Here is a 72,089-nt window from a genome sequence, read left to right on the forward strand (position 1 = left end):
TCTTGCATGGCCAGCATACTCCCCAGACATGTCACCCACACACAGATTTAGACAGATTATTGAACAATATTTGAGAGAAATAAGCCTTTTGTGAGTTTGACAATATAAAATATTGATGTGAACATATTTATATTAGATATTTATATACACTGATCAGGTATAACATTATGACAGGTGAAGTGGATAACACTGATGATCTCTTCATCACCTAGTGGGTGGGAAATATTAGGCAGCAAGTGAACATTTTGTCCTCAAAGTTGATGTGTTAGAAAAATGGGCAAGCGTAAGGATTTGAGTTTGACAAGGGCCAAATTGTGATGGCTAGACGACTGGGTCAGAGCATCTCCAAAACTGCAGCTCTTGTGGGGTGTTCCCGGTCTGCAGTGGCCAGTCTCTATCAAAAGTGCTCCAAGGAAGGACCAGTGGAGAACCGGCCACAGGGTCATGGAGGACCAGTGGAGAACCGGCCACAGGGTCATGAAGGAACAGTGGAGAACCGGCCACAGGGTCATGAAGGAACAGTGGAGAACCGGCCACAGGGTCATGAAGGAACAGTGGAGAACCGGCCACAGGGTTATGGAGGAACAGTGGAGAACCGGCCACAGGGTCATGGAGGACCAGTGGAGAACCGGCCACAGGGTCATGGAGGACCAGTGGAGAACCGGCCACAGGGTCATGGAGGAACAGTGGAGAACCGACCACAGGGTCATGGAGGACCAGTGGAGAACCGGCCACAGGTTCATGGAGGAACAGTGGAGAACCGGCCACAGGGTCATGAAGGAACAGTGGAGAACCGGCCACAGGGTTATGGAGGAACAGTGGAGAACCGGCCACAGGGTTATGGAGGAACAGTGGAGAACCGGCCACAGGGTCATGGAGGACCAGTGGAGAACCGGCCACAGGGTCATGGAGGAACAGTGGAGAACCGGCCACAGGGTTATGGAGGAACAGTGGAGAACCGGCCACAGGGTTATGGAGGAACAGTGGAGAACCGGCCACAGGGTCATGAAGGAACAGTGGAGAACCGGCCACAGGGTTATGGAGGAACAGTGGAGAACCGGCCACAGGGTTATGGAGGAACAGTGGAGAACCGGCCACAGGGTCATGGAGGACCAGTGGAGAACCGGCCACAGGGTCATGGAGGAACAGTGGAGAACCGGCCACAGGGTCATGAAGGAACAGTGGAGAACCGGCCACAGGGTTATGGAGGACCAGTGGAGAACCGGCCACAGGGTCATGGAGGACCAGTGGAGAACCGGCCACAGGGTCATGAAGGAACAGTGGAGAACCGGCCACAGGGTCATGAAGGAACAGTGGAGAACCGGCCACAGGGTCATGGAGGAACAGTGGAGAACCGGCCACAGGGTCATGAAGGAACAGTGGAGAACCGACCACAGGGTCATGGAGGACCAGTGGAGAACCGGCCACAGGTTCATGGAGGAACAGTGGAGAACCGGCCACAGGGTCATGAAGGAACAGTGGAGAACCGGCCACAGGGTCATGGAGGAACAGTGGAGAACCGGCCACAGGGTTATGGAGGAACAGTGGAGAACCGGCCACAGGGTCATGGAGGACCAGTGGAGAACCGGCCACAGGGTCATGGAGGAACAGTGGAGAACCGGCCACAGGGTTATGGAGGAACAGTGGAGAACCGGCCACAGGGTTATGGAGGAACAGTGGAGAACCGGCCACAGGGTCATGAAGGAACAGTGGAGAACCGGCCACAGGGTTATGGAGGAACAGTGGAGAACCGGCCACAGGGTTATGGAGGAACAGTGGAGAACCGGCCACAGGGTCATGGAGGACCAGTGGAGAACCGGCCACAGGGTCATGGAGGAACAGTGGAGAACCGGCCACAGGGTCATGAAGGAACAGTGGAGAACCGGCCACAGGGTTATGGAGGAACAGTGGAGAACCGGCCACAGGGTCATGAAGGAACAGTGGAGAACCGGCCACAGGGTCATGGAGGACCAGTGGAGAACCGGCTACAGGGTCATGAAGGAACAGTGGAGAACCGGCCACAGGGTCATGGAGGAACAGTGGAGAACCGGCCACAGGGTCATGAAGGAACAGTGGAGAACCGGCCACAGGGTTATGGAGGAACAGTGGAGAACCGGCCACAGGGTTATGGAGGAACAGTGGAGAACCGGCCACAGAGTCATGAAGGAACAGTGGAGAACCGGCCACAGGGTCATGAAGGAACAGTGGAGAACCGGCCACAGGGTCATGAAGGAACAGTGGAGAACCGGCCACAGGGTTATGGAGGAACAGTGGAGAACCGGCCACAGGGTCATGAAGGAACAGTGGAGAACCGGCCACAGGGTCATGAAGGAACAGTGGAGAACCGGCCACAGAGTCATGAAGGACCAGTGGAGAACCGGCCACAGGGTCATGAAGGAACAGTGGAGAACCGGCCACAGGGTCATGAAGGACCAGTGGAGAACCGGCCACAGGGTCATGGAGGAACAGTGGAGAACCGGCCACAGGGTCATGAAGGAACAGTGGAGAACCGGCCACAGGGTCATGAAGGACCAGTGGAGAACCGGCCACAGGGTTATGGAGGAACAGTGGAGAACCGGCCACAGGGTTATGGAGGAACAGTGGAGAACCGGCCACAGGGTCATGAAGGAACAGTGGAGAACCTGCCACAGGGTCATGAAGGAACAGTGGAGAACCGGCCACAGGGTCATGAAGGACCAGTGGAGAACCGGCCACAGGGTCATGAAGGAACAGTGGAGAACCGGCCACTGGGTCATGAAGGAACAGTGGAGAACCGGCCACAGGGTCATGAAGGACCAGTGGAGAACCGGCCACAGGGTCATGAAGGACCAGTGGAGAACCGGCCACAGGGTCATGGGCGGCCGAGGCTCATTGATGCACGTGGGGAGTGAAGGCTGGCCCGTGTAATCCGATCAAACAGACGAGCTACTGGAGCTCAAACTGCTCAAGAAGTTAATGCTGGTTCTGATAGAAAGGTGTCAGAATACACAGAGCATCTCAGTTTGTTGTGTATGGGGCGGCACAGCCGCTGACCGTCAGGGTGTCCATGCTGACCCCTGTCCACCGCCAAAAGCACCAACGTGAGCATCAGAACTTTGAGGAGCACAACAATGAGTTTGACACCTTCAGGGGTCTAGAGGAGTCCATGCCTCGACGGGTCAGGGCTGTTTTGGCAGCAAAATGGGGACCAACACAATATTAGGCCTGATTGGTGTATATTAGATGTTTATACATTATATTATATTATATATGTAGTCATAAGTCAAAAATATGAGATTATTAATGCGAAATGACATTCTAAGTCGTAATTTTATATCACAATTAGTCGAAATTGTGGTAAAATTGCAATTGTGACTTTTATATCATAATTTTGACTTTCCATCTCATAAATATGACAGTGAGTCATGACTCATAGAGCAGGTTTTTATTTTGAAAGCGTTCTAGCTCAGACTTTTATTTTGAAAGCGTGTAGAGCAGGTTTTTATTTAGAAAGCCTTATAGCTCATACTTTTATTTTGAAAGCGTCTGATTAGGCTTTTATTTTGGAAGCATTGTAGCTCAGACTTTTATTTTGAAAGCGTGTAGAGCAGTTTTTATTTTGAAAGCGTTCTTGCTCATACTTTTATTTTGAAAGTGTGTAGAGCAGGTTTTTATTTTGAAAGCGTTCAAGCTCATACTTTTATTTTGAAAGCGTTGTAGCTCATACTTTTATTTTGAAAGCGTCTAGATTAGGCTTTTATTTTGAAAGCATTGTAGCTCAGACTTTTATTTTGAAAGCGTTCTAGCTCAGACTTTTATTTTGAAAGCGTCTAGATTAGGCTTTTATTTTGAAAGCGTTGTAGAGCAGGTTTTTATTTTGAAAGTGTCTAGCTCAGACTTTTATTTTGAAAACGTGTAGATCAGGCTTTTATTTTAAAAGCGTGTAGAGCAGGTTTTTATTTTGAAAGCGTCTAGCTCAGACTTTTATTTTGAAAGCGTGTAGATCAGGCTTTTAATTTGGAAACGTTTAGCTCATTTTATTTTGAAAGCGTATAGATCAGGCTTTTATTTTGAAAGCGTGTAGAGCAGGTTTTTATTTTGAAAGCGTCTAGCTCAGACTTTTATTTTGAAAGCGTGTAGATCAGGCTATTATTTTAAAAGCGTTTAGCTCATTCTTTTATTTTGAAAGCGTGTAGATCAGGCATTTATTTTGAAAGCGTTCTAGCTCAGACTTGTATTTTTAAAAAGCGTGTAGATCAGGCTTTTATTTTAAAAGCATTCTAGCTCATACTTTTATTTTGAAAGCGTTTGTAGCTCATACTTTTATTTTGAAAGCGTCTAGAATAGGCTTTTATTTTGAAAGCGTTGTCGCTCAGACTTTTATTTTGAAAGCGTTGTAGCTCAGACTTTTATTTTGAAAGCGTAATGAGCAAGTGTGTCTCTGCCTTCACGCATCTGTCAGCTCCATCTGCACAGTTAGCAAGGTGCAGTTTCTGCAATGTCTTCTGTTGAAGAAATGTCCAACTCCGTGGAGGAGAATTTGGAGGAGGACGGAGTAGAAGAGGAGAACGCCGTGGAGGATGCGGAGATGGAATATGAGGAGCCTATTAAAGGCGGTTATATCTTCTACAGGTGAGGTTAGCAGCTAGCTTAGCACGATAACTGAATGAGTGTGTGCGGCTAATCACTTCAATGAGATTTTTAACTTAGTTATTGTCCTCTTTATTGTAATCGGCCGCCACCTTATAGTTGACATTATTGTTAAATACAAGGAGTGCACATCAGTTATGTATTAGCTATGTTTATGAGTGATTCACATGAATTGAATAAATAGCGCTTAAAAGATCTGAGTTAAAATTTTACCAAAACTCGTGAGCAAGTTTATGTAAATAGTGTTATACTTAGTTAACCCTCTTAAAATATGTTCTAATGTCACTTCAGAGTGATTCACGTTCATTTGAACCGAGTCAACACGTCAGAATGATTCATTTGAGCAGGATTTATTCAATCTTTTTTGATACCATTTTAACACTCATTAATACCACCTCAGTGATTCACATGATCTGAAAGAGTCCTGGGCCAAAAGAGTCTGTTTAATTCTGATCAGGACTATTAGAGTCGGTTTAATCCTGATTTAGAGTAGGTGTTTTCCTGAAGGCAGTTTGTCCTCTGTGATTCTGAGTGACCACTTTGCACATTTTCTGATGGATTCAAATGAACCGAACACAACTGTCAGAATGAAGAGATTCAAATGAACCGTTTTCTTTATTGATTCATTCTGACTCCGTGAGCACCATAGATGTTTTCTGATGTTCTTTGATTCTTCACTTCTCTTAATTTCTGCCTGATTCTGAATAAAACTCGATAAGAAGATAATCATGACATTTAATATGAACTGAATCAGAATAAATAGGTAGGACTAAACAAGCCTTAAAGTCAGCAAGTTGCTCTAGTCTTTTCTTCTCTATTATGTATCCGAGTGAAACGCTTCTCAAACAAGAACAAATGTAGGGCGGGGCTTGATTTTGTCTGTGGGGAATTGATTGGGTGGTTGTGGTTTGCTATTGGCTGATCTCATGTGAGTGACAGGTGGCCCCGCCCTCGTCATCAGAGAAGAGATTAAGAGAGAGGGGAAGATATTAATTCAAAATAGGTTCATTTAATGATGTCTTGGGAAAACGACTGGGCCTTTTTACTTAGCAAGTCTATAAACTGTCATGTGCTTGTTTTGTTCTTTTAGGGACAGAAAAGAGTGGGCAGATCTCGAACCCGTTCCTCAAGATGATGGACCGAACCCTGTGGTGAAGATCGCTTATTCAGAGAAATGCAAGTGTCTTTTATTCCATCAAGCTTGAACTAACAACTGCTCTTTTTTTTTTTTTTTTTAGTAACACACATTATCATTGTCCTGTTTCTTTCATGTCTCTCGTAGGACTGGGTGATATGGCTGAAAACTGTATCACGATATAAGTGTTTCATATCGGTCGATATCGATAATTATTGATATTTTTATGACCTATTTACAATAAGAACCAGGAGAAAAATATATTACATTTAAAAAAATGTATTTTAAACTCACGGAGGTTTGCGCTGCAGAGCCAGATGAAAGTATAAACAAGGCTTTAGGTGGTAAAACAACAGGGTTCCCACTCGTCCTGGAAAACCTGGAAAGTTGATGACAAATTTTCCAGTCCTGGAAAACACATGGAAAATTAGAGAAAATGTAAAATGTCCTGGAAATTATTGTTGTTGTCTGGGAAAATTCTTTTAAAAAAAGTTATTTCTTTAGCAGAGTATAAAGAGTTTATCGCTGGCCCAAACTATTTGCGCTAGTTGCAGAAAGCACATGATTTGATACGTGTGAGTAGTATTTTCAATAATGATGTTTAGTCTTGTGTTGCCGCTTGCAGCCGTTAGCTAATGCTAATGCTATTAACTGCTCAAATGTATGCAGTGAATGTTAACTCGTAAGCTGCTACCTAATCACATAATTTTGATACAAAGTCACATTTGTGTGTTTAAAGTCAGAATTGCAAAATATAGTCAGAATTGCGTGATATAAACTCGCAAGTCTTTTCTTCACAATTGACTTTTTTGCGCAGTTGCGAGTTTATATCTTGCAATCCTGACTTCTTTTCTCAGAATTGTGAGATCTAAACTGCAATTGCAAGTTATAAAGTAAAATTCTGAGGAAATAAGAATTGCGACAATTTTCGTGTTTATATCACAAATATGTAAACTCGCAATTGCGAGAAAGTCATGCCTTGCCTTGCCTTTATTAACCCTCAGAGCCCGACGGCATCGCCCACGACGTCACACGGCACCTCCGATAAATATCTATATTATTTCATGAAACTTTTATCGATTTTCTTACCGTTTTTTTCCAGCAGAAATCTAACGAGCTAGCCATCACGGGGGTGTCTTTGGTGTCTTTGTAGCCTTTACAGAAGGTTTTCTATCCAGCCTGGAACATGTGCATCTTTTTGGAGTTGTTCAGCAATAAATCAAAACGCTTACATCCAAGATATATCCGCTTGATGTCCATAATTTATAAATTTTCCGTCATTTTTGCCGCTAGCGCGATGCTAGCTGCCATTTTGGATGAGGGTTTGACCAATGACAGGCTGATCCATCATCCACGTTGGTGTGCGTCATTACGCATGAACCACAGCTCTGTTATTGTGGAGAGAGAGAGACGCACGGCTAGTGTTGAGGAGAGAGAGAGAGACGCACGGCTAGTGTTGAGGAGAGAGAGAGAGACGCACGGCTAGTGTTGAGGAGAGAGAGAGAGACGCACGGCTAGTGTTGAGGAGAGAGAGAGAGACGCACGGCTAGTGTTGAGGAGAGAGAGAGAGACGCACGGCTAGTGTTGAGGAGAGAGAGAGAGACGCACGGCTAGTGTTGAGGAGAGAGAGAGAGACGCACGGCTAGTGTTGAGGAGAGAGAGAGAGACGCACGGCTAGTGTTGAGGAGAGAGAGAGAGACGCACGGCTAGTGTTGAGGAGAGAGAGAGAGACGCACGGCTAGTGTTGAGGAGAGAGAGAGAGACGCACGGCTAGTGTTGAGGAGAGAGAGAGAGACGCACGGCTAGTGTTGAGGAGAGAGAGAGAGACGCGCTGCAGTTTTGAGTAGTTTTGTGGAGAAAGTTTGAGGAAAAAGTTTGAGGAGAAAGTTTGAGGAGAAGTTCCTGATAGGAACTGTTTTGAGGCTTGGCACCAGTAAATATCCAAAATCCAAAGAGGCCAAAAGCGCCTGGACTTTTTTTGGAAAAATGTAAATAGTTTTGGTTCTGTATAAGTTATCATGTTTATTCCTGAGTTCCAGGACTCCAAAGACTTGAACAAACTGTTTTCCAGAGGAAATATGCTTAGCTTTTATTTATTTGTGTGTGTTTTCAATAAATATTTGAGTGATTCAATTTCCGTTTTATGTTTTTCATTTGTCTTTATGGTCCCATAACTTATTTTACATTCAGGTGACATCAATGCAACACAAAAATACTGACAGTGCAACTTGTCTTGAAAAAAAAGAGGTGTGTCAATTGTCTGTGCACAACAGGGTTGATGTTTTACAAGCTTTTTTAGTAAATAACACCAGGCGGAAAATTAATTGTAAAAATACCCTTAGGTCTTAAAGGGTTAAAGTAAAATTTTATTAAAGTCGTAGTAAAATTGAAAATGTCCTGGAAAAGTACTGGAAAATGGTTGCTGAAAAAGAGTGGGAACCCTGAACAAGTTTGTGGTATTTAGGCCTGTCGCGATTGGTCGATACAATCAACTTCGTCGACGCTGTTAATTAGTCGACGTCAATATTTTTAGTCGACTGGGTAAGTTGAGTACGATATGAAATTGTATCAGTACCTGTACTTTAGAAATGTCAGTACTCTAATAAGAGCAGTATTTCTTAATTTGCGTCTGTGTGACAGCAGGAGTGAGGACGTGTGTGTGAGCGTTCACTAAACAATGGAAGCAGAACAGCCAGTTTCACAGATTATTGGGTTTGAATGGTAAAAAATCTGTAAAAATGCACGTCCTGGCGAGTTTTCGGGTAAACGCAGTCGGATATGTCTTCAGTGAACGTTTACAGAGTTGAATGAGAAATCGGGTGTTACAATGAATGTGGTCTGTGCAGCTCTTAAAGGGCCAGACCTGATATTCTGTGTGAAGCAGGGCAGGAACAAGCCGGACAAGTGAGTTTTTGGGGTTTTTTAACTTTAAAACAATGATAAAACAATGAATAGTAAGTTCTGTCATATTATTCAATTACTTTTACAGTTTTTTGCCATGGTATGGATTAAGTCTTTAAGTATTATGTATTAGGTTGTGTGATTACTGGAGAAACGGCTGCATTTCTGCATTTGCGTCCGCGCCCTCTGCTGTCGAAGAATGAATGTGCACTTCAGCGTCTCCTCATTCCGCCATGTGCTCAGCTCATGCACGGTCTATTTACATCAGTGCACGTTCCTCTTTGACGTGTTTTTCATTTTAAACTGTTGATGGGTAAAGTATTCTTAAAATTCATTCTAAAAATCTGAATAATTCGTAATAAATAATTATTCACGGTATTTTGAAGTGCCCACGATAACAATATTGTGCATGTTCATTATTGCGGTATATCGTATTACTAGGGCCCTATGAAATCCGTTTTATTTTTTCCCAAATTCCGTTTTATTTTTTCCCAAATTCCGTTTTTTCCGTTTTAATTTTTGCTAATTCCTTTTTTTTTCCGTTTTAATTTTTGCAAATTCAGTTTTTTTTACCCTTAACTGTTATTTTAGTCGTAAAAAGAGTGTTTTTAATGTTAATATAATAGAACATAAAACATAAAATAGGAATGACAAACATCAAACAGGTAACAAACATCACATTTACTTTTCAGGACAAATACTGCAACATAACACTGCACTCTAAGCACTTCAAGTCACAACTAGATATTAGTGCTGTGAATTGATAATAAAAAAACCCCAGAATTAATTGAATTTTTTCTGTAATTAATCATGATTAATTGCAATTAAAAACATTGGAGTTTTTAATATTTTGATATTGTAATAATTTCAGTTACTCTCCAAATTAATTTAGAAACAATTTAAAGACAGCATATTTTAAATGTGTGTTGTAATGGCATCTTTTTATGAATGAAGGCCAGAATCACTGATATTAATGTCTATATGAAACATTGATGACGTTACATTACAGTATAACTGAAAGCTACCAATTTCACCATTTATTAGGCTTTAAAAAATAACTTTTAATTTAATTGAACTTAAAACAATCTTTACATAAACCCATTATAATAAATGTTATATTTACCTGTGGCCTTCCCTGTCAGGCATAGTCTACACAGAAATTGAATAAAGTTATCAACACCTTTCTTAACTGCATAAATAAGTGAAATATAGATGGATCATCATTAAAGCTACAATCTTCTGTTCCCGTTGTTCTTTGAACATTAATGACAGACATTATCAGTGCTCCTGTCACTTTAAGAACAGCCGCTTCTGAACATGATGTGGATAATGCTGCCTTCACGTGCTATCGGAAATTTGATGATTCCGACTTCTGAAGTCGTGATTACGAGCGCATTGCATTCAAGTTTCAAAATGTGAGGGCGTTCATGTGCAATGTTTACCTAGGAAACTCGTATATTACGATAATTCCGAGAGCACGTGAAGGCAGCATAAGACGCGCTGATCCGCGCATCTCATTTTCTCTCAAGTTCATTTAAGGCATTATTTTCCATACAGTACATTGAAGTGCATTAAAAACAAGGCAAAATACAGCAAGCACTACCTGAGGGAACTGCTCGGCTCTGTACTGAGGGCGGTGAACGGGGCTTTAGCGTTGAGTTTCTTAACTTTTCCGCTGATGAAAGCAGAGCCGTGGTGAGCCGCTTCACCATACTTTCATTGTTTTGAAGGCGGAGCTGAAATGACGGGAGGGGTTGAGTCGCCCAGATTTGCTTCCCCCGGTCTGCATTTTCCCCAGACATACGTTCTTCTCCCACACAAAACCGCATTTCATTCCAAATATGTCAAATTCCGGGAAATTCCGCGTTAACAATAGATTCCGCGTTAATATGCCAATTCCGCGATTCCGTCCGCGATTCGGTGATCGCGGAAATCATAGGGCCCTATATTACCGTTTACCGGCACATGTCTAGTAGTCATGTAATTAATGGGATAAAGTAGAGTGAGCTGTAATGATCACAAACTAATTCAGTGCGTCCCGTCAGGGTTTATTTTGTGATAATGTCCAGCTCACTGTGTGATAGTTGTTCGTTTAAAGGGGGGGGGGGGGGGGGGGCACTCAGTTTCAGTCAGTCTCATGTCAATCTTGAGTACCTATAGAGTAGCATTGCATCCTGCATATCTCCGAAAAGTCTTTATTTTTATTATAATTATAAAAGGAAGATGCGCTGTTCCGAGTCTTTCTGAAAAAAGCCGTGCGGCTGGGGGCGTATCGTGTGGGCGGAGCTAAAGAATGTCGAGCGCGCGCCGCTGTTACTGTGTTGAGTGCGTCTGAAAGCTGCGTCATCCCTAAAAGCGGGAAAAAACTTTATTCAACATAAAAAATGGCTTTTAATCAGATACAGCCATACATCTATGATCCGGAATCAGACCCAGAGGCTGAAGTTGAACAGGAGCAGCAGCAAAAACAACTAGAGCAGGACATCTCTATGTGGTATAAGTTACACTAACTATATAATATGCTTAGCGGCTTGTGTTATTTACACATTTATACTTTAATTATATCGTGTGTGTGTGTGTGTTTACGCGTGGTTTGTGTAGACATGATTTGTAGTAAGCGGACTGGTTTTGCGCGTCAGGCTAGTGTTTACATAGAAAGACATGGAATAGTAGCGCATTTGAATGAAGAAGCGCGCTTATTTAGTTCAACATATTTCCCCATTCTTTGTGTATTGTTGTTTGGAGTGCTTTTACAATACACAAACATACACATATAGTGGCCAGCTAAACAAATGTACACACTATACATCGCATGCTCCATTGATCAATACGTGGTCATGTTTGGGCTACTTGATGGGCATAGGCAAAAACAGACATTTAAAGCAGTCTTACTCACTGCCTGCGGTTCCAACGTTGGGACCTTTATCGTTGGGACCGCTCCAACCTTCAGTATTAGGCGATCTGAAAATCCGGAAAAGCAAATTCCATCCACTTTTGCCTTAACGCGGGGTTATTTGGCTACGAGCCAGCGCTTTGATGGGCGTAGCCTATTGCTTTCACGCGCTCTCTCTCTCTCTCTCTCTCTCTCTCTCTCTCTCTCTCTCTCTCTCTCTCTCTCTCTCTCTCTCTCTCTCTCTCTCTCTCTCTCTCTCTCTCTCTCGCGCGCGCGCGCTCTTCCGGTAGAATTGTCCGTACGGCCCATACAAGGAAATTCCGCCCTGTTGACGTCAAGCGGACCCATGATCGAAAAAAACTTTCCGAAACTTATGACTAACAGGAAGTACTAATTCTGGCAAAGAAATACTCCCATCAAACGTCCACCTTAGCTTTTGAAACTGTGTCCATGTTTAGCATGGGAATCCAAGTCTTTAACAGTGCCAAAAGATCAGTATGCATGAAACAGCATTTCACCCCCCCTTTAAGGGCAGATGTTAAACGTGTGTCTTGTCATCTGCAGTCACAGACGTGTTTGACATGTTCAGAGCGCTCCTGAAGAACGATGAGAAGAGTGACCGAGCGTTTGCACTGACCGCTGAAGCCATCGAACTCAACGCCGCCAATTACACAGTATGGTGAGAGAAATGATGTTTAAATCAACATATCAATGTGATTATGAATATGTTACGGCCCGATGCACTTTTAATGCCAAACCTAATACGCTAGGTTTTTGAAAGAAGTCTCTTCTGCTCACCAAGGCTGCATTTTGATAAAAAATACAGTACAATTAGGGACAATTTATTACAGTGTAAATCAGCTGTTCTTTATGTGAATATATAGTAAAGCAGGGCTCGACATTAACGCTTGTCTGGGACAAGTGGATTTTTTGAAGGGGCAAGTGAAAGAGAGTTTTACTTGCCCGATGGACAATAAAACGTCAATAACAAAAATAACCAGGGAATCACCAAAATCCAAGAATGATTCTGCATTCATTAGTGTAAGTGGTGATCGATGGTGGATATAACGTATAATGTATAACGTACTGACGGTAACAAGGTTGAGCTGTTGAGGCTCGCACAGCCTCATAAGGAGAAATCACAACATGGTTAAAATTATAAATTGTGTTTTTATATTTATAACATATGATACAGTTAAGCAACATCACACGAGCAAGAGTGCTATTTTCCTGAATACCGTCACGACTGAAAATGACACAGATTTCATATGACAGTTCCATAAACAATTAATTAATACAAGTTTAGATGCAATATTCACTGTTTTTGTTCGATTTCAGCAGCGAAAATATTTACAAAGAAAGATCACAGCAGAACCATAACACATCTTACAGCAAAAGTGTGTTACTGAATGATTCAGCGTTTGAATGAATCAGTTGAATCAGATTCTTGAATGAATCAACCGTTTCTCTGAATCGACTCAATGACTCGCTCATTAAGGCGGTCACCTGCACCACTTACTGACGGTTTAGTTTCATGTTTAAACATTCTTTCCAACATTTTTGATTTGTATATTCAAAAATATTTAAAATAATCTAATAACATTATTTAATGCAGTTGTATTTTTTTAGTGTAAATTATTTAATTTGATTGTTAAAGCTACACTATGTAACTTTTCCGTCCACTAGAGGTCGCCTGTTCAAAACAAAGGCGTAGTTTGATGACGCCACGTTTGAGCGCAGAATCTTGGGACATGTGGTCTTCACCTCACAGCCGGTGGAAAACAGTCAGGATAGGACTCGGGCAGAAATCATGTTCATGGATGCGATTATTAACATTACTGTAGTGAAGCAGAGCAGGAGCGAGTGTTGTGGAGCTGAGCAAGGCCGCAGGAGCGATTGAAGAGCGGGACTTTTATTATGGCATAATCGCAGGCGGGACTTTTATTATGACACGGCTGCCGGCGCCACTTCCTCTTTTCCAATCATGAGTATGAGGTAACGCAACTCTGTTTATCGTATTAGATATATCTGAGTGTGTTGAAAAGGAAGTTATGACGTTCGCTCAGCGGCTGCTATGACCTGCTATGATTCACACTGCAGTGAGAGTAAAGTGTTTCACTGAATAAAACCGGAAACCGAGGGTGACGCAGATATGACGCCATCGACAGGCGACTCCCTCACACGCATAGCTCACACGTCTCGGTTCCTCGGTTAAAATAGCAATTTCTCACGATTTACAAATAGTTGGAAACATTTGGGATATTGTAAGTACTCAACTGAACAAAATATATAACACTGGCCTAGTGGTTTCTGGATATTTTACTGCAAAAATCCTACATAGTTCACCTTTAACAGCCCTATAGGTTTTTTTGTTCTAATTTAATTTATTGATCAAATTTAAAAATATAAAATTAAAGCTGAAGCATAGCCTGTATTTAATAAGATTATGGAAAAAATTTAAATATGTCAAAGCTGATTGAACACTGGTGAGGATATTGCTTCAGAATAAATTATATTTACAACAAAAAAGAAAAAAATTCCAGACAAGCTAATTTTTACTCGGACAAGTGAATGACAGATTTACTTGTCCGAAGGACAAGCACCGGCTTAATGTCGAGCCCTGAGTAAAGTGTAATTTATTCCTGTGATCAAAGCTGAATTTCTCATCATTACTCCAGTCTTCAGTGTCACATGATCCTTCACAAATCATTCACATATGAGGATTTGATGCTCAAGAAACATTTATGATTATTGCTTCATATTTCTGTGGAAACGGTGATGCATGTTTGTCTTTGATGAACAGAAAAGTTAAAAAGAACAGCGTTTATGTGAAATAGGAATCTTTTGCAACAATGTAAATGTCTTTTATTGTCACTTTTAATAATTTTAATGCATCCTTGCTCATTAAAAGTATTGTAATCTACATAAAATGCACCCTATTCCACAGTCTGCACTGTGTTGCATATTTAAACATCAGCAATATCGGTCTGTAAAAATCTACAAAGCAAGTTCAAGACTTGTGTCGTGTGTTAAAGTGTGTGTTTTGATGTCTGTAGGCACTACAGAAGAGTTTTACTGCAGGCTCTAGATAAAGACCTGAGAGAAGAGATGAAGTACATCACGGCCATCATAGAAGATCAGCCCAAGAACTACCAAGTTTGGTAAGTCCACCTCAGCCTGTAGGTGCAAATGAGTTTGAACTTTGAGCAATAGTGATGCTCAAGATTGACTGCAGAAAACTCACAATCCAAATTGTCTGTATGGCGGAGGAAATGGTTGGGGAGACATGGGGAGCAATGATAGTGTTCTGCAAAGAGAGTTTGAGGTAAATAAATACTTTTGCGATGTGATGCTGTTGCGGCTGGTCAAGCAAATGCTTGTGCTTTGTTTCTGTTTGATAGAATTGTAAAATATATCTATTAAAATACTGATATTCTGTCTATAACTCCTCCCCGAACCTCCCGCTGCCCTGTATCTTGCTCTCTCATTGACTGTAGGTCATTGGATTTTTAATCCAGATATTTAGCATGCCAAATATCTCACGGGTGTCGGCGAATCTCTCAGATCGCGTCTTTGATAACTCGTGCCTATGATTTCGGGCATTTGTCGGCGAGTCAAAATCGGGCCTAAAATTGTGCAGTGTGAACTCGGCATTAGCAAACACCACTTATACACTCACCTAAAGGATTATTAGGAACACCTGTTCAATTTCTCATTAATGCAATTATCTAATCAACCAATCACATGGCAGTTGCTTAAATGTATTTAGGGGTGTGGTCCTGGTCAAGACAATCTCCTGAACTCCACACTGAATGTCAGAATGGGAAAGAAAGGAGATTTAAGCAATTTTGAGCGTGGCATGGTTGTTGGTGCCAGACGGGCCGGTCTGAGTATTTCACAATCTGCTCAGTTACTGGGATTTTCACGCACAACCATTTCTAGGGTTTACAAAGAATGGTGTGAAAAGGGGAAAACATCCAGTATGCGGCAGTCCTGTGGGAGAAAATGCCTTGTTGATGCTAGAGGTCAGAGGAGAATGGGCCGACTGATTCAAGCTGATAGAAGAGCAACTTTGACTGAAATAACCACTCGTTACAACCGAGGTATGCAGCAAAGCATTTGTGAAGCCACAACACACACAACCTTGAGGCGGATGGGCTACAACAGCAGAAGACCCCACCGGGTACCACTCATCTCCACTACAAATAGGAAAAAGAGGCTACAATTTGCACGAGCTCACCAAAATTGGACAGTTGAAGACTGGGAAAATGTTGCCTGGTCTCATGAGTCTCGATTTCTGTTGAGACATTCAGATGGTAGATTCAGAATTTGGCGTAAACAGAATGAGAACATGGATCCATCATGCCTTGTTACCACTGTGCAGGCTGGTGGTGGTGGTGTAATGGTGTGGGGGATGTTTTCTTGGCACACTTTAGGCCCCTTAGTGCAAATTGGGCATAGTTTAAATGCCACGGCCTACCTGAGCATTGTTTCTGACCATGTCCATCCCTTTATGAGCACCATGTACCCATCCTCTGATGGCTACTTCCAGCAGGATAATGCACCATCACAAAGCTCGAATCATTTCAAATTGGTTTCTTGAACATGACAATGAGTTCACTGAACTAAAATGGCCCCCACAGTCACCAGATCTCAACCCAATAGAGCATCTTTGGGAACGGGAGCTTCGTGCCCTGGATGTGCATCCCACAAATCTCCATCAACTGCAAGATGCTATCCTATCAATATGGGCCAACATTTCTAAAGAATGCTTTCAGCACCTTGTTGAATCAATGCTACGTAGAATTAAGGCAGTTCTGAAGGCGAAAGGGTGAAACACAGTATTAGTATGTGTTCCTAATAATCCTTTAGGTGAGTAATTATTATAAGCATCACAAATGTTCAAATGTTTTTTCATTGGTTTTGCAATGTGTAAAATCTGTGATATTTGTTAGTACACTGTTGAAAAAAAGCTTTTTCAATGTTTTTTAAAGGGGACTTATGCTTTTCTCCATGTTCATCTGTCGTGTAATGTTGCTGTGTTTCTGAACTCCTGAAACGCCTCCATTGTAGTCTTGAGTTTTCTTCTGGAACCAACATGTCACAATAATCCTTATTTAATAATTCATACGCAGAAAAATGGTTGAGTTATTAGTAGAGCCCAAACGATATGGGTTTTGGGGATACCAATGTTATGGAGTAAAAAAAGTTTGGAGACACTTTCCCATTTGTGTGTCCAAAACTTTGACTGGTACTGTATATAGAATATATATTCATAAACACATTTTTTGCAATGATCACTCAAATGTGGCGATAATGATGTGAAAGACATGTAAAGGAGGCAGGGTATTTAACAATAAACTTTATTATCCAAAATGAATCCGCAGAGACGGGCCTTTTGACTTCATTTTGCGTGCACATGTCTGTTCAAGCTCAAAAGAAAATGAGTCTTCTTCCACTTGATGCCTGACTCGACTTAAAAACACATGCAAATTATAAACTTCCACTCTATGATGGTTAAACTTTGTAGTTAATCCGCAAATCACATGCGTTCTGAAGCGGGGTGCAGCTGCCCGTACGGATCACGGATCAACTACGATACATATACTTCAAAACGATACATCGTGCAGCCCTACTTTACAGTAAGTTAGTTAGCAACTTACCGTTGAGACCACGTTTGACTGCTTTGCTGCTGCTTGACCAAGTGACCTCCTTACTGAAGTGAAAGGGTTGTCTGGTGTCACTACAGTGACCTGGGTCGCCAGTAGGGCTGTCACTTTACGTTCGAAAATCGATTGCACAATCGATCGGACCAACCAACACAAGTTTCGAAAACGTAAATAGGGACTCGATTTTAACCAAATATGTACACTATTATTTTTGAACGAATTAAACAAATAAAAAAGTTATTAACAGGTATTATTAATATGTTGACATATGTTTTTAAAACTTGCATGAGGTCATTTTGTGACAATGCTGTGTGCGTAGAAAAGAATGAGCGCTATTTCCTCCAGAATGGAGAGCAGCTTTCTCATTCCTCTCAGCGCCGCTCGCTCAACCCGAAATGCCCTTTGTGACATGCTGGAATTTGTTCTATCTGGAATTATAGGTCTATCTGAAATAAATGGCTATAGGGCTGCCCCAACTAAAGCTTGTTCCCTAGTAGGGTAGTTGTTCATTTAAGCCGTTGTTCACGCGGAGCCAGCGCCTCCATGTCATTGTATGCTATATTTTCTTATTATTTATTAAATCAATGCAATATTAGTCGATAAAACAATTGATTAAAATTAAGAAACAATTTATAGCCTATAAAACGAAATTCGATTTATGAAAAGGAACCACCTTTGCCAGCTGACAGCGACCCGCTTTTGTGGTGGAAGATTGGCAGTTGAAATACCCCCACCTTGCGCCGCTGGCAATGAAGTACCCGAATGTCCCTGCATCAGTGCGGTCGGAGCGCGTCTTCTCAACAGCTGGACATATAGTGAATAAAAAACGCTCTGCTCTGGACCCCGAAAATGTTGATAGACTTGTTTTCCTGTCCAATAATTTGTAATAGAGCCTTATTTGCACGTTTCATCAGTAACGCCCGCATAGCCTAAGTGTCGGTTACGTTTAATTAAAAAAAAAACACATGGCCTGTTTTCGCAAGCTAAGTTCATTTAAAGTTTCATTTTCAACGGTTGAATAATTACGTTAAATTATTATCCACACGAACTTCACATTCAGTCATTGTGCACAAAATAAATCATCAGAAATATTGCTGACTTGTGCGTCTCAAGTGCCCTCTTTACTTTCAGCCTAATGCCCGTTAGTTGTCTGTGGATTGGCGTAGGCTATATTTAGCGTTGAAAAAGAAAACGTCATTTAAAATCGATTTTAGAATCGATTCAATGAACACTTGTGTCTCAAAAATCGAACAGGATTTTTTTACAAAAGTGACAGCCCTAGTCGCCAGTATCAAACAATGGAGTGTGCTCTCCTGGACAAACTACTTTATTACACCATTTACAAGCATTTTATCTGTGTTATATGTTCTGTAATCAGTCGGGCTCTAGTTAGTACTGTGTTGAAACTGGCAGTTATGGTAAGGGGCGGGATGTTTCCCAAACACTTGACTAATCACAACGCACTGCTCCAGCCGACCAGTCAGAGCACTTTCAGAAGGAGGGGCTTGTTACTGACAGACTGGGAAGAGACGAGCTGCAACAACGGAGAAGAATGATTGTCTGTTAAACAATTTGTGCACATTTGCAGGCATCACAGGCGGATGGTGGTGGAGTGGCTGAATGACCCGTCGGATGAGCTGCAGTTTGTAGCAGAAATTCTCAGTCAAGACGCCAAGAACTACCACGCGTGGCAGCACAGACAGTGGGTCATCCAGGTACAGATGCACAGCCTCAATGTGGCGTGTAAAGTGTTTGCTGATCTGCATGCATGCTCATGGTCTGTCTCTGTGTGTCAGGAGTATAAGCTGTGGGATGGAGAGCTGGAGTATGTGGAGGAGCTGTTAGAGGAGGACGTGAGGAACAACTCCGCCTGGAATCAGAGACACTTCGTCATCAGTCACACCAGCGGATACTCCGACCCGGCCATCCTCGACAGAGAAGTGCAGTGAGTCTTATTCATTGACACAACCAAACCCTCAAAGATTAATTATACAAAATCTTGTGCAAAAATTCCAATGATCACAAATCCTTTTCGGTTTGGTTTTCACATTTGAGCGCGATTATTCACCAGCTTCTGAAAAACTTTCAATAATGAAAAGTTTAAACTTTTTTTGTCCTTAGTTCAAAAGGAAATCTATGTAAATTTCCTAGAACCGATCTTTCAGCCTATGCTGTTTTCAGTTGATGAATGAACACAATTTTGTAGCGCATCCCATCCAATAAATCGCAATAAGCTGTTTTTTAAATGTTTAAAGCTTTAAAATTTGATTTGTTACTTCTTAGCTCAATTGCATTATGAAATTCAAACAATAAATACCGTGTTGTGGCTCTTTAATGTGCCTCAGATCAAGCAAAGTGGCACGTGAACCGATCTTCTCTTCCGCTTTACTACTAGTTACAGCACAAAATAAACATGAATGAACATCAGAAGGTATGTTGAAAGATATTTAATGTATGTTTGAATCCACCATTTATGACAACCAACATTTAAATGTTTATATTTAAAAAACAAAGAAGTAGAAACTTAATTATGTCATTAAAAATGTTTTATAATGTTGTTATTATAAAAATTTCCTTGTGTTATTTATAACTAGCTTATGCTAGTGGTTCCCAAACTTTTTCGAGTGGCGTAACCCTTGAGGCGTTTAACATCCTTGTCTTCCACTCTTCCACTACACCTTTTTTCATTAAAGGGTTACTTCAGCGATTAGCATTAAGCTTTGTATCAGTAGAAACCGGTAGTATATTCGAATGATCCCTCCCTCAAATCCCCCTGAGACGAGAGATTTATGTATTTTATGTCTGGAAAAAAACCCTAAAAATTCGCCATTTTGCTTCATCTGAGGCTTTTTTGCCCAGATGCTAGAGACTACAGCCAGTAGAAGGAGCTAGTTCCTCATGTTATCAACCCGCCCATAAGGGTGGGATCTCACTCACAGAATGTAAATGCACACGGCCGCTCTGACATTCATAATGGAGCGGTGCGGAGCAAAGCGAGTGTTTTCACTGAATTCCTTTTAAAGTTAATCTTCCATAGGAATGAACTGAAAACACGCCAGACTGGACATGCAATGACTGTGCGGCTGTGCTCATTTTAGTTTCGATTTAGAATTGGCTCCAATTCGGGGGCGGGTTGCTTGAATTGTGGGTTCATTAGCCTATTATTCTTAATGAAAAACACAACAACAAAACAGTGCAATGACAAACCAAATCTTGTGCAATCATCTGGTCTGTCAGCTCCTCACTCTCTGATGAATGAGATCGGATCCTGCTGTGTTTGTGCTGAGACTCTCGTTCGGCTCGTGCTGTATTTTGCAGACACGTTCAGTTTTTAATTTTAGTGTCTGTTCTCTAACTGAACTATATTTTATTACTATAAAAATGAACACGATGGTGGGGCGGTGCCGCGATGGGCAAGAGCTGTAACCGGTGGGAGTGGCCTCGTAGGGCAGCGAAGCAAGTGCATTCTGGGAGTTGTTGTCTTTCATCCATATGAGCCAAAAATGCATTTTCTGGCTTTTCTCAGTCTAGAAGGCACCAACTTCTAAAATTATTTCACATTTCTACTACATAAATGACCCAGTTTAAATACATATTCATCTTTCCAGCTGTGAAGTGCCCCCTTTAAGCAACAATATTTGCCCCATTAAACAGATTTTTTACTTTTAGAAAGGCAAAGTTTTTCTAACCCTATTAAACCTTTGTCAAAATTCCATTAATTTAATTATTAATATAATAAATAAAGCAATAGATTAAACTAAATCAATAACTTTAATCAAATGAAATCAGTATCAACAAAAGCCATCTTTGCTCCGCAAGCTGCATGTAGATGTATTTACAGTTTAATGCTGCTCAGAGGTGGAATGAATGCAATTACAGTAACTTAAATAATGTTTTAAATAAAATGTTCAGTAGAGAAATATAATATGATATTAAAAATGAAGTGATACTTTTAAATATTAAGCTAAAACCACCAGTAGGTGGCGGTAAGTCCTAATGAGTGAGTCATTCATTCAGTCAGCAAGAAAAACAAGTGACTGTATTTATGAATTTATTTGTTCAAAGCCGCAGATTCGTTCTCTAATGAAACACAGCGGTGTGTCGCTCGGAGATGCTGTGGCTTTCTTAGAGCAATTGCAAAGATAGAGCAAACAATACTGTTTGTACACACCTAATATTAACCTTTTTGTTTGTTGAACTGTTGTGTCAAATCGATGTCACTTTTGCAATCGTGTTGATATTCGTGAAAAATTGCGTTCTTGCTCATATTATCAACATTGAAAACAAGAACTCACACAGGCTATTAGGGGTGTAGCGATACACTCGTGTCACGATTCGATGTAAATCGCGATACTGAACTCATGATATGATATGTATATTTTATATTTTTATATTTTAAGCCAAAGTAAAGTGGTTTTTTTTATACTTTTAAAAAATTATTATTAGTGTATTATTATCAGGACCTACAAATATTCCCCCAATGCATTATTATACATTATATTCAACATTTATATATAGTCATTTCATGTAGTAATGTCACTGAAACTCTGTAAACCCCCTCATGCATTACTCGCGTTTTCAATGCAGGCTCTCCCGGTGCTCGCTATGACCCGCCTCTCCTGCTATTAATGCACTGTACATAATGATAAACCATCTAAAATGCTTTGAATAATCATGCTACTAAAACTAAATGTGATCTGGGGATTTAAATGATGTTTGCGCTTTGACTTTGAGGAGTGTCATTCCGGCAGCGCGTGCACTTCAGATGATCAAAGCTCGTCAAAATGATTATTCCCAAACTGGAAATGTTTAGCTCATCCAAAAATGTTAATTCTGCATTTACTCCTTCTCATGTTGTTTTCGCGCATCATGCAAGCATCTGTACGGTACGTCCGTGTTTACTATAGTGTGCGCGTCATACTAAATATGTTCATCAAATAAAGCCACTGTGTCTCTTCAGAAGACTTGGATTTGGATTAGACACTCCATTAGTTATTTTTACGATGCCTTTATGACATTTTTTGGATCTTTTAAGTTTGAGAAGAATGGACTTTAAATGGAGGGACGGAAATCTCTCAGGTTTCATGAAGAATATCTTTATTTGTGTTTGGAAGTTAAACAAAACGACATGAGGGTGAGTATATGATGGCAGAATTGACATTTTTGGGTGAATTATACCTTATAAATACAGCAAGTTGAGCCTTGGATAAAGCAACTCTATATCGCTAATTATATCATATACATCAATGATACATATCGTCGCATTTTTATATCGACGATATGTCAACGATATATCAACGATACATATTGTCGCATTTTTATATTGATTAACGATATCTCGTTACACCCCTGCAGGGAATGTTTCTGTTTTGAAGAGAGTGTGAGTCTTAAATGGATCTCTATGCACAGTCTGTTTCTGTATGTGTTGTTCATGCTAGTAAGTGTCAAGAACGGCAGTAATGTAGCGTGATTTGCATATACTCTGCACACAACCAATCATATGCACGCTGCTTGTGTGGATGAGGTAGGGCTGGACGATTAATCGAAAAGTAATCGAAACCGAAATTTAGAACCTCTAACCAACCGATTGTGCACTGTTCAAGAACAACGCTATGGAAAACTTCTCCGTTCAAGGCTCATGAGTTTTTTTCTGTGACACAGTCTCTGACAGCGCGCGCGCCCTGAAGCCAGATCACTTTCACTTGCGTCCTCACAAAGCTTTGTCAGTTGTATGTGTTTTAAGGCCTGCCAGTTTGAACATTGAAGCGATTTTAGTCCATCAGATGTGTATTATGTTGAACTAAAGCCTGATATATTGTGACGCACAAACACTCAGACAGAAGCTCGCACATCACGTGATTATCACGCGCAGAAACTCATTGTCAACGCTGTCCTGTGATTTATCACTAAAGTAGCTTAGAAACTCAACCGTTATAGATTTTAATACCTTTGAAGTACAAACCACAGCTTCATAATTAATAGAGATGGTATGACTGATTCACACACACGATCACTCTCTCAATAATGCATTCAAATAAATGTAATGTAGGCCTACTGTGCTAATTTATCTGATGTACTACAAACAGAAATCTGCCCCATAGACAATAACTGCTGAAAGTGAACCGTATTTTAAAATCACAAAGAAATGCACTTTCATTAGAAATAAATATCCCACCTTTAATAGTAGAAAATATTTACAGTACAAACCTTATCAGTGAACTATGAGGGCAAAAAAGAAAGCAAAAAAAAAAAAAATCAGAGGACAAAATAATCGTTCATTAATCGTAATCGAGGTAAAATGTTCAATTAATCGAGATTTTTATTTTTGGTCAAATCGTAACAGCCCTAAGATGATTGGATGTCATGTATTTGACCTTTTACAGCACTACCAATTTCCTGTTTTTACAATGCAAAAATGTATATAATTTAAAACGAGTCGCTGCGCCGCTCAAATGAATCCCTTAAAGCTGCTTGTCTGATAATTTCTTAAAATTCTTGTGTAAAACTACCAATGGTCACAACTAATTTTTGTTTTGGTTCACATTTTTCTGAGGCTTGTGAAGTTTTGCTTTATGCTGATTTGAAAAATTAAACGGATTTTGTCGTTGATTCAAAAATATGCATATTTTTCACTGTATACCATCGTTAACACGTTATGCCTTTCGTTAAAGTCCCCCTGTAGTCAGTCATTTTATCCCTTAAAAATCGTTGATCACCAAAATGACAAATAATTTTTTTCCTGTGAAAAAATGTGTTCATGCCTTAAAATAGTTTGAATGTAACTCTACACCAGTGCTTCTCAAACTTTTTTGGTCATGCCTCCCTTTCAACCTATGGAAAAATGTGGCCAAAAAATCATGAAAATTGAATGAATTTTTTTTTTATTAAACATTTTGAAATGACAATTGTGTTGCTGTTAACCTATCAGGCACATAAAGCATATGCTTTAACTTAGAGGATTTTATTACTTTTATAATGGCTCTTGATCACACATAAACTGACATTTAACAAAAAGAGACTGGGTTGAATTTTGTCATATTAAATTTTATTACAGTGATAATCATATATATGCACTTATTGTCTGAACCACATATTAATGTGTTTAATATATATATATATATATATATATATATTTTAAATGTAAACGAAAAGAGGCATGGTTGTGTTTTATATTTCGGTTGTTATAAATATACATGCAGTGAAGATGATCCAGGTATGCGTTGCCTGAACCACATTTGTGTGGTTATTAATGTTTAATATTTTTTTTAATGAAAATGAAAAGAGGCAGAGTGGAGTTTTATGACATTTCGTTTTATTGAAGCCTAAAATATACATATAGGAGTGAGAGCGAGCTGAGTGACATTTTCAGGAACGCTGCTGTTCCATTAGCAGAGGACCGGGCTTGTGTCCTCCCGTCCTCGGGAGTTCGTTTTCCCGAGTCGAACTTGGCAAGTCTGAACTTGGGCGCGGGACAGGCATAAGTACCGCTGAAAGCGGCCGTCATCCAGGCGCAGCTCCAGGAGCGCCTTAAACGCGCGTCTATTTCGCTTTAAACGCTCGATTATCGGTTCACACTGAACGCGAATAGAGCGTCAAATTCGCGTCTAGTTGGACGCTTGAACATTTTGAATCCACTTGGGTGAATTGGACACATGGACAAATCAAGTGTCCAACTAGACGCGAATTTGACGCTTTATTCGTGTTCGGTGTGAACGCAGCTGTGTTCACACCAAACGCGAATAGAGCATCAGGAGCGAGTGATTTCAATGTTAAGGCGCGTTGACGCGCGTCTGGAGGTCCTGCGCCATGATCGACGCCATTCCACCTCATGTGAATTTGACACAAATTGAGCGTCTTGCGCGAATGGTGCTTTTTGTGCATTCACGCATTTTAAGCGAATTCGCCTCTGACGCCCAAGTTGAAAAATGTTAACGTTGCCGTCAATTCGCGCCGCCTTAACCAATCAGGTGATGAGAAACCCTGCATATTTTAAAATACTACTATTGCATCACAAAATAGTTTTAAGACTTTTTCAGGTGAGAATGTAGTTTAAAGCTCAAATCTGTGGTTTATTTATAAAGAGAGCGCCTATTTAAAAAAAATTATCTTGTGTTTTTGGAGTTGAGATTCAGTGGATAACCGGGCGCTCAGCTCTCATTAACCCCGACGAGAGCAGCCTTTCCTCGGCCAGTCCTTCTGACGTTTGCCGCTGGCTCTGATGGCCTGTAGTGGTTCATCTTGTGTAGATCTAACGGGCGATCTTCGGTGTCATGAATCTATCATTTGTTGTCTGCCAAATCGTTTTGACTGAGGGCAAAGAAGTTTTTTTTCAAAGAAGAACTTAATTTTTTAGGATATTTAAATATACATGCAGTGAAGATAATGTAGGCGTTGCCTGGACCATATTTGTGTGACTATTAATGTTTAATATATATTTTTAATGAAAATGAAAAGAGGCAGAGTGGTGTTTTATGACATTTCTCCTGGAGTGCCTTGAACTCGCGTCTATTTAGCTTCAAACACTCGATTTATATACGCGTCCAATTCGCTGAGCGCAAGATATGCCTCATCATATCAGCATTTAGCTTTTGAATGACCAGCACCGGCCTGGGATGTCTGTGAGAGCTCATCTACTGCTTTTCTCTTGCCTTTTATAAACCGATACATCTTCCATGCGATGTCAGTTAACTTGGCTGATGTTTTTTAATGCCCCCCCCCGCAACGTCATTTGGCTGGTTTGTTTTTTAAATGTCCCGCGCAGTACCTGTGCACCCCACACTTAGAGAACCACTGCATTACACCCAATGCTAAAACCCGCCCACTTGTTGACATGATTGCGGTAACACCGTCAATTTCAAACCGTGTTTCTGAGGCTGTCACTGCAGTTTTATATAGAAAATACTCAGCAGGGTTTGTCTGAAAGCATATTAAAAAACACCACGCAGACACGCATAAACAACATTTAAAATTTGGTTAACAAAGATTGTTATATAAAATGTATCATTAGAGTTGCTGCGCTGCTAAAATGAATCACATAAAACTCTCCAAACAAAAACGGCAACATGTGAATGTTTATTTGATCCCACCTGCTTTTAAAATAACAATTTCTGCAGAATTCACATGTAAAGACTATTATTTGTTGCTGGTTGGTATAAATGGCCAATTAAAACTATGCAATCTCTCTCTCTCTCTCTCTCTCTCGCTCTCTCTCTCTTTAGGTACACACTGAAACAAATAAAGAAAGCTCCTCACAACGAGAGCGCTTGGAACTATTTAAAAGGGTGAGTGCTGCAGACAGATATAAAGTCACCTGATCTCTCTTTCAAACATGCGTCCAGCAGATGGCAGATGCTCACCGTTAACAGAAGATGTACAGTTTGCACTGAAGAGGCTGAATGAATGTACAAAAACATAACATGGATCATTAATAGCGTTTGCCATGGCAATCATCGAATTTTTTTTATCATTGTTTATGTCGAAACCTCATGATGTACGTGTCGTTTCTGTGACTCAGGATCCTGCAGGATGGGGGTCTGTCCTCATATCCTGGACTTTTGGAGCAGGTGAGCGAGCTTCAGGACTCGTGCAGTTCTCCATATCTCACCGCCTTCCTGGTTGACCTCTATGAAGACGCTCTGGAGACCAACAACTCCTGCCATGACCAGCGAGAGACGCTCAACAAGGCATTGGAGGTGAGCCGTGACTTCACACGTACAGAAAACAAGGGCCATTATGCAGGCTTCACACGTTTGAATATACCAGTAGACATTGAACAACAGGGCTCGACAGCGCGAGCTTTTCACTCGACTAAAAATAGATGTGCGAACTGTAAAATGTATTTTGGAGCACGTGTGCGAATAAACAATCCCTGCGGATCAGTTTTGTGAGATCATAAGTCTTCAATACCATAAATCGTATAACAAGCATCTTAATGATCATTTTAGGCGTCTTATATTTTGGGGATGGAAAAACATAAATCACGTTACTGCCTAATGTGATTATTAAACTTCTTCAGGCTATGATTTTTAATTAAATAAATGTGAGCACTTCACTTTTCAAAGCCTGAATGTGGCGCTGTTGTGTGTTCATCAGGCTTGTGCAATCAATGAATAGCGCACATTTATGCCAAGCGATCGCTTATGAACTAATACTGATCAATTATGACAATGTTTACTGTGTTTATATTGTAATTTTGTATACAGTTGTTAGAATGCATATTTCATCTCTCTCATCTGAATTTGAATGAGCTACTGCAATAATAAAGCAAAGACATTTCAAAATAAGAGTCCCGGTGTATTTTGGGCTTGTTTATAAGTCACGCAGTGTGTCCAATTTCCACCCCGGTTATTATTTGGTTATAGACTGGGTAAACCCTGCCTGATCTGCCGGTGATTTGATTTCGCCCTGCAGCTCAGTCTGGAAACCTGTACATTCATTTCTACTGCTCCTGTTACTCTTTTGCGGGAACCAATCACAGACTGGCTTATCCACCTGGCGCGCTATTGGCGGGTTTAACACGACGACGGATAGAGAAGCGATGGGTCATTACCCGTTGATCACGCCTCTTGTGGTCTGATTGGTTGAAGGACAATCCAATTGCGTACAGAGTCATTTGAATTATGCTCGTTGATCACGCCTCTTGTGCAGTAGAAAATACAGAGCAGACTCCCCAGACCAGTGTTCAATCTTAAATTGAGCTTGGTCTGGTGATAGCCTGACAAATTTGATTACACAAAGTGTATGTAATTTAATTTACTTTAATTTCCATTTTATTTAATGTAAACTATTTTAGCTTATGTCTGGGATACCCCGTCACAGGAAGGAAATACTGAGAACATTATCTGATGCATATTATTAAATATATAGACTTTACTAGTATATCAAACTAAAACCATTAAAAATCTCTTTACATTAAATAAATAAATGTTAACTGACGTTAAAAAAAAACATTGTTTCATTAACCTGATGTACCAAACTGAAATAAAAATGGATAACAACTATTCAGACATTTTTTTTTTTCAAAAAACAACAAAAACAAAAAGACAAAACAACATAATTACTAAATCTTTAAATAAAATTAAAGCAAAATTTAATGTAATAAAAAATTAGCAAAAGCTATATATTATCTCAGATACTAAAATAACACTAGTATGGCAAAATCCGTTACAGTGTGTTAAAGATCGCGACGCCAGTTTCACGGATTATTGGGTTTGAATGGTAAAAAATCTGTAAAAATGCTCGTCCTGGCGAGTATTCGGGTAAACGCAGTCGGATATGTCTTTAGGTCTTTAGTGAACGTTTACAGAGTTGAATGAGAAATCGGGTGTTACAATGAATTTGGTCTGTGGAGCTCTTAAAGGGCCAGACCTGATATTCTGTGTGAAGCAGGGCAGGAACAAGCCGGACAAGTGAGTTTTTAGGTTTTTTTACCCCTAAAACAATGAATAGTAAGTTCTGTCATATTAGTCAGTTACTTATACAGTTTTTTGCCATGGTATGGATTCAGTAACTTATCGGTATTGAGGTATTTTAGTCTGGTATCGTATCGAAGTCATCATTTTATTATCGTGACAACACTATTATATATAAAAAGTATTTGCTGATATTCTCTTTTTTTTTGTTATGTTGGTTTACAAATTGTACATTTTGTCAAGGGCTTGTTTACATTTATACTTTTTAATAGTACACTACTGAAGGCCAACGTTGCAAGTTAAATCAAATGTTTTTAAGTAAAATTGTTGAAAATGATTGTGATAAATTAGTCGATAGATTAATCGGTTCTATGGGCTGCCATAGACTTCAATGGCGGAATAATAATAAGAAATCTAACGGTTTCAAAAGGAGCCTCCGCACTGTCGGTGCTTGACCCCTAAATATTCAATTCAAAAAACTTTTTTTTCTGTGTTACAGAGGTTACAGTAAATAACGGCATATTTATTGTTTTAAATCGTTGGATAATCATCAAAGCGTATCATTGATGCAAACCTTCTGTTGTAAAACTTTGCAAACCGCACATAATGTGCCCGTGTGCAACATTATAAGAACTAATAAACTCAATTTGAAGCATTTTATGATGTATAGCGCTATCAAATGAGTTTATCATAAATATTTCATTAGCCCATATCACATGAAAAGCGTTTTCATAAAGAATACGTGGTTTTATCCGTTGGTGTAGTGACTATATTTAATCTCTTGTAGCATGTGGTTTCACTCACGGATATCTATATTTTATAGAATCTGTTGAATATTTCACAGTTTGGTGGTTCATACAAAACAACAGACATCATCCACGTCCAGTAACTCGGGTAATTAGAGACTTTTGCAATTCTGTCTTTAGCTGAAAGCCCTTGTCTTTAAATATTAACTCGACACAACTTTAATAGATGTTAATTAATTATTGATCTATGGTTCCATAGCAAACTAAATGCATATAAAACATTACATGGCTGCCTCCGTACAACAAAGATCTCTGCGCCACGATGGCAGGAAAATCGGAGAAAGTATTATTCGTCTCTTGAGTATTTCTGCGTGACAGGCCTTGTGTTTTCCTCTGCAAACGTGCGGATGTTGTGTCTGTGTTGAGGTTAATGAGATTTCTCTGCTGTGGGTTTCTCATCCTGAGCCTCAATGATGATGGAGTTGGAAATGATTTTATGTTTTGAAATTGAGGCCATGTGCATATGTGTTTGAATAAAAAAAAAAAACTGGTTCAACCTTTCAGCTGCAGTCAGACTCGCAAGCATATGAGATGAGGAATATGAAAGCACACAGAGGGAAAATGTCCACGGATATGAAATGGGTAGTTCTTTTGTGTCGAGACAAAAATGTAAACTTTATAGTTATGTAAGGTGGATATTATGTCTCCACATGATTGTAGAACCAGTTATATTTTGGAACCCTCAGTTCTAGATTGGATCAGAACAGAATCATAAAGTCCTCACAGTTGAAAAGGGCGTGGCCACTTTGAGTGACAGGTGGATAGCCATTTATCTGCTGTCTGTTAGTCACTGAAAATGTATTAGTGATGCCTTAAACTACTGCATTACAGCAAAAAGTAATATGTTACTGTAATGCATTACTTTTGTAATGTTACTCCCAACACTGACAGTGGAACATTCAAAATAAATGTTCAAAAATATAATTTTTGAATTAAAATATAATGCAATAACTCAAAAATTAATTCTAATGGGTTCTACTGTGGAAACGAACAGAAATGATCTAGGACCGTGTGAGGTTTCCACAGTAGAACCCATTAGAACTATTCTATTTCTGATGGTTTCTCCAGTGGATCCCTCACTACAGTTCTAGAATATTCATGCTTTTTTCTTCTGTGGAACTCTCAGAACTGTTCTAGAATGGTTCTCAGGGGTTCTATATTGGAACTTTCACACAGTTCTAGAATATTTGTGATGGTTTCTACAGTAGAACCCTCGCAACAATTCTAGAGTGGTTATGAGGGGTTCATCTGTGGAACCCTCAGTTGTAGAACATTTGTAGCGCTTTCTATAGTGGAACCCTCACATACAGTATATATAGAATATTTGCAATTGGTGATATCTACATTGAAAAATGTTACAATAGTTCTAAAATGATTCTGAGACGTTCTACTGTGGAAACCTCATGGTTGTAGAATATTTCTAATCGTTTTATAGGAACTCTCAGAACCGTTCTAGAATGTCTCTTTTGTGGAACCCTCACACAGGTCTAGAATATTTGTGATGTGATGGTTTCCTTAGAACCCTTAGAATAGTTCTAAAATTGGTTCTGATGGATTCTACTGTGGAAACCTCACACTGTTCTAGAAACGTTATGATGGTTTCTACAGTGAAACTCTCAGAACAGTTCTAGAATGGTTATGAGGGATTCTTCTGTGGAAAACTTACACAGTTCTAGAATATTTGTGATGGTTTCTACAGTACAACAGTTCTAGAGTGGTTATGTACACATGTGTGATGTTTTCCATAGTGGAACACTCAGACTGGTTCTAAAATGGTTCTCGGGTTCTATAGTCGAACCCTCACATTGTTATGGAATATTTGTGACGTTTTCTACAGTGAAACTTTTACAATAGTTCTAAAATATTTCTGAGGGGTTCTAATGTGGAAACCTCACATGGTTCTAGAATATTTCTGATGGTTTCTACAGCAGAACCCTCAGAAGAGTTCTAAAATGGTTCTGAGGGTTTCTACTGTGGAAACCTCACGGTTCTAGAATATTGATGATGGTTTTTACAGTTGGACTTTCAGAACCAATCTAGAACCAATTTTAGAACTATTCTATTTCTGATAGTTTCTACAGTGGAACCCTCACAACAGTTCTAGAATGGTTCTGAGGGGTTCTATACTGGAAACCTGGAAACCCTCAGACAGGTCTAGAATATTTGTGATGTGATGGTTTCCTTAGAATATTTCTAAAATTGGTTCCGATGGGTTCTATTGTGGAAACCTCACACTGTTCTAGAATATTTGTGATGGTTTCTACAGTAGAACCTTCACAACAATTCTAGAGTGGTTATGAGGGGTTCTACATCGGAACCCTCACATTGTTCTAGAATATTTCTGATGGTTTCTACCGTGGAAACCTCACAATTCTACAATATTGCTGATGGTTTCCACAATGGAACTTCAGAACCTTTCTAGAATGGCTATTTTGTGGAACCCTCACACAGGTCTAGAATATTTCTGATGGTTTCTACAACAGAACCCTCAGAAGAGTTGTGAAATGGTTCTGAGGGTTTCTACTGTGGAAACCTCATGGTTCTAGAGTATTTCTGATGGTTTCTACAGTGGAACTCTCAGAGCCGTTCTAGAATGGCTCTTTTGTGGAACCCTCACACAGGTCTAGAATATTTGTAATGGTTTCCTTAGAACCCTTAGAACAGTTCTAAAATTGTTTCTACTGTGGAACCATCAGAAATGTTCTAGGATGTGTAAGGTTTCCACAGTAGAACCCATCAGAACCAATTTTAGAACTATTCTATTGCTCATAATTTCTACAGTGGAACCCTCACAACAGTTCTAGAGTAATGGTGATTGTTTCTATAGTGGAACCCTCACACTGTTATGTAATATTTGTGATGTTTTCTACATTGAAACGTTTACAATGGTTCTAAAATTGCTTTTTAGGTTTTTGCTTTCTGCAGTGGAATTCTCAGAACAGTTCTAAAATGGTTCTGTAGTGAAATCATTGCATAGTTATTGAATATTTGTGATGTTTTCTACAGTGTAACTTTTACAATAGTTCTGACGGGGTTCTGGAAATGTCACAACAGCTCTGAGTGTTTCTGTAGCGGAAGCATCACAAGTCTTAAAAAGGTTCCAGAAAGGATTCTGCGCATGTTTCTGGAGAATTCCTCATCAGGTCGAGCTAGAGAACTCAGACCGCTGACCTTTTCCTTGAGACTGTGAAGTGCAGAATATTGATGAGAGTAACTAGCAGATATCCTTTCATAAGGTCTGAACTGGCTCTTGCTGCTGCTCAGAGGGAACCGGCCGCCTCACTGCTGTACAAGGGTGCTTGTTACAAGGGAAAATGTCAGAGATGCATTTAGACTTCTACTCCCCTGTTGTTTTACACCGTCTGAAAAATATATACAGTGTTGGGGTTTAAAATCCATTTGTTTCTCGTCAGAATGGCGAGGTTTCCAGCCTGCATGGTGTCCAAATGCTTCTCTACTGTCTCCGTCAATGATAAAGAGCCTTGATTTTGTGTGTTTTAGCTTTGTAAGTTCCTGGCCGAGGAGAAGGACACCATTAGAAGGGAATACTGGAATTACGTGTCCCGCTCTCTCCAGAACGCGTATGGCTCAGGTGACCCCGCCCCCTCTTCTTCGGACCCGCCTCCTTCCTCCTCCCAGCAGCCCGACGTGGAGCCCAGTGACCCCTGAGGAGAAGCGCAGACCTGGACACATGCTAGGAGGGGAGGAAGAAGAAATACTGAGACATTATAGACTCTTTATCTTTGTATGAGTGTGCGCGTGTGCACAGCCAGGCTTTTAACAGCAGTGCTTGCAAGTCAGAACGAAGTAGCCATATGCTTAAACGCTCTCAGAGTGAGCTGTACACTTACCTTGCGGTGAATGAACTGGACTGTGGGAGTTTGGCAGAAATTCATACCAGACGTGTAAGGTTTCCACAGTAGAACCCATCAGAACCAATTTTAGAACTATTCTGTTTCTGATGGTTTCTACAGTGGAACCCTCACAACAGTTCTAGAGTAATGGTAATTGTTTCTATAGTGGAACCCTCAAATAGTTCTAGAATGGTTCTGAGGGATTCTCTACTGGAAACCTCACTGTGGAACCCTCCAACAGCTCTAGTATATTTGTGATGGTTTCCTTAGAAGCCTTAGAATAGTTCTAAAGTTGGTTCCACAGAAATATTCTAGGATGTGTAAGGTTTCCACAGTAGAACCCATCAGAACCAATTTTAGAACTATTCTGTTTCTGATGGTTTCTACAGTGGAACCCTCACAACAGTTCTAGAGTAATGGTGATTGTTTCTATAGTGGAACCCTCAAATAGTTCTAGAATGGTTCAGAGGGATTCTCTACTGGAAACCTCACTGTGGAACCCTCCAACAGCTCTAGTATATTTGTGATGGTTTCCTTAGAAGCCTTAGAATAGTTCTAAAGTTGGTTCCACAGAAATATTCTAGGATGTGTGAGGTTTCCACAGTAGAACCCATCAGAACCAATTTTAGAACTATTCTATTTCTGATAGTTTCTACAGTGGAACCCTCACAACAGTTCTAGAGTAATGGTGATTGTTTCTATAGTGGAACCCTCAAATAGTTCTAAAATGGTTCTGAGGGATTCTCAACTGGAAACCTCACTGTGGAACCCTCCAACAGCTCTAGTATATTTGCGATGGTTTCCTTAGAAGCCTTAGAATAGTTCTAAAGTTGGTTCCACAGAAATATTCTAGGATGTGTGAGGTTTCCACAGTAGAACCCATCAGAACCAATTTTAGAACTATTCTATTTCTGATGGTTTCTACAGTGGAACCCTCACAACAGTTCTAGAGTAATGGTGATTGTTTCTATAGTGGAACCCTCAAATAGTTCTAGAATGGTTCTGAGGGATTCTCTACTGGAAACCTCACTGTGGAACCCTCCAACAGCTCTAGAATATTTGTGATGGTTTCCTTAGAAGCCTTAGAATAGTTCTAAAGTTGGTTCCACAGAAATATTCTAGGATGTGTGAGGTTTCCACAGTAGAACCCATCAGAACCAATTTTAGAACTATTCTATTTCTGATAGTTTCTACAGTGGAACCCTCACAACAGTTCTAGAGTAATGGTGATTGTTTCTATAGTGGAACCCTCAAATAGTTCTAAAATGGTTCTGAGGGATTCTCAGCTGGAAACCTCACTGTGGAACCCTCCAACAGCTCTAGAATATTTGTGATGGTTTCCTTAGAAGCCTTAGAATAGTTCTAAAGTTGGTTCCACAGAAATATTCTAGGATGTGTGAGGTTTCCACAGTAGAACCCATCAGAACCAATTTTAGAACTATTCTATTTCTGATAGTTTCTACAGTGGAACCCTCACAACAGTTCTAGAGTAATGGTGATTGTTTCTATAGTGGAACCCTCAAATAGTTCTAAAATGGTTCTGAGGGATTCTCAGCTGGAAACCTCACTGTGGAACCCTCCAACAGCTCTAGTATATTTGTGATGGTTTCCTTAGAAGCCTTAGAATAGTTCTAAAGTTGGTTCCACAGAAATATTCTAGGATGTGTAAGGTTTCCACAGTAGAACCCATCAGAACCAATTTTAGAACTATTCTATTTCTGATGGTTTCTACAGTGGAACCCTCACAACAGTTCTAGAGTAATGGTGATTGTTTCTATAGTGGAACCCTCAAATAGTTCTAAAATGGTTCTGAGGGATTCTCTACTGGAAACCTCACTGTGGAACCCTCCAACAGCTCTAGTATATTTGTGATGGTTTCCTTAGAAGCCTTAGAATAGTTCTAAAGTTGGTTCCACAGAAATATTCTAGGATGTGTAAGGTTTCCACAGTAGAACCCATCAGAACCAATTTTAGAACTATTCTATTTCTGATGGTTTCTACAGTGGAACCCTCACAACAGTTCTAGAGTAATGGTGATTGTTTCTATAGTGGAACCCTCAAATAGTTCTAAAATGGTTCTGAGGGATTCTCAGCTGGAAACCTCACTGTGGAACCCTCCAACAGCTCTAGAATATTTGTGATGGTTTCCTTAGAAGCCTTAGAATAGTTCTAAAGTTGGTTCCACAGAAATATTCTAGGATGTGTAAGGTTTCCACAGTAGAACCCATCAGAACCAATTTTAGAACTATTCTATTTCTGATGGTTTCTACAGTGGAACCCTCACAACAGTTCTAGAGTAATGGTGATTGTTTCTATAGTGGAACCCTCAAATAGTTCTAAAATGGTTCTGAGGGATTCTCTACTGGAAACCTCACTGTGGAACCCTCCAACAGCTCTAGTATATTTGTGATGGTTTCCTTAGAAGCCTTAGAATAGTTCTAAAGTTGGTTCCACAGAAATATTCTAGGATGTGTAAGGTTTCCACAGTAGAACCCATCAGAACCAATTTTAGAACTATTCTATTTCTGATGGTTTCTACAGTGGAACCCTCACAACAGTTCTAGAGTAATGGTGATTGTTTCTATAGTGGAACCCTCAAATAGTTCTAAAATGGTTCTGAGGGATTCTCAGCTGGAAACCTCACTGTGGAACCCTCCAACAGCTCTAGAATATTTGTGATGGTTTCCTTAGAAGCCTTAGAATAGTTCTAAAGTTGGTTCCACAGAAATATTCTAGGATGTGTAAGGTTTCCACAGTAGAACCCATCAGAACCAATTTTAGAACTATTCTATTTCTGATGGTTTCTACAGTGGAACCCTCACAACAGTTCTAGACTAATGGTGATTGTTTCTATAGTGGAACCCTCACAACAGTTCTAGACTAATGGTGATTGTTTCTATAGTGGAACCCTCAAATAGTTCTAAAATGGTTCTCAGGGGTTCTATAGTGGAACCCTCACATTGTTATGGAATATTTGTGATGTTTTCTACATTGAAATGTTTACAATGGTTGTAAAATGGCTTTGAGGGTTTTGGTTTCTGCAGTGGAAAATGGTTCTGTCATACTCATGTTTTAGACAAGCATTTATGTTTTCAGAGGTCAAAGGTGTCATTTATCACAGCAAATACATAACTGACATGCTTCATTTGTAGGAGCTTCTCTTGCCAAAGCATCTTCTGGTCTGTGTTCCCAAACTCTGCTCAGACTGTGAGTGTACATGCATTTTGTATGTTCAGAAATAATAATGGTTGATGCTAAAGCTGAATGACTTTCTTTTTCTTTGTCTTGCCTTTCGTGGTTGAAATGAAGATCTGAAAGTGTTTGCAAGCGTGGACTAATTTCAATATTTTTAGCAGACTACGCTTTTTGAATTGTATGCATCTATGAACATGCTTAACTCCACTAAAACTGTTTATTTTGTGTACGCTACCGTTCAAAAGTTTGGGGTCAGTAAGATTGTATAATGTTAAAAAAATTTCTATTGCAAATAAATGTTCTTCTTTTGGACTTTCTATGCATTCAAAAAAACTAAATCATGGTTTTCATGAAAATATTAAACAGCACAACTGTTTTCAAAATGTTGCATGAAATCCGCATATGAGGATGATTTGTGAAGGATCATGTGACACTGAAGACGATGCTGAAAATTCAGCTTTGATCACAGGAATAAATTACACTTTACTATATATTCACATAGAAAACATTGTAGTGATATTTCACAATTTTTACTGTATTTTTGATCAACTAAACATAAAAAAAACCCTTACAGACCGCAAACTTTTTACCGGTGCTCTTGAGTGTGTCTACATGCATCTAATGCTAGCTGTGCTTAATGAGCCGACTACAATTCAATGCCTTAAACACTGATTTTATCTAGAAAACACTGAAAGGTTTCGGTTCACACAGTTACATTTACTCAAAGAACAATTAAGCAGTGTACATGCAAAGTGAAACCAGGGGTAATGGGAAAAAATCATTACTATTGCCCAATAAATGAGCGCTTTCTGAAGGCTTTGCATACTCTTAAAGCCATTCTTTTCCAGTGATGGTGGCCATGAACAAGGATTTTAAACACTCCTTACGGCATGATGGTGCATGTAAAATATCTGTTTATGTTTTGATATCAAGACAAGGTGGATTTGATTGTTGACGATTTGGCATGATCTTGGATTGTTTGGTTCTTCGATGCTCATCCTGGACTTGCTGTCATAGCAACAGGTCAGTAAACTTAAACCTGCTCGGGAGCTAATTATTTCATGCAAACAGGATTTGATTGTAACTTTTTAAGCGGTGTGGATACTTGAAATTTGTCCCAACCATTGCTACTTTATTACATTTACATTTATGCATTTAGCAGACGCTTTTATCCAAAGCGACTTACAACTGAGGAGTACAGGAAGCGAAACACAGAAAGTGCCTGAAGTACTAAGTTTTGGACATCGCACAGAGCATCACACACTAGGGCAGGGAAGAGGTAGAGGAAAATAGAAGGAAAATAAGGAAAAGGAAAGGTTTTTTTTATAAAAAATTGTTTTATTACAAGAATTCCTTACTGAACCAGGGGTGATAATAATTTTAAATAATAACATTAGTAAATATAGCTGCAAGCAGCAATACTGGGGCCAAGCGCAAAGAAGAGTGTCAGATAAACGGCAGCAACGAGCAATTAAACACATTTTAAGATGATTTTAGGCAAAAAGGCTGAAAAATGCATTGTAGTCAATGGGAATTTCATGTTTTGTTCTATTATAGCGCCACCAAGAGGCACAATCCTACCATTTTTTATGTGTCCTCGGAGTGAGCCCATACATGTGTGTGTGTCAATTCGGGTGAAAATATCTCATTTCGTTTCGGAGTTATAGACATTTATATGAAAAAACTCGTAAAAAATGACTGACACCTGACTTTGATTGGATTTTACTCCCCCTTACTATCAATATTTTGACATTTGGGAATTAGGGTTTAGCTATCGACCTATGTTTCCAAACTTCTGCCGCTGGTTTCGTCTTGATCGGACTAGCGGTTTCAAAGATGTCAGCTAAAGCGCTATAAGCGCTAAATTACAACGCTGCACAATCCATACGCCGAAACCTGGCAAGTCTGGTATCGTTGGACTCTGCAAGGATTCCGGAGACAAAAAAGTTACTCCCATGATAAGTCAATCACACCCAAAGTTATAAGCGTTTGAAAAAAAGTTATCCACTAGATGGCGCTGTTTCAAAACTTCTCAGGCTCCTCCAGGGCATCGTGCTGATGACCCAAACCGAGTTTTGTAACAATCCAATCATATGTTCATAAAATACATCATTTAAGCACATGATTCAAAATGGCTGACAGACAAAATGGCCGATATAGTAAAATTGGATATCAGACGACTCGGCATGACGTCCCAAACCTAACAAGACCAGTTTTTGGACAAACTGTTCAAAAGTTATAAGCAAAAATAGCCATCTTTCGTATCTCCGGACCAGTAGGTGGCGCTGTGCCGAAACGCTGCCTCAGGTCATGCTTGAGATGACCTGTACCAAGTTTGTTTTGAATACGATAAAGCATTGCAGAGATATAGCCTTAAGTGTATTTTCGCAACCGCTATGTAAAATTTGTTTGCGCGTTTATCGCAAACGGTTTGACGAATCAACTTGAATTTCGTAACCTTTTGTCGGCATGGTCCGAAGATGATCGGGTTCCATTTTCGTGAAAACGAATCGAATCATCATGAGTCAAGGAATCAAAGGAAAAAAATAATTTTGTTTCTAGCCCTTATGGTTCAGAAGTTATTAGCATAAACATGAGAAACTTTGGACAGGTGGTGGCGCTAGAGAGATTGTTTTAGGGACTCCAAAATTGGTGTGGTTAATGTTGGGCCAGTCCTGTATCTGTGTGCCAAATTTCACAACTTTCCCGCAAACGGTTCTATGGGCTGCCTTAGACTTCAATGGCAGAATAATAATAATAATAAGAAATCGAACGATTTCTGTAGGTGCCTCCGCACCTTCAGTGCTTGGCCCCTAATAATATAAAAATGTATTTGAAAATAAAATGTTGTATATAATACTATAGACACAGCCACTTAATTGAGAGATTTATTTGTGATGGAATAATTACTTAATAATGTTATTGCAGTCTTACACACATGTTGTACAGTTGCATTAATTTATGCCGTTAATTTGAGTGGTGACGGATATTATGGGATGGCTTGATGCAGTGCAGGAGATGCAGAGAACTTGATCTTAAGAAACTTTCATTAATGCTGTCCCGTAACAAATCTGCTTCAAATTGAATCAAAAATTAAATGAATGGCTAATTACAACATTGAACTAAAAATGTTAAGGGTGTACAAATACTGTATAAAATCGTGAATCTAAATAATTGGGAATCATGTTTTTAAAAAAAACACACATTTATCACCAATCGCTGCATTACTGATTGTGGTTTCGAGTACTGATGCATCTGCCCTTTACAGGGAACACAAGAACGGGCAGTAATCTCAGATAACTCAATCCAGATATTTGAATCCAATCCGCAAATTCGTTTGAAGAACCAAATTAGCCCGAGATCAGTTATCACGATTAGACGATCTGGGATCTGTCAAGTCATCTCAGATGTATTAAAGGGTTAGTTCACCCAAAAATGAAAATTCTGTCATTAATTACTCACCCTCATGTCGTTCGACACCTGTCAGACCTCCGTTCATCTTCAGAACACAAATGAAGATATTTTAGTGTAAAGCTGATGCTGAGAAAGGCTTCAGATAGGCCTCCATTGGCATTCAGTACATTTACACTCCCAAGACCCATAAAAGGCACTTAAAACGTCGTTACAAAGTTCATCTCACCACAGTGACTCTACAATAATTTTACGATGCGACGACAATAGTTTTTGTGCGCAAAAAAAAAATCAAAATAACGACCTTTATCCAGCTTGTTCTTGTCTTCCGTGTGTGCCTCCACGACGCATGCGCGAGAATATGACGTAGCGCCGGCGTTCGGGAATCCATGAAATGCACATTTTAACCCCATTTTGAGAACTACGCCGAGACCTAAAGCATGATCAATGTAGAATTCAACAACTTAGATACGCACGTCTTCCTCTGCTTGTAAACAAATCGCTTCTGGGTCATGTGTCCGAACGCCGGATCTGCGTCATATTCTCGCGCATGCGTCGTGGAGGCACACACAGAAGACAAGAACAAGTTGGATAAAGGTGTTATTTTGATTTTTTTTTTTGCGCACAAAAACTATTGTCGTCGCATCGTAAAATTATTGTAGAGTCACTGTGGTGAGATGGACTTTGTAACAACGTTTTAAGTGCCTTTTATGGGTCTTGTGAGTGTAAATGTACTGAATGCCAATGGAGGCCTATCTGAAGCCTTTCTCAGCATCAGCTTTACACTAAAATATCTTCATTTGTGTCTGAAGATGAACGGAGGTCTGACGGGTGTCGAACGACATGAGGGTGAGGAATTAATGACAGAATTTTCGTTTTTGGGTGAACTAACCCTTTAAGCGAGCTAGGAAGAACGGACCCCATACAAAAACCTAATCATTCTAAAACATAATTTTTTTTAAAGGTTTTAGTGTTTGCTGCACATTTAAACACTCAATGTCGTCAAGAGCAGATCATTGCTGTGCTGTTAGGGCAGTACAGGTATGAGAGGCTGTCCTGTGAAGGGTATTTCTACTTCATTAACTGAAGCTACTGTTTGCCATGAGTCATTTTTGTTACTAAGCCCAGGTCATATTTTCTCTACCCAACCCTGACTTCAGCAGACATCTGTGGGCAGAGACCGGGGTCAGACCAGGACAGCTTCCCTAAAGTACAAGAGCGTAATGATCCTCGTTCAAGGGCACTCGTCTGATGAAGAGCCCCGTGGCGGGATCTGAAGTGTTTATGGCGCAGAGCTTCTCTCTGGAGCATTAGAACATTACAGTATTGAATCAACACGACCTGGTGATGAGGCTTTTTGTAGGCCTTAAGGTTCCTTCGACTAAACCCAATTTGATTTCTTCCACTGGCTTTCAGGAAATTTCTGTGGCCAACAAAAGTTTATGATTCCTACACATTTTGTTCATCTCGATGATCTTACCAAATGAACGCAACATGGCTTAAAACAATCGCCAGACGATAAAAGCTAAACATGGGCTATAAACGAGATACACCACGGTCACATGACTTCAACGTCACCCTCACATAGCTTCAACATCTTTATTTAAAGTATTAGTTCACTTCAAAATAAAAAAATCATGATATTTTACTCACCCCCGTCACATCCAAGGTGTTTGTGTCTTTCTTTCTTCAGTCGAAAAGAAAATCCGCTTTTTTTTTTAGGAAAAAATTCCAGGATTTTTCTCCATATAATGGACTTCAAAGGCAACCAACGGTTGAAGATCCAAATCAATGCAGTTTCAGAGGAAGGGCTTCAGAGGCTCTGACCGATCCCACACGAGGAATAGGGTCTAATCTAGACAAACCATCGGACAATAAAAAAAAAAAATATAATAATATCTATATACTTTTTTGCTCATCAATTGCTCCTCTTGCGCTGCTCTGTGATGGCCACGGATTACGTAATCACGGCGGAAAGGTCACACTTGACGTAGGTGGAAGTACCGCCCCAAGCGAACGTGCGAAGACTAATACAAACACCTGCTTCAAAATCGTCACACATCGGTCTTTAACCTTTTTTTTGGTAAAGGCCGTTTCTCTTAGTCTTCGCACGTTCGCTTGGGGCGGTTTTTCTGCCTACGTCAAGCGTGACCTTTCCGATGTGATTACGCAATCTGTGGTGTGTCGCAGAGCATCACAAGATGAGCAATTAAGGTTAAAAAAGTGTATATATTTTATAGTTTTGGCTAGAACAGACCCTATTCCTCGTGCGGGATCGGTCAGAGCCTCTGAAGCCCTTCCTTTGAAACTGCATTGATTTGCACCTTCAACATTTTGGTTGCAATTGAAGTCCATTATATGGAGAAAAATCCTGGAATGTTTTCCTCAAAAAACCTAATTTCTTTTCGGCTGAAGAAAGAAAGACATGAAAATCTTGGATGAGATGGGGGTGAGCAAAATATCAGGAAATTTTCATTTTGAAGTGAACTAATCCTTTAAGACATTTTCCCTGAAAGTTTGAGTTTTGAAAGTTTGCACGAGCGTGATTCCGGGTTTTTTTGGTCTGCATGATTCCTGCAGAACTATATAATCTAAAGTGCATCTTTAAAAAAAATGTGATTCAGGCTTATGTTTAACACCTCAAAGATTTATGTTGCTGTGCTTTTTCCAGTTATGTGTCCATAGCCCCTTATAAAAAAGTTGTACTTGAAAGATAACTATAGTATTACCATGTTGCATGTATAACGCCTCCTGTGCGAACCGCCCTCTCCAAGCGGGACTCGAACCCGGGTCCGCCGGCATGAGAGTCAGACGCTCTAACAAGGAGGCTAAAGGCTGCAACCTCTAGCGTCAGTCGCTAGAGCGTCTCTTGAGATCAGAGGAGTGAGGTTTACTCACACATCGACTACTAGCTGGCCTCCGTTACACTCACCCCCCTAAACCTCACTCCCATCCGGGTCCGGCACCAATGTAACCCCTCCTGTTCAAACCGCCCGCTCCAAGCGGGACTTGAGCCCGGGTAGTGTTAATTTCGTCAGACGAGACGAGACTAAATATGTTCGTCAACAACCTTTTTTTTTCATGACGAAGACGAGACGATGGCGAGACTGCACCAAAGTCCAAAAACGCAGACTAAGACTAAATTAACATGCATTATTGTTGCCGAAAAAGGACAAGACTAAAATGTCTTGCATAAAATAAAATCAAAGATAAAATCTCTCTTCAATTTCGTCTATAATCGTCGCTACTTTTTCATCATGAGATGAATATTCAGCTGTTCAAAATATTTCGATAGTGTTCGCGCTATTGCTCAATTACAAGTCTCTGCCAGCCTGTCATCTCACGTGGTTCGCGGAGCTTCCACTTCTAGCGCTGTGTCAATACATTTGAATGGCTTAAGCCGCGTAAGTTACACAACAGCTTCACTATACAGGTGTTTGCAATATTTAGGTAAACATGGTAGCAATTTTTGGGTAAATAGTACAGCATAGTGTGCATTGATTATTACGTCAGCCACATTTACAGTATCATTTTATTATGGAGAGGGGTAGAGATGTTTTTCTGGTATTTAGCCCTCAGGTATTCCTTACTGATTAAGTCACACTCATACCCATTGGTGGTCAAATGTGACCATACACTTTAACTATTTTTAAAATAAATAGCCTATATTTTAGTTCAATAATATTTATTGAAAATTTGGAGGAGATCTTTTGGTAGTAAATACTATTTGTGCAATAATTATGGTCCATTAATAACACTTACATTTTTTCTTCTAATATTTGTATTATTTATATTACAATTAGTGTATTTAATTAAGGTTAAAATAGAGAATTCCAATGCAAAGAGCAAATTAGAGTCATTTTGTGGCTGGAAAAATAAAAAAATTCACTTGTAATGCCAATGTGTGGCCCTTTAATCAATATTGTATCTTGCTGCTCAAAAAAGTATTGCAGATCATAACTGCTTACTTATTTGTGAAATGTTTAAATGTTATATAATAGTAAAGAATTCAAGCAAATATAATTTAACCCCAAAAAAGTTTAAAATAGTGCTAAAAGGCAAACTTATTTTTCCGTATGTACAGTAGGCTATATACATATGAATTCATACTGAATCAAGATCGAAATTGATATTTGTGCCCATCGTCTCATAAGCTAATGCTGATTTTAGGAACGCTGTAAATCAACCAGTTAGCTATGTGTTGTGGCACATACATTATGCAGGTTATATATATTTTATGTAACTTATTTTGCCACACAATATATTAAGTTTTCCTTTGACTAAAACTAGACTAAAATGACGAGACTTTTACTTGACTAAAACTTGACTAACAACAAAAGATATGTGAATGACTAAAACTAACAAGACATTTGGCACAAGACTAAGACTAAGACCAAATTAAAAATAGGTGACAAAATTAACACTAAACCCGGGTCTGCCGGCATGAGAGTCGGACGCTCTAACAAGGAGGCTAAAGGCTTCAACCCCTAGCGTCAGTCACTAGAGCGTCTCTTGAGATCAGAGGAGTGAGGTTTACTCACACAGCAACTACTAGCTTGCCTTCGTTACACATGTCCTGAAAAACATGGTTTTACCATGGTACTACTTCCAAACACAGATGTTTTGTTAGTTGCATAGCCATGACTTCATGACACAGAAGACTTGTATGCTAACAAATTGAAAGTTTGATTGAAGTTAAAGGGCTAGTTCACCCAAAAATGAAAATTGTCATTAATTACTTACCCTCATGTCGTTGGACACCCGTAAGACCTCCGTTCATCTTCGGAACAGAAATGAAGATATTTTAGTGTAAATCTGATGGCTCTGAAAGGCCTTCATTGGCACAATGGCACGGTTCACTCTCAAGACCCTTAAAAGGCACTAAAGACGTCGTTACAAAGTCCATCTCACTACATTGGTTCTACAATAACTTTATGAATCGGCGATAATAGTTTTTGTGCGCAAAAAAACCCTAAATAACGACTTACATAGTGATGATGATTTCAAAACAAGGCATCATCATGAAGCTTCGAAGCGTTATGAATCACTGAGCCGAATCATGATTCGGATCGCGTGTCAAACCGCCAAACTGCTGAAATTTGGCGATTCAAACTGCTGAATCGACTCTCGCTGATTCATAACGCTTCGAAGCTTCACGATGCCTTGTTTTGAAATCGTCATCACTATATAAGTCATTATTTAGGTTTTTTTTGCGCACAAAAACTATTCTCGCCGATTCATAAAGTTATTTTAGAACCACTGTAGTGAGATGGACTTTGTAACTTTGTAACTTTAGTGTCTTTTAAGGGTCTTGAGAGTGTAAAGTGCATTGTGCCAATGGAGGCCTTTCAGAGCCATCAGATTTCAACTAAAATATCTTCATTTCTGTTCCGAAGATGAACGGAGGTCTGACGGGTGTCGAACGACATGAGGGGAAGTAATTAATGACAGAATTTTTATTTTTGGGTGAACTAACCCTTTAAACATGTTCTCTTAAATTCAATCTCGTTAGTGTTTACATTTGAGGTTGGACTACTTTTGAATGCAAATCTCTCTGTCGAAGCTTTAATCAATTTCCTTTAAAAATGTATTTGAGTTGACTTTAGTCTTTGGTTTGATGTGTTAACTTTGCACACTCGCTGCCTGAGACTGACATTAGTATTTCAGAACTGTTAGAGCGAGTTTAAGTAAGCACACACGAGTTTTGTGTTGATGTTTCATTTAATGCTGCATTGAATCAAGGTCACAAAAACAGTTTCACAGCAAAATCTTTATGAAATGAAATGAGCTGTCAAGTCTGCTCTTCTTTGCCAAGTGAGTGTGCTCTGGAGCTTAATTGAGATGCACTACAGTGTAAGAAAAGAGGATTGTATCTCATTTCCAGATGCAGACAGGATCTGGACGGCAACCGTCCGTGTGAAAAAAAACAATGCCTCCCAAATAATGCAGGGAGAGCTGCGGAATACAGAGCAGGAGCCCAGAGTGTTCGGTAACTTTCCTGTGAACTTTGCTGCATCCTCACTCAGGCAAACTTTAAAGGAATGAGGTTTAGATGCAGCTGGATGATTTTTGGTGTTGGAAAAGATGTCAGAGGCGAGTGACGGCAGTGGCTATTACCCCTGTGACAGCTGAGGGTTACTGGGAGATTTGTCCTCTGTGACTTTCTAGTCACTTTACCGGTGTAGATGATGTCTTTTGTTTTCTTTTTCAGGGCTTTGATCACATCAGAAGACTCCTTTTAAATAAAGTTCCTCAAGCTTATTCTTTTCTTGTTTGCTTTTATTACCTCCATGGCTGTGTTCGGAATGGAATATAAGCTCTTTGTGGCATATATATATATATATAATCTGAACACTGCCAACTATTTAGTATAGTATGTGAAACGGTGTGCAACAATAAACTTTTCAAATGTTTGCATGCTACTTTGTTGCATTTATGCATTTAGCAGATGCTTTTATCCAAAGCGACTTACAGAAGGAGAACAAAGCATTCATCAAAGAGCCAACATCGCAAGAGGGCGTCTTCAGCTGCTTTTGTTCTCAGCAGTTCGGGTGGAGGTTGGCAGCTCATTCCACCAGAGAGGAACAGAGAGAGTGAAGGTTTTGAAGAGTGATTTTTGTGAGGGAACAAGACGACCTGAGCTGGCGGGAGGGAGCATGCGTTAGAACTTTAAAGGTGTAGTTCACCCAAAAATGAAAATTCTGTCATTAATTACTCACCCTCATGTCGTTGGACACCCGTAAGTCCTCCGTTCATATTCGGAACACAAATGAAGATATTTTAGTTGAAAGCTGATGGCTGAGAAAGGCTTCAGATAGGCCTCCATTGGCATTCAGTACATTGACACTTCCAAGACCCATAAAAGGCACTTAAAACGTCGTTACAAAGTCTCTCTCACCACAGTGGCTCTACAATAATCTTACGATGCGACGACAATAGTTTTTGTGCGCAAAAAAAAATCAAAATAACACCTTTATCCAACTTGTTCTCGACTTCCGTGTATGCCTCCACGACGCATGCGCGAGAATATGACGCAGATCCGGCGTTCGGACATATGACCCAGAAGCGATTTGTTTACGAGCAGAGGAAGACGTGCGTGTCTAAGCTGTTGGATTCTACATTGATCGTGCTTTAGGTCTCGGCATAGTGCTCAAAATGGGGCTAAAGTGTGTATTTCATGGATTCCCGAACACCGGCGCTAGGTCATATTATCACGCATGCGTCGTGGAGGCACACACGGAAGTCGAGAACAAGTTGGAAAAAGGTGTTATTTTGATTTTTTTTTGCGCACAAAAATTATTGTCGTCGCATTGTAAGATTATTGTAGAGTCACTGTGGTGAGATAGACTTTGTAACGACGTTTTAAGTGCCTTTCATGGATCTTGGAAGTGTCAATGTACTGAATGCCAATGGAGGCCTATCTGAAGCCTTTCTCAGCCATCAGCTTTCAACTAAAATATCTTCATTTGTGTTCCGAATATGAACGGAGGTCTGACGGGTGTCCAACGACATGAGGGTGAGGAATTAATGACAGAATTTTCATTTTTGGGTGAACTAACCCTTTAAACTGTGAGCCTGTGGAGTGAGGTCAGGAGAGGTGTGACGTGGGTTCTCTTGGGCTGTTTGAAGACTAGAAGAGATGATGCATTCTGGATCATCTGCAGAGGCTTACTGTGCGACAAAGTGGCCGGAAGTCATTCATTTTCAATGGGAGCCGGCGGCGAGAGCGGCGCGTCTTGGACAATTTGGGCGTTGAGGAGAGTTGAAATCAGCTAAAATGTATGGTAATGAGCTATGACGCGGTTTGGCGGCAACCAATCGGAATGTAGAAGTGCTCCGTTTGAGATGATCCCAGAGAACGCTGTCCTGGAAACTTTTGTTCCGACCACATTAGTTCGCAAGCAAAATGGAGGAGCGGTTGATCATTGCAGTGGCGGTTTGATAAGAAGGCGCGCAACATTATTTATAGGCAACATTTTTGCTCTAGAACGCTTGTTTTTCAGCGGGAATACAATTAATTTGCTCAAAACAACGATTTGACCAATTGCATTAATCCTGCACTTCAACCAGGGCAGTTATTGTAATGTAGGCTGTACACAAAGAAATGTTAATTATAGACCAATGCTAGTAAACGTCTCCTATAAACTGCATGTTGAAATTATGCTAGCACTTAACCATGAACACAAAAGCCACACCACACAAATGGCTTTTAATTGGTTTATTTTGTTAGCAAACATGTTAAGTTCTTTCAATCGATCAGTTTTTTTTTTTTTTACTTTCACTTTTGAATGATTTCATGAGGTTATCTTATACGGTTATACCCTACCTGTGGTCAGTCTGCACAAATGCCGATCAATATGATTGTTTGCTTTGCAGCCCCTTTAAATAAAGTTTAAATAAAGACCAAGCATTCGATCTACGTCAGAGCGGCAGCGCGTCCACAAATCTTTCTACAGCGTCGTTGGCAGGTCGGCCAGAGCGAAGTTCGACGCTCTCGCCGCCGGCGGTGTGAACGCACAGTAGTCGTGCTGTTTGGAAGACCAGCTAGTAAAGCATTGCAGTAGTTCAGTCTTGAAATTACAAGCATTTGGACGAGTAGCAGTGTTGCGTATTCTGGCATGAAGGGTCTGATTTTCCCAAGGCTGTTGTTTACATGTGGGTGGAAAAGCTCAGCTGGTCTTCAGGTTCCTTGCTGTCCTGGTTGGTGTTAGTGTTGTGGACCTGCACAGTGATGTTGTGGCCAACTGATGGGTCTTCACAAGGTTGAACTTCAGATGACACTCCTTCATCCAAGCAGAGAAAGGCAGGCAGAGATACGAGCTAAGACCGTTTGGTCATCCGGTTTAAATGAAAGCTAGAGCTGCGGATATAGAAGCCATGTGCCTTTATGATCATGCCCAGTGAGGTTGACTAGGTTGAGGTGAGGTCATATGAACTCTATAAACTTTCTATGTTTTATGCTCAGAAACACTCAATTACTCAGATGTGGTATCATTCAGGTAGCTACTGTTGCTATAAACATGATGACAGTTTAACTAACTTCAACAGATCCTTTTATTTGATACTTCATTGAATGAATGAACAGCCTTTATTGCTGACCGTGTCAAACTTGAACAGGTAAAGTATGACGAAGTACAACAAATCAAATCGATTAATTGTTTTTTGAATGGAATGAAAGGTGTATTGTTACAATGCTACAATTGGACAGATTAGGATGAACCGATTTACTAAAATCAATCGAGACTTTCCAACGCTACATACCAGAAAGCGTACCGTTTACTGTGAACCGATTCACTGGGATAAACTGATTCACTAATGAATCGAATAATCCAACGCTATATATTTAATTAGTCACTCACTAAGGAGAGTCCATATTAGCAACATTTTGGTTAAATAAGTCCCACGGATGAGACGTTAAACCATCATTAAAATTCCCAAAATGTCCTTCGGAAAAAGAGTAGGGTTGTAACCCCGGCATCCTGGCCAAATATGCCCTTTGGCCGCTGTCCATCATGGCCACCTAATCATCCCCATATACTGATTGGCTTCATCACTCTGTCTCCTCTCCACAATAAGCTGGTGTGTGGTGGGCGTTCTGGCACAATATGGCTGCCGTCGCATCAATCAGGTTAGAGCTGTAATCGGGCCTTAAAAGTTAGGCCCGACAAGGACCGAGCCCGACAGAATTCGGCCCGAGCCCGACAAGTACATTTTGATTGACAGGTTTTTAAAAGCCCGAACCCGTTTACAGCCCGACATTATTCAAATGTGCACGCACACAGCTCTTTTGCCTTTAGTCAGGAATGAGTCATTTATACATTGTTTTAACATCATTTATTCATGACTAACGTAGATAGGCCACTTGGAAGTTGGAACAAAGAAATAAATAAGTCCTCTGCAACATCGTAACTTTTACACTTAGCCTAAATAGGCTTACGGGCCCATAAAAAAGTATTTCTTAACAAATGAAATCAAGATAAATTTTATATTTAACGAATTAAGTAAACTAAATAACGAAATAAAACTAAAAGTTACATAAAATTGAGATTAGGCCTAAGATAAACGAAACCGGGACTTGCTTGCAGCCGCCTCTCTCCACAATCACAATACTAATATAAATAGGCAAACGCGCCAATAAAAAGGAGTATTTATTAACAAATTAAATTAAGATAAATTGTAAATCAAGATGGGCATTTGGTAATAACTAATTTAAGATAAATGCTCCGCTGGATTGGCTTCGGCCCTTCTCTCCACAATCCGACCTCAACGCGACGGTGAACAGCAGCTGAAATTTAATAAAAGGATAATGCCAACATTAGCCTATACTCAGTCTAAATTATGCATTTAAGACTCAATTAATATTTAATTATAATTTGAAAAAATTATGAAAAATTAGGCTACATGTTTTTGTTGAGGAAAATTATTGAATCCACTGTAGATGGCTTCAGCGCGGTCCTACGCTCACTGACGCATCCAGCAGCACTGAACACCCTTTCACTGCTACTGCTACTGGCCGGGATGCATAAAACTGATCTGGCTAGTTTTGCAAGTTTTGGGAAGGATGGTTTGTTGGTCTTCCACCAGCCAAGAACATCCATTTAATTTTCCATGACAGCCGTTTCAATGTAGCGAGTGACCTCGTCATCTTCCCAGTCAGCTTGCCTGACATTTTCCCACTCCGCAAAATGTGCCCTTTTTGCCGGAGGAGTGGGTTCGACTCCGGAGAGCTCTGCGACTGGGTCTCGAATCTCCACATCGGGTGCACCTGCAGCCATGGCTTGCAGAAGAGTGCGGTGCGGACATGAGCATGCACAGCATTCCTGTCTGAGTGTGAAAACATTCTCAGCTGGTTAAATTTTGGCCAGAGGAATGTTGCGATCTTGTGGAGGTCTTGTATTATAACTTTACGCGCGAGCCAGTCTTCGTGCCGTTTACACACGACAGCTTGCTGAGGGGAGTCCAGGGCATTGGGCTGGCAGTGGCATTTCAGTTTCTCACACCAGAGACACACACTATTACGTGTTGGATACTTGTCTCCCTCAAGTTCCCGCTGTGCTTCATAGAACGGCTTCAGAAAGTCTATCAGAAAGCCCAGTGTGTCCGGTGCTATTTTTTCAAAGCGCGCGCTCTCCCCTCGTGCCTCCAGCTTTTCATGGAGCTCAGGATAAATGGCCTGTATAGAAGTCAGTGTGAGGTACACTGTACTGAACCGAGTGTCTCCCATTTGTAGCAATGTTGTTGACAGTTGCGCAGCCAGCCCCGACTGTTTAACGTACCTCACTAATGATTTAGCAGCAGAAATGGTATCTCCTATGTCCGGAGCACCGTCGGCTTTGGATAACCCGGCAATGTCGAGTCCATGGCGCAGTACCGTATTAATTACGTGGTCAATGCAGTCCAATCTCTGGTATGGCCGCAGGGCTAATTTAATGTTTGCCCCCTCATCGGTCACCCATACAATTTTGCTGAGAGAGGAAGCGTCAAGGCCAAACTTTGTCACCAGTAGTTTCAGTATCTCCCGTCTGATATTTTCTCCCGTCTTTGCCTCTTCCAAAGGGAACATTGCAGTTGTCAGGGTTTTATTCACCAGTTCCATAACCTCACTTATGAAATGGCATGTGATTGTCAAATAACTGATTTTCCTATAATCCTCTGTCCACATGTCTGTGGTCATTGCGACTGTGCCATCCTTCAACAAAGTCTTAAGTTTCTGTACTAAAGCTTCCCTCTTTTCTTCTGCCATCTCAGTGCACCTTTTCGCAATTGTCACATGGCGGGGAATAACAGAGTTTACGGGAACCCTCCCATACGCAGCCCCGACATTGATTAGTTCTTGTGCCAGCTCTTCAAACCCCTCGACATTTACGATATTAAAAGGCCTAATGTCTTTACAGCATAAACTGACACACTTCTCCGTCACCGTTTGTTTCACCTTTGCAGGGATGGGTTTTGATGCTGTAACGAACGATGTGATTGTTGGTTGATCCTGGAAACTGGCAGGTGTTGAACAGCTTCGATCAGCATGCCTTATCAGTGACGAATTCCCTGTCGTTTTGCTGTCGTACTTTAACAGAATGCCGCATCTTTTGCATTTTACATAACCCACTGGCTCATTATTCTCATTATGCACATGGTCAAACGTTTTCCACACCTCAGACTTTGCTTTCTTTGCCGGTGCAACCAATACGTAATCGCCAGAGGCCAGCCTCCGTTTCACCTCCTCAGCATCCATTTTTGCGATAAAAAAAACGCATCACCTGACTGCTCATTTTACCGCGCAAACCCGAGCCCGGCCCGAGTCCGTGTAAAATGATAGAAATTAAGACCGAACCCGACCGAACCCATCGGGTCCCGTCGGGCTCGGTCAGGTTCGGGCAAAGATCTTCAGCTCTAAATCAGGTGGTGCTGCACATTGGTGGTGTGCATAGATTCCCCCCTTCTATATGTAAAGCGATTTGAGTACCCAGAAAAGCGCTATATAAATTTTAAAAATTATTAAGTCCATTGTCTATTGTCAATAGTCACCAATCATATAAGCACACCTCACAGAAGATTTCTGTTTGTCAACTCTTCCATCCATAAGTTCTTTCAAAAAATAGTATGCTGTATGCTATTTCTAAACACACCCCTGGATTTTGATGTTAAAGGGTTAGTTCACTCAAAAAGGAAAATTCTGTCGAAGATCTTGTCTGAAGATCAAACATTCTGCGTAACACGAGAATGAACCTCATTGGTTCTTGCTTAAGCTCAAATTTGCTGCGTAACACGAGAATGAACCTCATTGGTTCTTGCAGAAGCTCAAACGTGCTGCGTAACGCAAGAATTAACCTCATTGGTTCTTGAGAAGCTCAAACGTGATGCGCAACACGGGAATGAACCTCATTGGTTCTTGAGGAAGCTCAAACGTGCTGTGTAACACGAGAATGAACCTCATTGGTTCTTGCAGAAGCTCAAATGTGTTGCGTAAAACGAGAATGAACCTCATTGGTTCTTGCTGAAGCTCAAACGGGCTGCGTAACACGAGAATGAACCTCATTGGTTCTTCCAGAAAGTTCAAACATGCTGCGTAACACAAGAATGAACCTCATTGGTTCTTGAGGAACTCAAACGTGCTGCGTAACACAAGAATGAACCTCATTGGTTCTTGAGGAACTCAAACGTGCTGCGTAACACGAGAATTAACCTCATTGGTTCTTGAGGAAGCTCAAACGTGCTGCGTAACATGAGAATGAACCTCATTGGTTCTTGCAGAAGCTCAAACGTGCTGTGTAACACGAGAATGAACCTCATTGGTTCTTGCAGAAGCTCAAACGTGCTGCGTAACATGAGAATTAACCTCATTGCTTCTTGCAGAAGCTCAAACGTGCTGTGTAACACGAGAATGAACCTCATTGGTTCTTGCAGAAGCTCAAACGTGCTGCGTAACACGAGAATGAACCTCATTGGTTCTTGAGGAAGCTCAAACGTGCTGCGTAACACGAGAATGAACCTCATTGGTTCTTGAGGAAGCTCAAACGTGCTGCGTAACACAAGAATGAACCTCATTGGTTCTTGAGAAACTCAAACGTGTTGCGTAACACGAGAATGAACCTCATTGGTTCTTGCAGAAGCTCAAACGTGCTGCGTAACACGAGAATGAACCTCATTGGTTCTTGAGAAGCTCAAACGTGTTGCGTAACACGAGAATGAACCTCATTGGTTCTTGAGAAGCTCAAACGTGATGCGTAACACGAGAATGAACCTCATTGGTTCTTGAGGAAGCTCAAACGCGATGCGTAACATGAGAATGAACCTCATTGGTTCTTGCTGAAGCTCAAACGTGATGCGTAACACGAGAATTAACCTCATTGGTTCTTGAGGAAGCTCAAACGTGCTGTGTAACACGAGAATGAACCTCATTGGTTCTTGCAGAAGCTTAAATGTGTTGCTTAACACGAGAATGAACCTCATTGGTTCTTGCTGAAGCTCAAACGTGCTGTGTAACACGAGAATGAACCTCATTGGTTCTTGCTGAAGCTCAAACGAGCTGCGTAACATGAGAATGAACCTCATTGGTTCTTGAGGAACTCAAACGTGCTGCGTAACATGAGAATGAACCTCATTGGTTCTTGAGGAACTCAAACGTGCTGCGTAACATGAGAATGAACCTCATTGGTTCTTGAGGAACTCAAACGTGCTGCGTAACATGAGAATGAACCTCATGGGTTCTTGAGGAAGCTCAAACGTGCTGCGTAACACGAGAATGAACCTCATTTGTTCTTGCTGAAGCTCAAACGTGCTGCGTAACATGAGAATGAACCTCATTGGTTCTTGAGGAAGCTCAAACGTGCTGCATAACACGAGAATGAACCTCATTGGTTCTTGAGGGCTTTCAGATTCATAAAACTCAGATTTCATCAAAAAGGTCTTCATTTGTGTTCTGAAGATGAATGAGAGTCTTGGGTTTTTGGAACGACATGAGGGCGAGTAAATACTGAATTAAAATTTTGGGGTGAACTAGCCCTTTAAGCACAGATTTTAGCTAAGTGGCTTCTCAACTCCAGTCATTTGGCAGTTTCTGATGAACTGGCATCCATTACAGCAGACGAAAACCTTGTTTGAACAAAGCTGGATGGAATGAGAGAAAATATTTCACCCTCCTGACTCCCACGCGGTCTTTATCAGAACCTGACACGGGACCGCAGGGGCACAGAGCTTTAATGAAGAACAAATCCACGTTAATCGTGTCTCTTCAGACCCCAGTGATTCTAATACCAATCCCATACTGTAAATCCTCAATTTGCAAGTACGCCATGACAGGATTTTACAGTCATTTGTGTGAGGTGACAACATGTGCAGCTGGATTTCATGGTCTGTTTCATAACCTTTCCATCCAGCAATAGACTGCAGCAGAACAGAAGCCATCTGAATGGAGAATGAGAGAAAGTGAGACGCATCTCAGGCAGCTTTAAAGAGTTCCCGCGAGGAACGCCAGGAACATGATCCTAAATGAGGCAGAAACTCATCAGAGGAGGTCTGGGGGAAATGCCTTGTGCTGTTCCGTGTGTAAATAACATCCATCCATTATTAATTGCAGCCTGTGCCAAGACATGCATCCCAACACATACAGCGGCGCCAGAGGTCAGACAGCTCATCACCTGCCCTGCTGCCTCACAGACTCAGAGGCTTCATAAATCTACTCTTTCTCCCCATGAAATGTTTGTGCTAAGCTACAGTTTTTTTGTTATTTGTTCTCTTCACACTAAACTTTGATACTTAATGGAGATGATGGTTGCTAAGCGACACTGGGGTAAAAGTTGCTTCATCATAAAGCCATGTCTGTGTGTGCATGAATGAGACCTCAAGCATCAAATGCAGCTGTTGGTGGGCAGGTAAACCTTTATCTGTTGCTGAGCTCAGGGACAGAATACTAATAGAATATAAAGCCCTGCTGATGGAGATGAAAGTCAGTTTGAAATGCGAGGATGTGAGGCCACTTTGTTGTTGTTAATCTGACATGAATATTTGTTTAATGATGGAGCTGCGAAACTTTTACAAAAAAATAGGGATGTCCAGATCCGATCACGTGGTTTCAGACTCGATCGGAATCGGACATTACCTCCCGATCAGGACTCGGATATACAGGGAGTGCAGAATTATTAGGCACGTTGATTTTCTGATCATATTTTTTTTCCAGGCACATTTGACCAATTCCAAACCACAGTAATCCTAATAACTACTATTGATTTAGTATTTAATAATGTATAAGTGATATATGATATAAGGATGATATAATGATATATGATATAAGTACGTTTTGGGTGTTCATTTTTAGTCCATCTCTGCAAAATGGACTAAAATGAACTCCCAAAACGTACTGCCAGATTCTGGAAGATGAATTCTTCAAACAGTGGTACTAGAGGATGTGGTGCTGGTCCTTCAAGAGTCACTCTCAACCTATCTGTCCATAAAGCCTATAAAAAAACCTTCTTCATGTATTTTACAACACTTCAGCTTGTGATTCTTATCTAGTGGGGGTCATTTTTTAGGATTCTTTACCTAACTGAAGTCTCTGAGATCCTGACACCTGCACTTCTGGAGACTCCAGGTAGGTTGCAGCTTTGGAAAATGGTGGCGCCGGAGACTAAAGGGTTCCTGATGGTTTCACCCTTAATTCTTCACCTTAATTCTTAATTATTTTGCAGTTAACAGGTGTCTTTTCTTCACCACCTGTTTTTGTCAGATCCTGCTGACCCAATGAGCATTTCACTGTCCAGTGGTCATGCCTTAACTGCAATGTCTAGTATTGCATTAGTATTGCATCCTTCTCATGGGCATTTAATACTTTTTGACTTTTCAGTCTGAGTTAAATCTCTTTTTTGGCTCAATTTATCTGTAAAAGAAAACATGCCTAATAATTCTGCACACCTGAATATAAGGTGATTTTCATTTCCAGCCTTCATGAACAATTATATATCACTTATACATTATTAAATACTAAATCAATAGTAGTTATTAGGATTACTGTGGTTTGGAATTGGTCAAATGTGCCTGGAAAAAAAATATGATCAGAAAATCAACGTGCCTAATAATTCTGCACTCCCTGTATATGTATATATATTCTCATTATTTTTTAACACATCTATAGTTATGCGGTGGCACAGAGTTAGACCCTTTTGACTCCACACAGAAACAGCAACGCGTGCAGCATGACATCACTTTGTTGCAGAGACGCTATTGGTTAAATAAGGTGAATTAAATAAAAAATAAGGAACATCCTGGATCTTTTTTTTTTTTGCTCTTCTTTATTGTTTTTTTTATGTTTTATAGAAGTATTGGATCGGGACTCGGTATCGGTAGATACTCAAAATCAAATGACTCAGACTCGGACTCGAGGGCAAAAAAACCTGATCGGGACATCCCTACAAAAAAACATGAATTTCACATATGCAAAAGCACGTGGTCACATGACCACATGTACATGTGATATTGCAAAATTAACATGAGAAACAGAGGAAATTTGTGCTTTTGTATGAATCACATGTAAATTCCCATGTGAAACACGTAAAATTCCCATGTTATAACCCATGAGATCACATGTGAAGCATTTAAACTCACATGTGAAACATATGTAAAATTCCTATGTGAAACACATTAGATCACATGTGAAACATGTACAATTCCCATTTTATAACCCATGAGATCACATGAAACACATGTAAACTCACATGTGAAACATATGTAAAATTCCCACGTGAAACACATGTAAACTCAAATGTGAAACATTTGTAAAATTCTCATATGAAACCGATGAGATTACATGTGAAACACATTAGATCACATGTAAAGCACATGTAAAATTCCCTTTATAACCATGAGATAACATGTGAAACGTAAAATTCCCATGTGAAACGTGTAAACTCAAATGTGAAACATTTGTAAAATTCCCATATGAAATCCATGAGATTACATGTGAAACAAATGTAAACTCACGTGAAACATATGTAAAATTCCCATGTGAAACACAAGATCACATGTGTAACGCATGTAAAATTCCCATGTTATAACCCCTAAGACCATGCAAAACATATGTAAAATTCCCATGTGAAACGAGATCACATGTAAACTCATATGTGAAACACATTAGATCAACATGTACAATTCCCATTTTATAACCCATGAGATCACATGAAACGTGTAAACTCACATGTGAAACATGTAAAATTCCCATGTGAAACACATGTAATCTCAAATGTGAAACATTTGTAAAATTCCCATATGAAACCCATGAGATTACATGTGAAACACATTAGATCACATGTAAAGCACATGTAAAATTCCCATATGAAACCCATGAGATTACATGTGAAACAAATGTAAACTCACGTGAAACATATGTAAAATTCCCATGTGAAACACAAGATCACATGTGTAACGCATGTAAAATTCTCATGTTATAACCCCTAAGACCATGCATAACATATGTAAAATTTCCATGTGAAACACATTAGATCAACATGTACAATTCCCATTTTATAACCCATGAGATCACATGAAACGCATGTAAACTCACATGTGAAACATGTAAAATTCCCACGTGAAACAAAAGATCACATGAAACACTTGTAAACTCAAATGTGAAACATTTGTAAAATTCCCATATGAAACCCATGAGATTACATGTGAAACAAATGTAAACTCACATATGAAACATGTAAAATTCCCATGTGAAACACGAGACTACAAGTGAAATGCATGTAAAATTCCCATGTTATAACCCCTAAGACCATGGGAAACATATTTCACGAGTTCACACTTACATCAAATGAAATAGATTAAAGATTATGCGTATCATTTTTTTTTGCATTCATCCACCACCCCATCTCCTTACATTGATTTAATAAACTCTTATTTGACATCAATACAATCCATAATACAATGCAGTCTATCTCTATCACTGGGGGGGATACTCTGAGCTCGGAGCCCTCCTCCGGACAGCACGCCAAATACGCATAATCTTTAATCTATTCAATTTGAAGTAAGTGTGAACTCGTGAAGAGAAGTTCATGCAACATTTTAGGATATCCAGTAATTCAAGGCCACATCTTAAAATGAAAACTCACCCTATTGTCTTCTCAGAACTGTATGACTTTGTCTAACACTAAAGAAGACATTTATAGAATGTTTTTGTCTGTGCAATGAAAGTCAATGGGCTTCAAAATGACTCTGTGTTGCAAAGAACAAAAAGAAAGTAATACAGATTTAGAACGTTACGATTTTTGGCTGGACCACCCCTTTAAGATGCCTACTTTGAGCGTATAAGGCCCTTGAGTTGGTTTTATGTGTTTGGACTTTAAAGAGCACCTATCATGGAATTTTGAAATTTACCTTTCATGTAGTGTGTAACATAGATCTAAGTGAACAAAAACATCCTGCAAAGTTTGAAATATGACAGTGCACCGTATATATAGTTATTTTCTTTCAAAAGTAAGAGTCGACTCTGAGTCATTTTTAAGAGTCGTTAGAAGACCAAAGCTTTTTCTCTGACTAGATGACGTCAACTTGTCAAGTTATTTGAATACGATACGCCCACTTATTGCGCTTCAAGGCGCCAGTGAAAACTAGAAAACATCATGGCGACGAGACGCTGTGTTCTGAAGTGCGACTCATAAGCAAACTTTTTTCATCTGCCCAAGGATGAGCATTTGAAGACTAAGTGGCTTGAAGACAAACCATACATCGTCGCGATTGTGTGTTTTTTAGTCTTCAAATGTCTCCATTTACATGTTACGCGATCTCAGGAAGCTTTTATTATGGACTTCTATTATGGCACATGGTATCTTCGTCTGTCTGTACCATATATGGACTACATGTGCACAGAGCGCCCTCCGGCTGCCAGTATGAATTGAAAACAACACATAAGAGACATCTGCGCATTTTGAGGAAGTATTGAATAAAAAATACTCCTCTGTTTAGAAATTTGACACAGACATATGAGAATCTATCAATATGTCTCCTCATCTGCACACTTTTGAACTAAAAGCCCTGAGGGATGTTGATTTGTCGCGAGTCTTCGTGAGGAGAATAGAGGAGTTTTTTTATGAATGAGATCAGCTGAGGCTCATATTACAATCAAACGGTACCGACGCGGTTTTCATATTCATAACTCCTGACACATATTAACAAATTACTGTCACTACAAGACTTTGATGGGCGTTCCGTTTCCGAAAATATCTGCACAGACTATACCAATCACAACTGACTGGGTCATCGGACCAATCACTGCAGATTAGCGTCACGTAAAGGCGGAGTTTTGAAAAGTGAATCACTAAAGGAATCATTTGAGAATCGCTGACAAAACAGGTAAAAATAAATGCATATTATAAGAAAACTAAAGTCTTTTTTGTCATTGCATGCATGCAAAACTGTTGTTGGGGACTTCTAAAACAATATTTGGAACATTTTAAATGCCATAATAGGTGCTCTTTAAATAGTTTGTGGGTTCTTCAGATCAGTGTTTTGGTTTCAAATTTTTGAATGCACCAGAGCAAGAGGGTTTTCCACTTCCATACATGGTAAGTTTATGTGCATTAATGTGCACGTGCAACCAGTACATGATGCTTTTCTGAAGAAATAAAAAGTAACTTACTTAAAATGTCTCTTCTTATGACAATATCTTAAAGAATATATTACAATGTCAGCGGGTGCAGATGTTTGATTCCCAGCATGGTTCTAGAGGTGGTTTTATGTTAATTAAAAAGTAATTAATTCTTCGGATCAGTGTTTTGGTTTTTAATTCTTTGCATGACAACTTACTTTAGTCTTGAATGGCATCAATGCTAAGACTGTGGTGGTGAATTCTTTTCTCCTTCTCATCATATACAATTAAAGGCCATATTGAGAAGCCAAACTTTTGTACATTTGTTTTTTTCACCAAAATGTCTGTGCCACTAGTTGCCTCAAATAGAGTTCAAATGTCCTTGTTTGAGTGGCTCAACATGGCAACATTGGTTCAAACAATGGCCTGAGTGTGGCTGGGAGGATTTGTCTGGTTCTTGTTTGTCTGAGAGTCATTATTTTTGATTTTCTGTTTGGTACTGCTAGTGATATAACACATACCCTGGAGGAGAGTTATTGTCTTGCGTTCAGAATATAATATCTCTGGTTCGTGTTTAATATGGAAGTCGTGTTGTCTCTTCTCTTCCTCCTGTGTGAGTTCTGTCACGTGTCACTGTAATATAATTAGTCCAAACAGTTAGTCAATATAAAAACATTCTGCCTTCATTGTGGCTTGACCTTCTGGTTGACTTGTCGCTGTCATATCCACTGAGCGTGGGTCATGGGTCGTTGCTGCTCCTTTTGAGAGAGTGAATTTGTTAATAACAAAGCTTAGATAAAGTGCAAATGGTAAGATACAAGGAAAACAAGATTGTAATTAGTAGTGTTTGCTATCTGTAGATTATTGATCATACTTCGAGTAAGTGATTTGAACAAACCCCTAACATACAGTATTTCACTTCATCTGCATGTTTGTGCTCCAGACATGAAAGATTCTTCACATGAGTTTTTGTTATACAATGAAAATTGACCAGCATCTACCAGCAAAAGTTCTCAGGACTTTAGCTAACATTGTGGCAAGGTTTTCTCAAAGTTAAGAGCAAACATATGACCAAAAAAAGTTAGCACAAAAACAAAAAAAATCATGCAATGATTTTACCTCAAGTAAAAATCTCATTTCGTTTTTAAAATGACAGAATGGAATGGTCCCTTTATGTTCACATAACCAAGATAATGGATGTTTTGAATGTTCAGAATTATATAATCTTTACAACATTATTAGAACCTTTCTTGCTGGGTACACTGTAAAAAAATGATTGTGAGTTTAACGGTAAAAGACTGTCAAATGCTACGGTTAAAAACTGGTTAACAGAAAGTTTCCGTGCTATATACGGTGAATAACTATATAACCTTACATTTAATGTAATTTTACAATAAAATACTGTTAAATGTACAGTTTTTTGAAGTGAAAAAGAACAAGTCATTGTGTAATTTACAGTGAAAAACCATACATTGACATTCCCAGAATTCCCTGCTTTACACATTTGATGTATTTTCGTTGAAATAACAATTTCTTCTTAGATTTAATCAGTTATGTACATTAGGGTTTTATAAGACATTTAATGTTGTTAAATTAATGTTTATTGCGCTTTTAAAAACTCATGTGTGTTACTGTGATGGTGTTTAGTTTTTGTGTGAATGACACTGTGCACCTTCTATATATTAATATTGTCCTCCTAAAAGCTGCTAGTGATGAACTTTGAGTAATCATGTGACTCTCATCTCCACTGTGATTGGAGGTTGGTACATAACAGATATTAGTATTTGAATAGGTTTGTAAATTAACGTTATTTCAGTTATTGAAATACGGCTATTTACTGTAAATTTAACTTAAATCTGTAAAACCTAAAATGTTGCTACCATATTATTTACGGTAAAGTTCTGGAAACCACAGCTGCCGCTTTTTTACCGTAAATTTTACAGGGATTTTTATTCAAGTATTCAACCAACCAAAACATGCTAGAGAGTTGCGATTACAGTATTGGGAGTATTTTTAGCTCTTGTGTGATACATTGCTTTTGATGATCCTCATTTGGACGAAGCATCTGCTAAATCATTAAATATAATGTAAAAAACAATTTGAAGGTTTTAGCAAGCACATGTCCAATGCTGCAGACTGTTTTATTAGCAAACACCACTCACATATTAACTTGAATTTTTTATATTTTCGTATAGCTTTTCATACCCTAAATATGTCTAAAACATCCAATGTGTTCCTGCCACCAGACACTGTAGTCTTTTTCATTTAATTCTGCCTCGAGTTTGAGTCCTGCTCCAGCTCATTCTGGTTTTGAATGGTGAGATCGTTGTTGTTGTTATTTGTAAGTTATTTGGCACTTCTGTGTCTCCGGCTTCCTGTTTGTTTCTCCTGGGATTTCATAGATCTGCCGGTGTGCCAATGAGCGTCTTTGCCGGAGAATAGAAGTGAACACTTTACACAGAAGCGTTCTGTTCACTCTTTCCCATGCAATTATAATAAATGGGCACTGACGTTTCCCAGCTTAAAATTGATGCACCATTCTGATATGATAAAAATAGTCTGTATATGTCTCATCTGTTTTATTCTAAATCTTATCAAGTTACACCAGTCAGGCATAACATTATGACCGGTGAAGTGAATAAGACTGATGATCTCTTCAGCACCTGTTAGTGGGTGGGATATATTAGGCAGCAAGTGAACATTTTGTCCTCAGAGTTGATGTGTTAGAAGCAGCAAAAATGGGCAAGCGTAAGGATTTGACTGAGTTTGACAAGGGCCAAATTGTGATGGATAGATGACTGGGTCAGAGCATCTCCAAAACTGCAGCTCTTCTGGGGTGTCTCGACGGGTCAGGCCTGTTTTGGCAGCAAAAGGGGGACCAACACAATAGATCATAATGTTATGCCTGATCCGTATATAAATGAAACCATTGACATTGAGCCATTAACCACATAAGATTTGTGAATAACTCATTCAGAGCAGAAAAATTTTATGTCAAATTCACAAAATTCCACATCGCTGCTTTTTTCATGAACAGAGAAAAGGTGGAAGTCAAGATTATGAGTGAGTTATATTTCTGTCTGCTCTTCACGCAACCCTGTTGACTTCAGATGACGTGTGTGTTTTGGCATTTTGTTTTGAAGCCTGAAAGCCTCAGTGCCCTTTCATTGTAATTGCAGAGGGAAAAGTGAGGTACAATTCTTCAAAATGTGTCCTTTTATGTTGCACAAAATATAAATTCATAGTTTGGAACGACATGAAGGTTAGTAAACAATGGCCTAGATTAAGCCAGGGTTAGTCCTTAGTTCAATAAGTGTCTTTAATAAACATTACTGATGTGCATCTTCAGACAAAACAATGTCACTGACATATTTTAAGATCAAACATGCATTTTAGCCTGGGATTATTTTAAACAGGGGGAATATTCGTTTTTTGGGTGAACTTTAAAGGAACACTCCGACTTTTTGGGACTTTAGCTTATTCACCGTATCCCCCAGAGTTAGATCAGTTCATACATACCATTCTCATCTCTGTCCCTTAACTCTGTCTGACACACCCACCGCTAGCCTAGCTTAGCACAAAGACTGGAGGTAAACAGCTCCAGCTAGCCTAGCTTAGCACAAAGACCGGAGGTGAACGGCTCCAGCTAGCCTAGCTTAGCACAAAGACCGGAGGTGAACGGCTCCAGCTAGCCTAGCTTAGCACAAAGACTGGAGGTAAACGGCTCCAGCTAGCCTAGCTTAGCACAAAGACTGGAGGTAAATGGCTCCAGCTAGCCTAGCTTAGCACAAAGACTGGAGGTAAACGGCTCCAGCTAGCCTAGCTTAGCACAAAGACTGGAGGTAAACGGCTCCAGCTAGCCTACTGCTCAATAAGTGACTAAATAACGCCAACATTTTCCTATTTACATGTTGTGATGTGTATAGTTACATTGTGTACTACGACAGACGGAAAATTAAAAGTTGTGATTTTCTAGATCGATATGGCTAGGAACTATTCTCTCATTCCTGGGTAATAATCAATTAACTTTGAGCCGTCCCCATGGGTGCAGCGGCACAATGATATTACGCAGCGCCTGAAAATAGGCTAACTTCTGTCAACATAACCAACGTGACAACCTGCTTGCACAGAGAGCACTGGGGACTATTTTCAGGCGCTGTGTAATATCATTGCGCCGCTGCACTCATGAGACGGCTCAAAGCAGGAATCAGAGAATAGTTCCTAGCCATATCAGTATAGAAAATCACAACTTTTCATTTTCCGTTAGTCAAATGCTGCGTTCCAGGCAGGTTGTTGAGCCCATAAGTTACAACTTCAAACCACAACTCACGACTTTGTAGCGTACCAGGCAAAGTCGCGCCAAACTGCCTGTGCGTAAGGAAACGTGTGGTAGCTAGATGTAAACAAAGCATGGCGGACCATATGAGGCTTATGCTAAATTTACAATCATTTCTATCGCCAAAGGTGCTTACTAACTTATTTGAGGGAAACGGAGGGGAAAAAACGGCGCATAAGGCAAGAGAAGCTGTTATACCTTTTATTTAAAGCATCCGTACGGGGCTATGTGACGTCAGATCTCGTAACTGGGAGTACATCGATCTAGTACAAGTTCACGTGTGGGAAGTCATGGGTTTGACTGCCGTTCCAGTGCACTTTCACGGGTAGACGGTTGGAAAAACACGGGTTATGGGTTGCCTGGAACGCGGCATTAGTACACGATGTAACTATACACATCACAACATGTAAACAGGAAAATGTTGGCGTTATTTTGTCACTTACTGAGCAGTAGGCTAGCTGGAGCCGTTTACCTCCAGTCTTTGTGATAAGCTAGGCTAGTTGGAGCTGTTTACCTCCAGTCTTTGTGCTAAGCTAGGCTAGCTGGAGCCGTTTACCTCCAGTCTTTGTGCTAAGCTAGGCTAGCTGGAGCCGTTTACCTCCAGTCTTTGTGCTAAGCTAGGCTAGCTGGAGCCATTTACCTCCAGTCTTTGTGCTAAGCTAGGCTTGCTGGAGCCGTTTAACTCCAGTCTTTGTGCTCAGCTAGGCTAGCAGTGGGTGTGTCAGACAGAGTTATGGCACGGAGATGAGAATGGTGTGTATGGACCAGAGGTGGGTAGTAACGAATTACATTTACTTCGTTACATTTACTTGAGTACATTTTTTGGGTAACTTGTACTTTTAGAGTAGATTTAAAGATGGGTACTTTTACTCTTACTCAAGTAAATTTCTTGTGAAAAAACTGTACTTTTACTTAGTTACATTCGGTGGCGTTCCTCCGTTACTGTCAAATAGTAATAATTATATTATATATATTAAAATAAGTGAATAACTTTCGCAAGTCTCGCGAAACGTTGGAGAGGCTGCTTCGCGAGAGGTTGCTACGCATCACCCGCTTATAATTAGCGCGCGTTTAGTCGGAAGATGTGAGCTACGGGAGGCAGATTGCCCGTGGCCTCAAGTTCAGTCTATGTTTTCACTCCAAGATGTCAAAAAGAATAGTTTCATAATGCGATGCATGTTGTGTGCACCAAAACGAACTGACATCTCTCAGCATACAAGAATTCCACCCTGAAAAGAACATGTAGCGGTAAGTGTCACAATGATGCCTATATTTGAACACTATTAACGGTCATTTGGTAACTATGGGAAATTTTCCCTTATTATAATACTATTTCACACACTGTCCGAGTGTTTTCCTCATATGCGCTCTTGTGCAAGCAATGAATCGTTTGAATCCTCCAAACAATACACGTCCACGAACAAACGTTCTCATCTTCACATTTACATATCCTTTTCTTCACAAAACGAAACAAATTGAATAGCCTAATGTGACGTCTTGCATTTATACACAAATCCGGACAGACACCTGTCTGAAGTGTAGAAAATACATACAAATAAAAACGGTATTGTATTTTATTCCTACCTAAAGAATAGCCTATATACTTATACAAATATAAGAACAAAGTATGTTTTAAGAAGAGCTCTAGTTAGCCCAGCACACCATTAATTTACACTGTTTAACCATTAATCACACACACACACACACACACACACACACACACACACACACACACACACACACACACACACACACACACACACACACACACACACACACACACACACACACACACACACACACACTCACACACTCACACACATATATATATATTATATATTATATATATATATATATATATATATATATATATATATATATATATATATATATACATATATATACACATATATATAAGGTTCATTAGCTTACATTAGTTAACATGAACTAATAATGAACTGCACTTATAAAGCACTTATTTATCTTTATGTTAATTTAAACATTTACTAATGCATTATTAAAATATTGTTAACATTAGTCAATGCACTGTGAACTAACATGAATAAACCATGAACTGCTGGATTTTTATGAACTAACGTTGACAAAGATTAACTAATGCTGAACAGAGGTGTTGTTCATGGTTAGTTCATGTTAACTAATACATTAACTAATGTTAACTAATACAACCTTATTGTAAAGTGTTACAGAGAGGTGTGTGAAAGCTCTCCAAGTAGCCTGAAATTCAGGGTTTTCGCTTATCAATCAGATCGAAAGTAACTAGTAACTAACTACTTGAGTAGTTTTCTCATCGAATACTTTTTTACTCTTACTCAAGTAAATATTACGATTGTTACTTTTACTTTTACTTGAGTAAATATTTCAGTAAGTACTTGTACTTTTACTTGAGTACAGATTTTGGCTATTCTACCCACCTCTGGTATGGACTTATCTAACTCTGGGGGAAACAGTGAATAAGCTCAAGTCACAAAAAGTCGGCATGTTCCTTTAAGCACTGATAAAGCTGAGTGAGGCTGAGAATATATAGCTACTTTAATTATTAATATTATGAATAAACAACTCTTCCAGCATTTAAAGTTCATCAGCCATAGGCGGTTTGCAGTTGTCAGATAATGTAGCCAATCGGTGCATCTCATAAATTATATTTTTTAAAGGTCTTTTGAAGATGTATCATATTTAAATGTCTTTTTCTGTTGTCTTTGACCTTGCGTCGTATTTGTCAGTCTGACAAGAGTTTGATGTTTAATATGAAGACAAAAGTTATGGATGATAAAACTATCTGTTTCGAGCAGGTCTATCTGTTTTTCAGAGCAACTGGCAGGCAAAGGGAAGGAAAAAACTTTTGGCAAAGCCGTGGCTTACTGATGCTAAAGAAACGGAAAGATATGTTTTTTTTATATATTGCTCACAGCTTGTCCAAAATCTTGAAGTGTACTCTACACATAACCCTGTTCTTAACTTTTAGCTCTTTGAAGCTTTACTCGGATGGGATGGTAGTGGTAAGAAGCAAGCCAGGACAGGTTCAGGTAAGAGTGACCCGTGTCCATCATTTCAATGTGCAAAAGTTCATTTGTAATCTTTCAACAAAATAACTCTCTGAAAGACTTTTACAGAGTCTTGATGTGTTTTTGGGCTCTACTAGCGCAGGTTTTCCTGCTTGAATGTTGATTATTTTCCTCATATTCTCCATTGTTGCAGCTCGTCTCTTCCCAGTCTTTCAGTAACGCTTTGTTTAGCTCCTGTCTATATGAAGCCCCTCCTTCTGAAAAGCACAATGTGCTCTGATTAGTCGGCTGGAGCAGTGTGTTGTGATTGGTCAAGTGTTTGGGAAATGCCCCGCCCCTTATCATAACAACCAGTTTCAGCCATAGACCGTGAAAAAATATGGACGACACAACTTCATTGGCTTCCGCAGATGAGAGTTGAAGCTTTCGTTCAGGTTTGTGACCGAGTCTGCGCAGTAGAGAGCAGGAAGTAGAGACGCAATATCAAATGCCCGCCCACACACTCACAGATCCAGAACAATTCATCAATTCGTCTGTGTGAAATAAACAGTTATAGAAATTTAGAAATTAAAGCTAAAGCTCCAATCTCCTCCCGAAAATCCAGAAAAAAGGCTTTTAGTGCCTCAGTGACAACTTCACTCAGAGAAGCCGTCAATCTCAGCTGTCAATCATGACGTCACATCCCCCGTTTCTATAGCATCAAATAACTAACTAAAACTAAACTTATTTAAAAAAACGAACACTTGAAATGAAATCATTGTGATAAAAACTGCCTAAAATGACGGAAACCATCTTTAGGAAACAATTATTTGAAGAGTAATTTAATTGTTTAGTGTGTCTCACGTCCAATGTAATACATGGAGGGGCGGGTTTATGAGCTATACTGGGATCAACCATGGGGGGGCGATCGAGGCATGGAGACTTCAGTTTCTGAGAGGAGTGCCGCAGGCTTGGTTGCAACACACTACTAAGGCCCTGTCCCAAATGGCACACTTCATGTGCACTTTCAGTCTTGTGGACTTACAATGGCCGATGCGTGCGCGGCCGATGCGTGCGCAGACCGTAGGGTGTCCCATTTGTCATTTTAGGTCTCAGAAGGGTGCTCGCGAGCGCCCCTTTTGAGGTTGATATGCGCCCTCGATGCGCACTTCTACCGAGCCCTCACTGGTGCAGGTTACTCAGCTGACTTCTTCCCGGCAGTCAAAGCAGCATTGCGTCGTGAAAGTGCAGACTCAGAGGAAGACCGTTAGGGTTTAGGGTGCCATTTGGGACAAGGCCTAACTAACTCAACCAGGCCCCACCCCTTTATTCTGCGTATTAATTATTTAAATGAGGAATATTGTGACGTGTTGATTTCCAGAAGCAAACTCAAGACTAGTCTGGTCTGGAACGGCAACTTTTGCAAAATCCAATCAATTTCTGTTGGATATTCTGCTCTAGTCGGAAAAACGTCTCAGGTTACTTGTGTAACCTATGTTCTCTGAGTAGGGAACGAGACGCTGCGTCACTTTTGAACATAATGGGGAACGCCCTCTGGTTGTGCCGATTGCCTGAAGCCCTTATAGAATCACGCCAATTCATTGGCTGATGGCGCGGGTGCTGCCCAGACTTTCTGACGTCACCACATTATACTAATCTGCTCCTCAGATTTCTCTGCCGAAAAGAAAGGCCTGTCAGCAGCGCGAGGAGCTTGGCAGCGGACGCAGGGTCTCGTTCCCTACTCAGAGAACATAGGTTACACAAGTAACCTGAGACGTTCTCTTTCATAGGTTCACTCGGCGCTGCGTCACTTTATGACGTGATGGGAACGATATACCACACACGCCAAGCTAAAGCGCTGCCATATCTGGCTCAAAGAATACCAGATAACCTGCATGGCCGGATTAAGCAGATAGAACATGCGAACCCGGAGGCATGTCGAGATCCAAACTATAGAACCTCACAAAAGTGTGCAGGGAGGACCAACCTGCCGCTACACAAATATCCTCCAGAAGAGCTTTTCTAAAAAGCGCTTGAGAGGAAGCCACACTTCTGGTAGAGTGTGCCCTAATGCTAAGAGGTGAAGGTAAACCACGCACCTCATATGCCAGCGAGATAGCCTCCGTCACCCAATGGGAAATCCTTTGCTTCGACGCGGCAAGCCCGCGGCGGCCAGCACCGAAGCACACCAAGAGTTGGTTCGATTTCCTCCAACCGTCAGACCGGTTCTACATAACACTTCAATGCTCGGACAGGACAGAGCAAATGAAGCTTCTCGTCCTTCTCCGAGTCGAAAGGAGGAGGGTGAAAAGAGTGAAGGGTGACAACCTGAGAACGAAACGAAGTGGACAAAACGTACATTTCGAAAACCCCTGAACCGCCTCGCGTGCGTGTGAAAACCCCAAACATTTAACACACTTACTGTGGGGGTCGTCATTCGCGATTAAGCGAGTGCACGGTGGCAGGCAACGACGAGATTCCATGCCACTTCACCGCAAGGAGAACAATGTTCCACTATCTGCAGTCGCTGAAGTGCTGGTGATAAAAGTTGAACGAAATCCAAGATATTTGGGCTAGAAAAAACAAAACCGAAGGGCATGAAATGGCCGCTTCGTGAAGGCAGAGAAATCTGAGGAGCAGATGGCGTGCGCGCCAGTATAATGTGGCGATGTCAGAGCGCCCGCGCCATCAGCCAATGAACTGGCGTGATTCTATAAGGGCTTCAGACAATCGGCACACCCAGAGGGCGTTCCCAATTACGTCATAAAGTGACGCAGCGTCGAGTGAACCTATGAAAGAGAACATCATGTTACGGTACAAGTGTACGAATCCATGTTTCCAGTGTGACCGAATGCTCTCCTTTCCATGTTGCCCACTTATATAAATTAAGCTAGAGGTTTCCGCCGTAAATTTCCCTTTAACTATTGGGACGCGTCATTTCCGATTGGCCATAAATAGCCTCTTTCAGCCTGTTAGGATACGTTGCTTCCTGTTGACTCGGGGGTTCCCTTTTCGCTTCCCACGTGCGGGCATTGCAAGTGTGGGTGACGCCAGCGGTCGCCGTGCTTTTTTTACAATGGCAATTGCCTACGGTAAGCTTGTAATGCAGTGTCTTATGACAATTGTGGTTGGGTATTAATCTGACTTGCGGGTATGACGTTTAGCTTGTTACAGGCATGTGTGAAGTCATTTATGCGACGCTGCGGAATCAAAGTGAGATCAAATAATCTGGTGGCCGGTTCGGGGCTTGACTGATTCCATCGTCGGGTAAGTCTGGGTCGAGGGAGGTGATGGGCTCTGCGTGTGTGAGCATTTATTTTAAAAGGAGGTGCTTGTTTCAGAGATATACAGACCAGTTTACGCGACAGGATTACAGTGAAACCAAACCATCTAAAAGTGGTTCATGACGAGCGATTGACTGACTTCATTGTCGGGTAAGCTTTTTCCTGATTGGGTCGAGACATTTAAGCATTTTCTTTAACCATTGTCACATCGTGGCGCAGTCGGCAGGGTAACGCATTGGTGTGGGACAGAGACGTGATTTATGTATTATTCATTTTGTGTTGTTGTTTTTTTTGTTTTACTTTGTTGAACAGGAATAGGACAACGGCGACCCTGTGCGGCCAGTAGTGCTCGGGTGGTGTAGCCATTATTTTTTGTGGGATTTGGTCTCGGCCCATTCAGGTAATCCTGTGGTATGGATGAAGAATTGCAGGAGCTGCGGGCACTGGTGGCCCAGCTGCGGACTGATAATGAGCAGTTGCGCCAGGGCACATCAGCCGTGCTCCGAGCCCCTAATGCTTCAGCTAGTAATCCGTCTATTGCGGCACCGACTTCAGCAGGTAGTTTTTCACTTCCTGATACCGGCCCACTCGAGCGATTTGTGTTTATTCCGAGGGATCATAAGTGCCCAAAATTTAATGGTAGGACAGGCATTGATATTAATGAATGGTTAGAGGAGGCACGTGCTTGTATGAGGGCACGTCATATGTCTACCGTTGACCAAGCCTTCTTTTTGATCGATCATTTGGAGGGCGAGGCACGTGAAGAGCTTCGTTATCGTTCGGGGGTAGAGCGGCGAGATCCAGACCAAATCATCGCAGCATTGCGCGAATTGTATGGTAGTACGCGATCATATGTAGCGTTACAGGAACTGTTTTTCTCTAGGCGACCCTGCCGACTACGCCACGATGTGGCAAGAGTTAGATTGCAAATTTTATGGAATAGAATAACAGGCAGCTTTAAGAGAACCGACTACGCCACTCTGACATCACACAGAGAACAATTGATACACTTTATCTTAAGGCACGCAAGTTGGTTGCATTAGGAAGGAGCAGAGACGTGAATATCATGCACAATAATTCTTTATTAACAATAAAAATCTCATTTAAAATCAACTGGGTGTGCCAGACAGGACATGCCATACAACTGATCACTTATATAATCAGGGACGGAAACATGGTCGTTTTAACAAACACTCACAATGACCTACAATAACACTACATTCAAGAGCTTTGGCTTGAGGACTCAAGAGCAGGTAATACCTGGTTTCACACACACACACATACTGGGGCAACTCACACCACTGCACACAAAATCCGTGCGTCTCACTGCACACCACACCCTGTGTTCAAACCATCACCAATCCACAGGAAAGGAAAAAGGAGGATTCCTGGCTGGAGCCCCCAGCACCTAGCAAAAGAAACACACTCAAACACACACACACACAAACACACGCTTCCACAATAAAGAAATAATTTCAGAATAAAT

General features: G+C 40.3%; 1 protein-coding gene across 1 annotated transcript; it reads left to right on the forward strand.

Moving 5' to 3' along the window:
- The first annotated feature begins 4,401 nt into the window (after window positions 1-4,401).
- On the forward strand, window positions 4,402-37,310 carry fnta (farnesyltransferase, CAAX box, subunit alpha). Its single transcript, XM_079839068.1, has 9 exons — window positions 4,402-4,611; window positions 5,720-5,805; window positions 12,123-12,237; window positions 14,615-14,719; window positions 18,816-18,942; window positions 19,024-19,172; window positions 26,446-26,508; window positions 26,742-26,919; window positions 32,946-37,310. The coding sequence occupies exons 1-9, from the start codon at window positions 4,478-4,480 to the stop codon at window positions 33,111-33,113; spliced, it is 1,125 nt and encodes a 374-aa protein (XP_079695194.1). The 5' UTR covers window positions 4,402-4,477; the 3' UTR covers window positions 33,114-37,310.
- The last annotated feature ends 34,779 nt before the right edge of the window (window positions 37,311-72,089 follow it).

Source organism: Gobio gobio (genome assembly GCF_949357685.1).
Source record: "Gobio gobio genome assembly, chromosome: 16".
Taxonomy (NCBI): Eukaryota; Metazoa; Chordata; class Actinopteri; order Cypriniformes; family Gobionidae; genus Gobio; species Gobio gobio.

What these genes read in the sequence shown, in the direction of transcription:
- fnta (XM_079839068.1), top strand. Translation starts at nt 4,478, where the DNA reads ATGTCTTCTGTTGAAGAAATGTCCAACTCCGTGGAGGAGAATTTGGAG. An exon ending in ACAGACAGTGGGTCATCCAG is followed by an intron (nt 18,943 to 19,023) that starts GTACAGATGCAC and finishes TCTGTGTGTCAG; the next exon opens with GAGTATAAGCTGTGGGATGG. An exon ending in CGCTCAACAAGGCATTGGAG is followed by an intron (nt 26,920 to 32,945) that starts GTGAGCCGTGAC and finishes TGTGTGTTTTAG; the next exon opens with CTTTGTAAGTTCCTGGCCGA.